General features: G+C 52.7%; 5 protein-coding genes across 6 annotated transcripts; 4 read left to right on the forward strand and 1 right to left on the reverse strand.

Moving 5' to 3' along the window:
- Positions 1-11,855: 11,855 nt before the first annotated feature.
- Positions 11,856-12,903, forward strand: FAM110D (family with sequence similarity 110 member D). Its single transcript, XM_069477490.1, has one exon. It carries the CDS (start codon positions 11,871-11,873, stop codon positions 12,684-12,686), a length of 816 nt encoding a protein of 271 aa, XP_069333591.1. The 5' UTR covers positions 11,856-11,870; the 3' UTR covers positions 12,687-12,903.
- A 1,118-nt stretch (positions 12,904-14,021) lies between these two features.
- Positions 14,022-18,073, reverse strand: C8H1orf232 (chromosome 8 C1orf232 homolog). The gene is made up of 4 exons (XM_069477491.1): positions 17,540-18,073; positions 15,895-15,978; positions 15,688-15,785; positions 14,022-14,374 (listed from the first exon to the last, which is right to left on the reverse strand). The coding sequence occupies exons 1-4, from the start codon at positions 17,621-17,623 to the stop codon at positions 14,083-14,085; spliced, it is 558 nt and encodes a 185-aa protein (XP_069333592.1). The 5' UTR covers positions 17,624-18,073; the 3' UTR covers positions 14,022-14,082.
- A 987-nt stretch (positions 18,074-19,060) lies between these two features.
- ZNF593 (zinc finger protein 593) lies at positions 19,061-20,013 on the forward strand. Its single transcript, XM_069477492.1, has 3 exons — positions 19,061-19,332; positions 19,550-19,612; positions 19,717-20,013. Exons 1-3 carry the CDS (start codon positions 19,133-19,135, stop codon positions 19,856-19,858), a joined length of 405 nt encoding a protein of 134 aa, XP_069333593.1. The 5' UTR covers positions 19,061-19,132; the 3' UTR covers positions 19,859-20,013.
- A 4,975-nt stretch (positions 20,014-24,988) lies between these two features.
- On the forward strand, positions 24,989-34,795 carry CNKSR1 (connector enhancer of kinase suppressor of Ras 1). 2 transcript variants are annotated; one of them, XM_069477495.1, is made up of 21 exons: positions 24,989-25,097; positions 27,329-27,486; positions 27,591-27,772; positions 28,353-28,437; positions 28,864-28,905; positions 29,001-29,105; positions 30,118-30,177; positions 30,267-30,335; positions 30,671-30,772; positions 30,852-30,922; positions 30,998-31,071; positions 31,196-31,311; positions 31,389-31,419; positions 31,807-31,979; positions 32,917-32,990; positions 33,159-33,230; positions 33,499-33,572; positions 33,723-33,784; positions 33,880-33,979; positions 34,053-34,234; positions 34,517-34,795. In XM_069477495.1, exons 1-21 carry the CDS (start codon positions 25,046-25,048, stop codon positions 34,766-34,768), a joined length of 2,136 nt encoding a protein of 711 aa, XP_069333596.1. In that variant the 5' UTR covers positions 24,989-25,045; the 3' UTR covers positions 34,769-34,795. The 2 variants fall into 2 exon arrangements, with proteins under 2 accessions (XP_069333596.1, XP_069333595.1); XM_069477494.1 differs by having other exon boundaries at positions 25,046-25,097; positions 30,267-30,356.
- Positions 34,796-35,817: 1,022 nt separating this feature from the next.
- Positions 35,818-44,993, forward strand: CATSPER4 (cation channel sperm associated 4). The gene is given in 13 exon segments (XM_069479157.1): positions 35,818-35,852; positions 35,909-35,948; positions 35,950-36,016; positions 36,019-36,098; positions 36,533-36,676; positions 38,074-38,175; positions 40,599-40,696; positions 40,869-40,989; positions 41,197-41,330; positions 42,645-42,819; positions 43,570-43,781; positions 44,109-44,274; positions 44,940-44,993. Coding segments are annotated over 13 exon segments (1,428 nt in total).
- Positions 44,994-54,617: the final 9,624 nt, after the last annotated feature.

Consider the following 54,617-nt stretch of genomic DNA (forward strand, 5'->3'; position numbering starts at 1 on the left):
TAGTTCTAAGAAACACGTCTAGACAGAGCATCTACAACAGGAAAGGGGTCATTTCTTCCTGTGTCTCCATGACAGCAAGGAAGTCTTTCTTAGGACCCTCCATGTGTTACTGGCCAGAAAAGGAAACTGTATGGTTCTGGAAGGCATTCTGGGACCTTTCTGGCCCCCAAGACCCACTCTTTCAAGAGATCCTCTCTAGGCTGGTTCACAGTCTCTCCAGGGTCAAAACTCATTCATTAAACAGATTTACTGAGCACCTGCTATGTGCCAGGCACTGTTCCAGGTGCTTGGATATATCAGTGAACAAAACAAAGGTTGTCTCCTCATTGAACTTACATTCTAGTCTGGGGAGACATTTATGAATGTAAATAAGTAAATTATTTAGTATGTGTGAGTGTGATAAGTTAAAAGAATAGAGAAGCAAAGAAAAAGTGGAGCAGGGTGAAAAGACTGGGAATGCAGCAGCAAGGGGACAATCCTCAGGGACGATCTCCTCCAAGTGGGACTTGAACAAAGTCTTCAGGAGGGGGAAGGAGTCAGTAAAGCGCATAACTAAAGGGAAGCTTTCCAGGCAGAGGGGCAAAGGCCCTGAGGTGGAGCATGGCTGGTGTGTTCAAGGACCAAGCAAGGAGGCCAAGTGCGTCTGTCCGTCTGTCCATCTGTCTGGAAGAGGGAGGATGGTGGGCAATGAGGACAGGGAGCTCACAGGCCTGGCCATGGGAGGCCCACAAGCCCTTAAGGACTTGGCTTTACCTTGAGTGAAATAGGGAGTCTTTTCCAGAGTTTTGAGCTGAGAATTGACATGACTGACATATTTTTAAAGTTTTGAGCTAGCTCGTGTGTTGAGAACAGACTATACGGGGACGAGGTTAGAAGAAGGCCGACGACATATTATTAGAGACTATTGCAGTAACCCAGGCAAGAGGTGACAGTGGCTCAGACCAGGCGGGTAGGCATGGAGCAGGAGAGAGTGCTCCAAATCTGGATGTATTCCAGAGATAGAGCCAGAAGATGTTGCTGATGGATTAGATGTGGAATGTGAGGGAAGGAGACATGTCAAAGATTATCCCAAGGTTTTGGCCTGAGCAGGTGGAAGGGTGCTGAGTTGCAGAAAGATCAATTCAGATGAGAAAGACAATGGCAGAACAGATTTGCAGAGGAGGGGGATAGATCAGTAGTTTAGTTTTGGACATGTGAATCTTGGGCTCCCAGATGTTAGCATTAATTTAAAGCCAACATCCAGTAGTTTCTGAGAGATCTGCATTTTCCCTTTCCTCATCCTGGAGGAAGATCTACAGTATGCACTTGTGGCAGGGCCGCAAGATCCTTCCGTAAGGGACCTGGCCTCCTATTCAATCAGGGCTTTGAGTCTGTAAACTGGCTTAGAATATCTGGTCTGGAAATCAGCTCAGAGGCTAAGAGGCCCCCTGATGACAACAATTCAAATTAGGCCTCTGGCCATAAGACATGGAGGTTTTTCTGTTACATAACTCAACAATATTTAATAAGCTGCTCATCTCTTTCACTCCCAGGGACACTCTGGTCAAAGATCCTTGCAAGCCACAACATCCTGGTTATCATTCCATCCTGCTGTGTGTTCCAGTGAAAGCCTCTTTGACTCTGGCAGTTCAGTCCTGTCACTTGGCCTCTGCCCCTGCAGGACCCCAGCATCCCCAGGGACATCAGGGAGCCCATCTCAGCAGTGGCCTCTTCCAGGAGACACAAGCTACAGAGGACATCCACCATAAAACGTATCAGGGATGCCAATGCTGCTCTTGCCAGAGCTTTCTCAACCCCTAGGTGAAGAGCATATCCTCTGGGCCCTCTCCGGAAACACACTCAGTGGGTCTGGGGATATACACAACTCTATGTGATAAACCATCTCCAACATTCCTGCCTTCTTAGGCCTTATGAATTTAGCCAGGGAACTGCTGGTGTCTCAGCCTCATTGATACAGGTCATGTTGAGTATTAATGTCAATTAATAAACAAGCAAACTATTAGAGCTACTTTTCAGCTGCAAGAGGTAACACAAATTTAGAATCTCTAATAAGGGCATTCATACCAATAAATTCAGACTGATCCAGTGTTATTTTATTTCCTCCTTGACTCCACCCCAGATCTACTAAACTAGGCTCTCTGAGAGAGGGAATTTAGCATCAGTCTTGTTAACAAGCTCCCCAGGTACATTTTTATGTAGCCAACTGGAATCCACCCAAGGAATGGCATTTGGAAACCACTGGTCTTGTCCACTTCCCTCCTTCATTATTTATTTATCTTAAAAAAAATTTTTTTTTTTTTTGGAGATGGGGTCTCACTCTGTCACCCGGGCTAGAGTGCAGTGGCATCCTCATAGCTCATTGCAACTTCAAACTCCTGAGCTCAAGCGATCCTCCTGCCTTGGCCTCCCAAAGGGCTGGGATTACAGGTGTGAGCAGTGGCACCTGGCCCTCTTCCCTCCTTTAACAGATCAGAAACCTGAGTCTCAAGAGAGAAAGTGACTTGCTCCAGAACAAGAGTGAGCTAATGGCAAAGTCAGGAGCAGAACTTTGGTCTTCTGACTCCTAAAGGGAACATCTACTGCTCTTCCAGGCCAGCTTTGGACAAACCAGGTGTTTGGTCGGCCCACCTGAGAAATTGCTGTGGCGATGGGTTGGGATGGTGAGAAGCGGAGACTGCACGTTTGTTGTTACAGGCATTGTGACGATGGTGATCCTAGCCTGAGAGAGAGTGATGTGTTTCCTTCGGGTTTATTTCAGTTGTAAGTGACTGAAAAATCAACCCAACAGGGTTAAGCTGAAAGAAAATGCATTGACTTACCCAACTGAGGAGACTATGTATAGGTTTGTTTCAGACATGACAGGTTACGGAGGCGCAAATCATCAAGATTACTTTCTACTCTCTCCAACCCTCAATGCTGTTTCCTCTGTGTTGCCTCTTACCCTGGTAGGCTTTACCCTCAGGGTTGTATTCCCGGATTCTTGCACAGCAAGGAAGAGAATCCTTGTCTCGGCAGTCCCAACAAAAGTCTCTTTGACTAAAATTGAGTTACATGCCCATCTCGGAAGGAAATAGTGTGGCTGGAGAAATGTGATAGGGTTTTGATACTGGCCTAGGTCAAGTGCCCCAGCCTGAGTCAAGATGCCTTGCTCTGGGAGGACAGGGACGAAGAGTGGGAGAAAGTGGCCAGACCAGGGTAAGGTTACCAGAGCAAAGATGAGGAATTGCTGAATGGCAAAAAACACAGATGCTCACAGGGCTAAGAAGGATGGGGAAGTCGACAGTGCTAGTGCAGAAGGCAATAATTATAATCCAGTTGTAATACTGAGGTATTATATGCTATGGTGGTATTGCAGATGGTGGTTATAACACCCATCCTCGGGGGTGTCTGCCCAGCCCTCGACCCCACGGCCTCTGGGAATTGCCCCCCTCCCGTATAAAAGTGTGGGTAGGTCGCGTGGTTGGGTATGTTCAATGTGACACAACACCCTCCTGGCCTCAGGGCCGCCCTTAGAACTGGCTAGAGGGACCCCTGCCCTTTAAAGGACTTCATATATCAAAAACACCTAAAAAAATAATTTACTAAAGACCCATAGGCCTCTGTCACTCAGGACCCAGTGCTCAATGCTGCGCAGTGTAAGCTGTGGCCTTTGACATCTGCTTTAACTCCATTCAACCAGGGAAACACACGCTTCTCCACATCTCTTGCCCTATGTCCTCGAAACAAAAGACCACTGTACCCAAATGCCATGAAAGCTTGTGCGCTGTGCTGCTGCTGACAGTGGACACAGACGCTGTTTGGAGCATGAGGAAGACTGAGTGGCAAAGCACTCAGGTAAGAAAAAAGACATATTAATTCTTTTTTTTTTTTTTTGAGACAGAATCTCACTGTGTTGCCCGGGCTAGAGTGCCGTGGCACCAGCCTAGCTCACAGCAACCTCAAACTCCTGGGCTCAAGCGATCCTCCTGCCTCAACCTCCCCAGTAACTGGGACTACAGGCACGTGCCACCACACCCAGCTAATTTTTGTAGTCTAGTAGAGACAGGGTCTCACTCCTGCTGAGGCTGGTCTTGAACTCCTGAGTTCAAGGGATCCTCCGCGTTGGCCTTCCAGAGTGCTAGGATTACAGGGGTGAGCCACCTCGCCTGGCCCTAAAAGATGCATTAATTAACTTGTCAAATCCTTCCCCTCAGAGAGCATGGATGCCGTAGATTCGTGCGTAAGGAAACATTTTTTCCCAGCCGTGCTTGGTGTCCATTTTCTTGCTTCACTTTGCGCTTCAGTTGTAGCATGGTGCAGTTGTCCCCCCTTGTCCGCATTTTCACTTTCTGTGGCTTCAACTACCCACGGTAAACCAAACCACGGTTTGAAAATATTAAATGGAAAATTCCAGAAATAAACAATTCATAAGTTTTAAATTGGATGCCCTTCTGAGTAGGGTGAGGAAATCATATATCGTCCTGCTCTGTTCCTTCTTCATCATAGGAAGAAGTGTGAGCACTGTACCATAAGATAATTTGAGGCTGGACACAGTGGCTCATGCCTGTAATCCTAGCACTTTGGGAGGCCAAGGCCGGAGGATCGCTTAAAGCCAGGAGTTCAAGACCAGCCTGGGCAACAGTGAGACCCCAGTCTCTACAAAAAATAAAAAATTAGCAGGGCATGGTGGTATGTGCCTGAGTCCCAGCTACTCGGGAAGCTGAGGCAGGAGGATCACTTGAGCCCAGGAGTTTCAAGTTATAGTGAACTATGATAACACCACGGCACTCTAGTCTAGGCAACAGAGCGAGAACCTGTCTCAAAAAAAAAAAAGAAAGAAAGAAAGAAAAGAAAAATATTTTGAGAGAGGGAGAGAGACCACATTTACATAACTTTTATTACTATAGTGTTATAATTTTTCTATTTTATTATTAGTTATTGTTGTTAATCTCTTACTGTGCCTAATTTATAAATTAAACTTTACCATAGGTACATATGTATAGAAAAAAACATAGTGTGTATATATATATATATATATATAGGTTTGGCTACTAGCTGTGGTTTCAAGCATCCGCTGGGGGTTTTTAAATATATCCCCTGCAGATACGGGAGGACTACTGCATTTTCAAAAGAAGCATAGAATGGTGAGGAACAATCTGCAGTATTAAATAAACAATGTATCTTAACTCATAAATATGGAAATGAAGACTAGGCATAATATTCAGGAAGCATGGTGCCAATTCTTTACTGTTTTGAATCTAGGTTTGCTTTATGAGATGGTGAAAATTGTGACATAAGAGATAGGGGTGTATAGGATGTCATATTAAAACATATTGTAATATGTTCTGTGTTAATTATCATTTATCATATATACTCCATTTCAATGTTTAAACATGTTATATATAATTCATTGTTCATCTCTAAATTTAAGTATTACTTTAAGAATTTTATTTTCAATTGTAGTTGCTACTACCTCAGCAGAGCAAAGTTTCTCCAAATTGAAGTTTAAAAAAAAAAACTGAAAAAAAGAGGTTATCTAATTAGGAATTACTCTCAGTAGAATACAAATTGAGACTTTTGATTGTAGCAACACAATTAGTAATTTTGCTGAAATCAAGGCAAGAAAAATAAATGTTATGGAATAAAGATATAATTTGTGAATTATGCATCTTTGTTGTCTTACCCAACATTGCCGGCCTCTTAACAAATACCCATACATGTTCAATAATTAAATTCAGTCATTTTATATTTTGCCAACCTTCTCTGCTTAAAAAAAAATCAAAACATATTTTTCAGTGTTGTCATTATGAAGGCTTATTTGTAGGAGGGTAGATTTCTTGCCAGCTCATTCCATGAGAAACGCTGTTTCTTCCATGCGTTGCCCTATTCTCCTTAGTCTAGCTTGGATGGTTTTTGTTCCTTGTACCCTACCTAAAGGCTCTGTCGTGAAGACAGTGGTGGAAGGTGGAGAGGGAGACGCTGAAGACGTGGTGGCCGAGGCGCAGACGACAAGGATTGGAGCGAGGAAGGCAGTTGGGGCTGCCCTCGCTCCCAGCCTTGCGTCAGTCCCAAGGACTTGAAGTTCCAGGGGGCAGACAGAGCAAGCCAGGCTGGAGGGCCCCGCAGGTAGTGACAGCAGATGTGCCCTAGCCCTGCGGAGAGCACAACAGAGGCAGGCAGTCACAAGCCCAGAAGTCCCTGTTCTACCATCTGCAAGCTGTGTGACTGTGGGTGAGTTACTTCACCTCTCTGTGCCTGTTTCCTCCCTATAAAACTCGGATAATAATAACACCCACTTCGCGTAGGGTTTTGTAAGAAGTGAGGCACTGAGTGTGAAGAACCTGGCCAGTGCCTAGCACGTGGGAAACACTCGTAGTTGGTTTGTTATTCCACCATTAGGCTATACACTCCGTGACAGCACAAATCCTAGCCCATCCACACGGTTCGCTAGCAACACGTAACTGCTCAAACAAAGTGTGTAATGGAATCTTCCTTCCCACTCCCCCGCCCGCCCCCACAGTGAGTCCTGGGCAGTGGGCGCTGAGAGCCCGGCTCTGTCCAGAGGCCACGCCCCTCCCAGGCAGGGTCCGGCTATTGTTGCTGCCGAGATTCTTTCCGAAACGGAAAGCCCTGAATTAGAGGATAACTGCTCTAATCCCTGTGGGGGGCTTGGCAGGCGCCGGCGCTGGCCCCCGCAACTCTCTTCCTTTCAAGGAACCTCAGTCTCCGCAGCCCCTCCCTTCTCTGAGCCCCCACCTTTTCTGTAAGCCCCCTTGCCCCCCTTTTCTCACCCTGAACCCACCTTTTCCCATCACCTCACCGAACCATCTCCTTATGAACCCCCTTCCTTCTCTGCACCCCACTTCCCTCTAAGCCCTCCTGAGCCTTCTCTTCCCCCCTCCTCCCTGCCCTCCTCCCTCTCTGCGACCCCTTCCCTAGCCTCCTGGCCTTGCTGAGCCCCTGGCTCCTGCGGTGCTCTTGGCCTATTGCTCTGACATCTCCCCCACCCCCAACCCAATCGAAAATCCCTTCCAGGCCCAGCTCAGACACCCCTCCTCTTTGAAGCTTTCCACCCTACTCTGGGCAGGATCGCCACCCCCCACTTTGTTCATCCCCGATCCCCCGTGGATCGTGGCGTCTGCCACCCGGCAGGCCAGGCCGAGAGCCTGAGAACAAATGGCATCTGCTGGCCCCAGACTCGACGCTGTAGGTGTTCCCAGAGATTTGCTGCCAGCAGCTGTGAGGAAGACTGCGGGGCTGGGAAAAGATTTAGGCCAGAGGTGTCAAGAAGGTGTTGGTGAGGGGAAAAAGCTGAAGGGTCAGATGCATCTAGCATTTCCGGAGCACCTCGAGGTGCCAGGTGCCTTCTCAGCCACCATCCTCATACCACGGAGAGCTAGGTCTCATCAGCCCCGTTTGACACAGAAGGAAACCAGAGAGGGTAAGTGTTTGTTCCAGGCCACCCAGCCAGTGCGTTAGACCAGGATTAGGATTGGAATCAAAGGCAGGGCTGGGGTGTGGGAGCTGCAGGCAGCTGGTGAGGGAGGTGACAGGCATCTCCTCTGGGACAACGTGGGTGTGGGCTCTGAGGCTGGATCCGAAGGGCCTCTCTGACCCGGCTCATTCCCGACACTGACCGGAGCTGCTCCCCCATCCTCCCGCCACCGTCTCCTGGAAGGAGCCAGTTCTGACTCAGACCCATTCCCGATCCGAGGTGATTGGGAATGAAGTCGGAAATAGGAAGGAAATGTCCCTCAGATGCAGGCCTCCCCCCTCGCCTGAGGTCCTGGCTCTAGGGCCGGAAAGAGCCACTTTCAGGCCCTCCCTGGGGACCCAGGAGCAGAAAGAGAGAGGATCCGGTTCATGGGGAGTGTGGCTGAGGCGGCCACCTCTTCTCGACCTCTGCCCCCACCCCCACTGGCTGTGTCAGGGGCCCTTACCCAGAAAGCCAACCCAGTCTGACCTGTCCTCCATGACCCTGCTCTGCCTGTGTCTCCCAGGACTCTGTCCACTGGCGTCCTGGGACAGGGTCCTGTCGCCCTCAGACTGGGAGCTGCTGAGAGCAAGGCTCTCCGGACATCCCCTCTTCCCCACTGAGATTCCTGGGGACAGCACTGCATCACCCCCCACCCCTCTGGCTGGGAGCTCCCAGCGCTGGGGCTGCTGGGCTGTCTCCCCTCCCTGAGGGGAGGTGGGGTCACTTCTGACTGAGGGCTCCTGTGTGCAGGACTGCGACACCCCCAGCAGACCAGGGGCTGCCCCAGGGCACACCTGCCCTGACCCTGAATCCCCTCTTTCTGTAGCCCAGCATCTGTCCGTGATCCCTGGAAGCGAGCTGTGCAGGGTCCCTGCCTGCCAGTCCCCCACACCCGGAAGCTGCCATAAGACCAAAGGGAAGGGGGTTGCTGCAGAGTCAGACACCGCAGCCCCATCCTCCCCCCTGGCAGGCCAGGTTTCCTGCCATTGACAGCATCCCAGCTGGGCCCTGCCCAGCCTCCCCGTGCTTAACCTCTTCGTGATCAGCTCTCAGGGCTGAAGCCTGTGCCCCCAGCCTTCATCTACAAAACTAGAATGAAAGTGCCTTATCATTGGATTGTTTTGAGGATGAAATATGTTAATCCTTGTATGAAGCACTTAGAACAGCCCCTAATATATAGTAATCTCTCAGTAAAAATGAGCTGTTATTCCTAATTGTGTGAGCTTAGATAAGTCCTTTCAAGTCTCTGAGCCTCAGTCTCTTCGGCTGTAAATAGGGAAAATAATAAAACCTACCCCCCAAAGATTGTCCTGGGATTAATTGCAACAATGTAGCCGAAAGCATTTTGTAAAGAACTGCAAAAACACAACATGGAACTATCACACACAAAAAAAGAAAGGAAAAAAAAACCCCAAACAAACCCTCCTTTTAACTTTGTAATAAAAATCCCTTCCCAGGAGATGGGCCCTGGGCTTTCTGCTGGTGCGGTGGGAAGAGCGGATGGGGAGCTGGGCCCTGGGCCTGTCTGTCCCGTTCTGCTGCTGTTTCCTTCCCCATTGAGCGTGGCTGGTCATCACTGCTGGGCCCCTGTCAGGGCCCTTGAGGGGCCAAAGGAGATCAGAGAACACAGAGGGGAACATGCTTTACAAACATTAGCAAGTGCTAGAAGGGTGGGGGAGGGACTGGGGACAGTGGCCAGCAAAGGGGGCAGGTCTTTGAACTCTGGGTGCTGGAGAGTTTACCTGCTGGGGAGAGGGGAGCTCTCCTGTGGGGTAGGGCTTCACCTCAGACACAAGGTGTCACAGAAGAGGCTCTGGCAGCTCTAGGAGTCCCCAAGTAGGGACAGAGGAGGAAGGGGGCCAAAGGACCTAGGCTTGGCCCCAGAATCAGCCCCTCACCACCCTCTTCCCAGCCTATCCCATTTGCCATCAGAGGACCTTGGGCAGAGGCACCTCCAGTGGGTTCCTGGGTGACCTGAGACAGACACACCCACACATCTGCAGCACCCTAGGCCACAGATTCCTGGCCTTACCCCTAGGGATAGCAGGCTCGACACCACCCAACACACAGACCAGGACGCGTCTAAACCTGCCACAGAGAAAAAACCAAGACAACTAGAACCCTGCTCTGCCTTCCCGTTCAGACTGTCAGAGCACCTGCCAGGCCCAGAGAAGGGACTGACCCCACGTGAGCGGCACCCCCACCTCAGACCTTTGGAGGAACCCTGAGGATCAGGAGCCCTCCTTTTGGGTGCTGGCTCTGCCCTGACCTCGGGGTGCCTCCTCGGCAAATCACTGAACCCAGCAGGGCCTGTTTGGCCATCTTAAAATAAAGGAGCTGGACCTGGCTCACAGGTCCACAGTGCTGACAAGAGTGTGATCAGGAAGGAGTTAACAGAGGCCAGACTCTGGGTCAGGAAGGGTTAATCTGGGGGGTGGGGGTGGAGGCTCTCTCTGCTTTTCCTGTGGAGAGTGAGGTTTGGCTGCCACCAAAGTTACTTCTAGTCCCTGCTGTCCCTCCTGCCCTCAGTCTGGACCTGCCCAGGGACCCCTGCAATTCAGCCTCCCCACGCAGAAGTGAGTGCATCCTGAGCCCAGAGCTGGGGTGGGAGAGGACCCAGGGGTCCAAGGGCAGGGAGGTTGGTGCCAAGCCACTGAGCCTGGAAGACAGCCCACATCGAGAGAGCTGAAGCTTTGGGCAGCGTTGGGACCACTAACTCCAGGACTGGGAGAAGGTGGGCAGAGGGGTGGTGAGGCTGAGGACCACTGCCAGGCTTCTAGGGTGGGACGTCTGCGGCTGGGCACCCAGGCCAGCCCAGAAGGCAGGGAGGAGGCAGTGGACAGTAGACTATTTTGGTTCTTGTGTTTAGGGACTTTTTATAGTCTCCCTGCTCAGAGCTGGGGAGGAGGGGACAGAGGGCACTTATAAAGTCAAACACGGTGCCCTCCTGGGACCTTGGAACCTGACCCACTGCCCAGTATAGTCCCTGGGAGGCAGGGAGGGAACACTGCCAGGCTCTCCTTGGTGCCTGGGTTCCCAGTCCCCAACTGCCTATGGGCAGACTTACACTAGATGCACTTATGCTAGACTAGACTTACACTAGATGGTGGAGTCAGGGGTGGGCTGGGGTTGGGGGGGATCTCTGCCCCAAGGCCTCTCATGGCCCCCTCCCCACTTCCCTGGCTAATTCCGGTCCTTTGTTGCCTCCAGATCCAAGGTCCCTTCAGTCCCCAGAACTTGGGAGGAAGGGGGAGATGGGGGGGAGGGGGGAGGCACGTGGGTGGCCCCTTCTGTTACTGCCAAGAGAACTGTCAGCTCTTGATTTACAACCCCTCCTCACCCTTTTCCCCAGCAGAAGGGAGGTGAAGGGTCAGAGGTCTCAGGATGAAAAAGGGGCAAGGACCCTGAGGGCAGATTTCTGGGAGTGCAGGTTACTGGGAAGAATTAGTGGAAGGCACTTTTTAGTGAGGCAAGGGGCCCATGTCTAACGGAAATTGTTTGGTTTTTATAGCAGTAGGAATAGAAGCAACATATCAGAGGGAAGTTCTGATAGGCAAGTGAGTGATCCAGTCTGAACTTAGCTCTGGACTGCAAGGCAAGAGATCTGGGTTCCAGTGCAGGCCCCTAACTCTCAGTGTGACTGTGCATGCCCCTCCTCTCTAGGCCAGTTTCCTCCTCTATGAAATAGAAATGCAGAGGTTAGACAAGGTGATGTTTACAGTTTGGCCTTCTGGAATCTCCTTGGTGAGGGCACAGAATGCCTGGCAGTAGCTAGCTGACATGGCCTGGGGACCATCTCCCTCTCCTTCCCAGATGGCCCTGCTGGGCCTGGGCGGGGCAGTTGGCTGCAATTACTGGAGGCTTCTACCCTGTGGTTATATCCCTGACCTCGGTGTTTGGGGGCGGGAAGGGTGGACCCTGCTGGAGCCAGCCTGTGGCTGGGAGCCTCCTTGTCTTGGGCTCAAAGCTGCTGGGTTGGGAAGAGGTATTTTTTCCGGTTCAGGCCACTTTCGAGAATTGGGCCGGGACCAGCCCTATTTCCTTTTCCAAGTGTCCTGCTTACTGATATCTGCTTGCATGACCCTGTGGCCAGACTGGGGCACCCTCAAAGGGGCATATATTTCAGCGTGGCCAAGGAGCCCCTCCTCATGTCTCTGAAGGATGGGAGAGGGGATGGCCTGAGCCTCTGCTCCCTGGACATGGCACCAGCGGACTTGGATGTGGGAGGGGTGGCTGACTGATCCCATACCGAGGCATGCCTGCAGAAGAGGGCCAGGGACATCTCCTACCTTCTCCCTGACCATTCCTCTCTCCCTGCAGTCCCCACAGAGCGCAAGCCAATTGCACTTGGCTCCTTGGCTGGCTACATACCTCCAGCGGCTTATGGGGCACTGCCCGGCCCAGCTCTGCTAAAATGCTCCTGGCCTCTCCCTCCACCCCCTCCAGGGGACGGACCCCTAGCGCCGTGGAGAGGCTGGAGGCCGACAAAGCCAAGTATGTCAAGACGCACCAGGTGATAGCGCGGCGACAGGAGCCAGCCCTGCGCGGGGGTCCCGGGCCACTCACCCCGCACCCCTGCAATGAGCTGGGGCCCTCTGCATCGCCCAGGACGCCCAGGCCCGCCCGCCGGGGCAGCGGCAGGAGGCTACCGAGGCCTGACTCCCTCATTTTCTACCGCCAGAAGCGGGACTGCAAGGCTTCAGTGAACAAGGAGAACGCTAAGGGCCAGGGACTGGTCCGGCGCCTCTTCCTGGGCGCCCCCCGAGACGCCGCCCCAAGCAGCCCCGGCCCCACAGAGAGACCCGCGGTTCCTGGGGCTTGGGCTGCGCCTCAAGATGACGCGGAAGCGGCGGGAAAGCGGGCGCTGTGCCCCACGTGCTCGCTGCCCCTGTCGGAGAAGGAGCGCTTCTTCAACTACTGCGGCCTGGAGCGCGCGCTGGTAGAGGTGCTGGGCGCCGAGCGCTTCTCTCCGCAGAGCTGGGGCGCCGACACCAGCCCGCAGACCGGAACTTCCCCGCCACCGGGCTCTGGGGACGCCAGTGACTGGACATCCAGCGACGGGGGCCCAGGCGGCCCGGACTGCGCGGGCGGCGGCGGCGGCTCGGAGGCAGCGGGCTCGGCGCGGGACGGGCGCCCGGCGGTGTCGGTGGTAGAGCGCAACGCGCGCGTCATCCAGTGGTTGTACGGCTGCCAGCGCGCCCGCGGCCCGCCGCGCGAGTCCGAGGTGTGACCGCGGCCACTCGGGAGCCAGCTCCCGGGAAGTCTGAAGCGCGGGGCGCCTTTGCGCAAGCCCCTCCCTCCGGAACTCAGTTTCTCCATCTGAACCTTGGGGAGATGGGACAAGATGATCTCGAAGGCCCTTCCCAGCGCATGCAGCGGAGGGGGAGAGGGCCTCGTGGCCCCTGTGGAGGCCACGGCTGCAGAGTGATGTCTGGGATGGGAGCTGAGCAAACCTGCTGAATAAAATTGAACGTTATTTCAATGGACGTGAGTTTGGATTAGGGAGCAGATGTTGAGGAAGGGGGTGAACGGGTTTGCGTGGGTTTTGGAGTGTGTGACCCTGGGCAAGCACTGAACCTCACTGGACGGAGCTGCACCCATCGGTTATTAAAGGGAGAAGGGAGAAAATAAAAGTATTTTGAAGTAGTTGTAACGCGCCCTGCATATAGGAAGTGCTCAGTAAACGGTAGCCGCTTTGACTACTACAGAATCAGCACCAACACCATTGTGATCATGTTCTCCACCGACTCCCAAATAGCCCCAAACTGGCTGGCAGCTGGGAATGGCGCGTTTGGAGAGTCCTAGGAGGAGTCTACTCCAAAAATCTGGGGTTCACCGACCCTTGAAAGGCCCCCATTTTCGGAGCCTTGCTGCCTCCTTGTGGTCACTCGGTATGAAGGGCTGAGATGTGGAGGATCCGACACTGAGAACATTAAAAGGGACGACCCTTTGACCAAATTTTGCCAGCCCCCAGCTTCACATCCTGCCACTGCCTCCCCTTCCCTCAAGGATACACAGGTCACCTGTTTCCCTCACATGTTCCCACCTCTAAGGCTTTGTTCATGCATCTCCTCCCTTTCCTCCTCCCTTTCCCTTTCTCTCCACGCATCCTTCTAAGATTACATGTAGCCTTCGAGAAGCCTTTCTGAATTCCCCCGTTGGCCTCATCTCCTCTGAGCTCCCACGTGCAGCCCTACTTTTGTGCCTCAATTTGTCACTTTGCGTGGGACTCTGGTAGTTTAGTAAGTTCTCTCGTTAGTCTCTTTGCCTAGTACAGGGACCACGCACATAATAGGGCCCCAGGCAACGTTTGTCGGATTAAATGAAGCTGGACAGGGTAATGGAACCAGTCCTCCGGGGCTGCCCAGCTTCCTGGAAAGTTGTACCTTAAATCTAACACAGTCCTTCCTGATACCTGGGCTGTCTCTGGTCATTTCCTTCTCCTGCCCCCAGTATGTTTGTGGGCGACGGAAGTGAGGATCCCTCCAGCTGGACCCTGCCTGAGGTCTCCCACCCAAAAGCAGCCTTTCCTGATGTCCGGACAAAAGCACGCGGTGGCACGGAGTGTCGGGCCAGGGGTTTATATGAGGGGTAGGGAGGAGCGGGCGTCCAGTTCGGCCTGGCAGCTACTCGCCCTTGGGCGCGGCCTTCACCTTCATCTCGGCCAGTTTGTGGCTGAGGAAGCCCCACTTGAAGCCGGCCGCCGGGTCAGCCTCCCGCGGCTCGGCGCGCTCAGCGTCTTCCTCCGCGGCCTCGTCCCCGGGCTCGGGGTCCGGCTCCATAGCGGGTTCGGCGCCGCGCAGCATGGACGCCGCCGCCGCCTGCTGCTGCTGCCACCTGCTGGCGAACGCGTCCCAGAATCCCTGCCCGCGAGGCTCCGCCGCTGCCGCCTGCGAGGGGGGCCGCGCCGCCAGCGGGCTGCGGGAGAGGGGCGGGGTCGGGGTCGGAGCTGAGCAGTCCCGAGAGGAACCAAGGGGAGGGGGCGCCGCCGAGGGCCGAGTAGGGGTCCAGGGGAGCCGGGTGAGGCGGGAGACTGCGGTGCGGAACCGGGTCAAGTGACTAGCGCCGGGGAGCGAGGGGGCGGGTCAGGGCCTGGAGGCAAGGGGAGGGCTCAGAGGCGCGGGGAAGTGGGGCTGGGGAGGGACAGGGTCGGGGGATTAGGGTAGTGGGGAGAGGCCCGTGGAGAGAAGCTGGAGGCGGCGGGTCGGGGAAGCTGGGGGAGGAGCCCTGAGAGAGGGCGGGGCCCACGGATGCCTGGGAGAGCGGGGTGGGGGTTGCGGGTACTTAGATCCCTAGGGAGGGAAGCCTTCGGGAAGAGGCGGGGCAGGGAGCTGTCAGGTCCTGGGATTGAGAGACAGGGGGAAAGCCCAGACCAAAGGCTTAGGGGAGAGGGAAAATGGGACAGTGGATGGCGGTGGGTGGGAGACGTGGGGGGAAGGGCAGTGAAGCGGGGGTGATGGGCTTATAGTGGGAACCTCAAATCTGGGGAGAGTCCCTAGGCAACTGGGAGGGAAAGGGGATGCGTGTGGGGAGGAGGAAAGGAAACCTGGGGGCAGGAGAGATGGAAGAGGGGGCCCTAGGAGAAAGGAATAGAGTTGGGGGGCAGTGTGACTGGCTGGAGGAAAGGGCAGAGAAGGAATGTGAGCTAGGAGGGAGACTGAGGTCCTGGGTCTGACCCCCTAATCTTTAGCATCAAGGAGCTTCTAAAATAGTGGTTCTCAAACTAGTGTGCCTCAGGGTCCTCAGGGAAGTTGTGAAAATAGATAGATCCCAGGCCTCGGCCCACACCAGCTGAATCCGAATCTCTGAAGGAAGGTCCAGGAATTTGTGCTTGTCACAAGCTCCCTTGGAGGATGAGGGTTTAGACAATATTTGGGAACCACTGATCTGGATCCCCTTCTGTTGCAAACACCTAAAGGTATTCTCCTCTGTTCCCTGGTTCTAGGGAGATTGCCCCTCCCAAGTGGGTGGGGAGAGACAGCCCATAAATACCTTCCAGCACCTCAATCCCAACAGCTGGTAGATTCCTCCCAGGATCTAACCTAATCTCCCAGATATTCTGGTTTGGCCTCTTTCCTGCTGACAGGAAACAGAAACAGCATGGGGCTGTACCTCCCCAGCCCTCTGTGGTCAGAAAGACAGACCAGAAGGAAAGGACATGGCAGAAGGGGGACCCCAGGCCCCTTCCAGAACCACCCCAAACACACACACACACACACACACACACATACTGGTCAGCACAGGGCTCCGGTGGCAGCAGCTTGTCCTCATCTTCTTTGTTAAACAGAGATGACATTGTCAGCCAGCCTTTCACCCCGACCCCCTGAACCTGGGAGGGGGGCTGCGAGTCAGGGAAGGGTCCCCGCACAACCTCCCAGGACTCCATAGCAACCTCTGCCAGGATCCCTAGGGTTGAGGTGGAAGAAGGGAGAACTCACCCGGCGGGCCAGCTGTGACATGGCATTGGAGGCCTCCTCAGTTGGTTCTGCCTTCTCAGACTCCACTAACGCTGGGTTCTCCCTCTGGGACACAAGACCCCCCACCCAGTGTGAGAGAGACCCCAGAGGAGCAGGACCTCCTTCCCCCACTGGTAGCCCAGTACACAGAGACCAGGCACCCCAAACCCTGCAGAACTAAACACACACCTATACACCTCACACCTCCACAAAGGCACATGTGAATGCGTTCCGATATATACCTCTACACTAAGCTACCAGTCACACATACCCGTATAGTAAATCCCCACAGACAACCGTGAGTGCACTTACCCGCCCACCCACAGCCACATCCATACACACCGAAAACACAAGGACAAGGACATACATGCTGATGCAGACACACACCTGTACATGAGCATGCCTCCACATGGCTACAGCTTTTCACCTGTACATAAATGTATGTGCTGTGAGGCACCTATACAAGGACATGCATACCGTTATACCATTCTCACCTGTGCACTTATACGACTGCAGACAGCTGCACAGAGGCCCACCCACAGCACACAAAACCTCTCTACCCATCCAGACACCCAAACACATATACTATACTAACATAATGCCTGCAAATGCCTACATAGAGGCACACAGGCATAGACTCCTGCCCAAAGTGTTCACACCTGCACATACACCTTCACTGGGGATTCCACACAGACGCCCATCCCAGCACTCACCCACAGACACTTCTACACAAGCCTAGCCTTGGACACCAACCTGTCTAGATATATATTTATTGATACATACACCTGTGATGTATGTGCCCCTGCCACATCTGTTTGTATAACTGCCACTTATCACAGTCTCTAGACATAAGACCATTCCCAGTTTTTAGAGACAGGGTCTCACTCTTTCCCCCAGCCTGGAATACAGTGGTATGATCATAGATCACTGCGCCTCAAACTCCTAGGCTGAAGTGATCCTCCTGCCTCAGCCTCCCAAATCTTTGGGACTACAGGTGTGCACCACCAGGCCTGGCTAATTAAAAAAAAATTTTTTTTTTTTTTTTAGCGATGGGGTCTCGCTATGTTGTCCAGGCTGGTCTCAAACTCCTGGCCTCAAGTGATCCTCCCACCTCAGCCTCCTGAGTTGCTGGGATTACAAGTGTGAGCCACCATGCTGGCTTTTTTGGTTTTCTCAATGTCAGAACAAAGCATGCTCTAAGTATGGCTTTCATCTGATGCTGCTGCAGTAACTTTCAGAGGACAAGTGCCACTTCCCCTACCTCCAGTAATAGGGGGCTCAATACCTCATTCCCATTTCTGCTCAGCTCTGCCCATTAGAAAGTTGTGTCAACCTAAGTGTACCCTGTGTGGCTATTGCCCCCTGGTCCTCTTCTATGGGCAGCCTTGGATTTTTGGAGACAGTGACCACTCATCCCATGGCTCCAGGTCTTCTCTTCTTCAGTTTCCTTGAATGTCCTAGCTTTCTGACACTGCACCATGCTCTACCGTCCCTGAGTATGCCAATGGCTTCTGCATAAGTGTACCCCCCTCTCTTTCTCAGAGCCCATCTCATGCCCTACTTTGTACTTCTCACTCCTGCTGTCCCTCTGCCCATGCCCCACCCAGCACTCACAGATGGTACCCACCTCCTCTGTCAAGTCCTCCTCAGATTCCCCAGTCAGGGTCTGTAGCACTTTGGACTTATAGGTTTTCCAGAAGGCCTGGTTCATGGCTGCTGGGGCAAGGGGCCTGGCACCAAGGCACAGGAAGGTGGTGACTCAGTGGGCACCAGTGGGTCTGGCTCTAGGAACTTGGTGAGGCCAAGAGCCTGTTCCAGGGATCAGGTGACTTCATTAAAGATGCACCAGCCTTCCTAGCTGGCACAGTGCCCAGCAGGTGAACCTGATCCAAAGGAGTCTGGGGTGGGGGAGGATATAGCAGGCTTTCACCACCTCAGCCCCTTGTCTTGACCCATATTGGTCAAGAATAATGAAGGCATCTCTCTAAGAGAGGCTTCCTTCCTGGGCCTAGGAGTACTTGAGGTCGCTGATCCCTTAGAATGGCTTCAGAAAAATCCTCTTCTGTTCACAAAATCCTTAGGTCTAGGACCCACACTGGGGCTCTTGTGACTAGCCAAAGCAGCTGTGCCCCACCCTGAGTCCACTCAGCCTCGGTGAACTGGAGTGGGATGGTCCCCAGGGCCCCAGTCGGCACTCTGGGCTTACATTTCACTGCTTTGTCTGGGCTGGAAACTGATTCCTCTCCCCAGGGATGCACGTGCCTGTCTCCCTATTTCCTGGCAACAGATTCCAAAAAGCTGGAGCCCCTGAATTATTGCTGAGCTCCCCTGGTCCCTTCCCGTGGAGTTGGCTCTGGACAGCCTGGGAGGCACCAGGCTCTCGTGAATGGGGAGAAGCCCGCTGGCCCTCTCCCCACTCTGAGCACACAACACCTAGGCGTCTCTCTGCCTTTGCTGCCAGCCCACTCCTGGGATTCCAGGGCTCCGAAAAAGGAGGCAAAGACGGAGAGGTCTTTCTATGAGCACCTCTTCTTCTTGTGAGAGGAGCTGACCCCTCTGAATTCTGACAGGACGTCTGACTACCGCGATCTCTGGGAGGAACACCCCTGCCTCATGGATTTGGCTGGGGGGTGGATGGAGGATGGAGACCCAAGGGAATAACTGGGGAGTCGGGAGAAGTGGTGAGGACTTTGTCGGGAACTGGAGATATCTCGGGAAGTCCTGCTGCGGCTGGGATTCCAAACTCATTCACTCTCAGTCATTTATTCATTTATTCACGTCACAGACATTTATCAGTGCCTTCCAGAGATGTTTAAAGCGTCGCACCCCCACCGCGGAGTCTAAGGTCTGGGAACCAGGAAGGGATGACAGGGCCAGAGGATGGCGTGGAGATACGTCAGGCCAGGCCGGAGCGGGCAGGGCAGCGGTGCAGTCGCGAAGCCCCCGGTGTCCCACCCCGCCGCTCCCCAGCCAGGGTCCGCGCGCGGCGGTGCCCTCCCGCTGGCAAACTTCGTCAGGCCGCGCCTGGAGCTCCGACGCTGACGGCCGCGGGCGCCTGGGGGCGCTCAAGCCGCTGGCCGCGCGAGTGACGTCATCAGAGGCGGTCGGGCTGAGCCTGCCGCGCCCCCCGGCGTCGCGTGACGTCGTTGAGCGGTCCGGAAGCTCCCGCACGTGTGCTCCCTGCTCTGCTCCCGGCCCCTTGGCCCGGCTGTCACCGGCCATGGGTCGCTCCCGCCGGACAGGCGCGCACCGAGCTCACTCCCTAGCTCGCCAGATGAAGGCGAAGCGGCGGCGGCCGGACCTGGATGAGATTCACCGCGAGCTGCGGCCGCCGGGTCCCGCACGGCCCCTGCCCGACCGGGACGCCGAGCCCGACCCTGACTTGCCAGGGGGAGGCCTGCATCGCTGTCTGGCCTGCGCGTGAGTCCGGGCGGGGCCTGGCTTGGAGGAGGGTCTGCGGTATGGGCTGGGACATGTGAGGTCCGGGCCCCGGGGACCTCTTGGGATCCCTGGGTCTGCCCGCCTGCCATTCCTTAAGGCCAGGATCCTGGCGTCAGGGAACAAGCTAGAGTCAGGGAGATAGGCATACCTCAGAGACATCACCTCCTCACCCTCTTCCTCACCCCCATCCCTACAGGAGATACTTCATCGATTCTGCCACCCTGAAGACCCACTTCCGATCGAAAGACCACAAGAAAAGGTATGAAGGAGTAAGGAGGATTGATGGATGGGTGCTCCGCAGGCAGCTCTCGCAGGCAGGTCTCGCACCTGTCAGCTCCCAACTCCTACTCTTCTTTCCCCCAGGCTGAAGCAGCTGAGTGTCGAGCCCTACAGTCAGGAAGAGGCCGACAGGGCAGCGGGTATGGGTTCCTATGTTCCACCCAAGCGCCTTGCAGTGCCCACAGAAGTGTCCACTGAGGTCCCTGAGATGGACACGTCTACCTGACATGGTCTGGGGATGCAGGGCAGTGGAGCTGTTCATGGACAGTGATGTATGGACTAGGCTGGGAGAGAGTGTGCCAGCTTCTTTTGGCCCTGGGTTTGGGGAGTGGATAGCCTCTTCTGGGTGCCCTGCCCCCAATAAAGGAACTGGACAAAGAGGGCTTGCCTCTGACTGTCTAAATTCCAGGGCACTGCTCCAAACTCCTGCCTTGGAAGGGTTTCTCTACTACTTAATATGTATAGGCCCCTGGGTGTCTATTCCCCACTTGGTCCAGCTTTGGAACCTGCATCCCCGCCTTCCCTCTGGGATCCTAGTATCTGATTCAGAGCCCCCAGACAAAACCCAGGTGCAGTGTGGAGTGAGGGAGTAGGGCCAGATTTATTCTCCCTACTCCGATGAGGGCGCAGACTGATCCCCAGAAAAGAAGTGGGCTCCTGAGATTGCAGCCCCCTCCCTTAGTCACTTACCCCCAGGGCCCAGGTGAGAGGCTCTCTGATGCGTCATGGGGCCTGTGGTGGCCGCCGCCGCTGCCCCACCATCTTCCAGACAGCATAGCAGGAGCCGCCCAGCCCGAGGACAGCCAGCAGTGTAGCCACAACCCCAGCCAGCGGACTCCGGGGCTCTGCCTTCAGCTCCCCGGCTACCTGCATCTGGGGGTGCACAGCGGGTGCGCCTGAGGGGTCATTGAGACTTCTGGGAAGATAGGGAGTGGGAAGGGGCTGAGAAGCTGCAGCTAGGTGAAGGAGACATGGACACCATTGCTGCCCCAGGGAGATTCCACCCCAATCCTCTCGCTTCACTGCCCATCTGGGCCCCGGCTGCTCAGGCGGCAGGGAACGTGACAGCCTGGCTGTTGAGGGTGTCAGACCAGCCATGGTAGGGGGCGGAAGGGGGTCAATGGCGCCAGAAGCCATCCATCAGGGTACTTACCTGTAGCACCCGGAAATAGCCAGGGGTCAAACGTCGAAATCGCATGGTGGGGGGCACTGGTCTCTCTGGCGGCCTGTGGGGTGGGAGCGGACATGAGGACCATTGGTGTTCGTGATACCAAGAAGTGGAAATCAGGGTATGGGGGTCCCTGACCTCCTGTATGCAGGAGACCCATTCCCTCAGAGGATGCTCACCCGTGCCTGACCGCCCAGGTCTGGCAGGGGGCGGGGCAGCTGGACCTTTAAATCTGGTCCCTTCCCCCACTGCCTGCCATCCTGCCAGCCCCAGGAGCAGCTGTCAACAGAGATCAGCATCAGGCCTGAGCAGCACCTCCCCCATCCACCAGGGAGACCAGGCTGGGTAGGCAGGAGAGGCCTTGGCTGGCAGCGCTCAGGAGTCCCGGGCCTGGACCGGGTACTGGGCGGGCCTCCCTCAACCCTGGTCTAGGCCCTGTCCCTACCTCAGATGATTGGGTGCCACCAATCAGCATTCAGCAAAGGAGGAGGCGGTTCCCTTGTTGGCCTTACTCTCAACAGTACGCCTTTTTTACTTGGTTTCTGTGAGATCAAACTCCCCTACCTTGAGGGAGGGCTCATTTCACCTCTTCCTCCAAGACAGAATTCCTATAGGGACTTCTCTACTCTCAGTTTGGGGACAACAATAAAAGGAGATCTGCATATACCAATTAACACATTGACTGCCACACTAGAAAAAAACTTTTTTTCCCTGGGGCCGTGGTGTTTTGCTTTGTTCAAATAAAATTTGTATTATGGTGTATGGCCATGGTGTTTTGTTAGGAAAATAGAATAAATACTTCGAAGGCTGGGCAGGGTAGCTCATGCCTGTAATCCTAGCACTTTGGGAGGCCAAGGTGGGAGGATTGCTTGAGGCCTAGGGGTTCGAGACCAGCCTGGGCAATAGACCCTGTCTCTGAAAAAAAAAAAGGAAAAAAAAACTTCAAAAATAAAATGGTCCTTTCTAATTTAATGAAAAAATTGTTATTTTTGTTTTCGGTGTGTGAGTTACATGCAACTCACATGGCGCTAGAATCAGTTTTTACACTGCATGCCAATTGAGTTGTATGTGACTCACGACATACTTATTGAATTTTGTTTCGGAGAATTGAGTCTTCATATACTTCATGAGCCCCAGGCTCAAAACTAGTGTGAGTTAAATACAACTCATGGGGCAGTTAATGTATTAAGAAAGCTGTCCATGATATGTTAAAAAATACTAGCTGACTGTGCTGGGAATTGTTCTAAGCACTTTACATGTATTATCTCATTTGATACCAACTATCTTATACAATGAAAAAGTGCAATTTGCAGAATAGTATGTAGATTATCTGCATATAGAGAAAATGGAAGAATACCCAAACAGCAGTAACCCCTACTAGGGAACAGGATAGAGACATTCTGGGAAAAGGGCATGTGCTCCTTTCACTTAATAACTTTTGAAATTTTTACAGCCAATATGTAGAACCTTAATGTTCATAAAATCCTTTAAAATAGAAGCTGCCATTTACTATGCCCCTAACTGTGTAGCCCTGTCAGGTGCTGGGGGCACAGAGTAAGGCACTGCTGTGGTTGTTAGGGCCCCGGTCTTTTTAGGGAGTGAATGGGTGTAAGAGAGTGGTGGTAAGGTCTTGTTGGTTTCTCCCCTACAGGAGTGTGAGGGGCTGACTGGGTTCTCACCTCTGTATCTGGTGCCAGCTCAGGGTAGGTATTTGATGAAATTGGGATCTGTGTCTACCAAACACCATGACAAAGGCTCTATTAGAACTTAGTGGACTTTCCCAGAATGCCTTGAGGAGGCTGCTATACAAAGAGGCAAAAATGTTAAAGAAGGGTGCAGCACAGAATATACGAGAGACACAGTACAGGGTGTAAGGATGTGAGGCAAAGGACAAAGCCAGATGTACAAACAGTGTGATTTATGAAAACAAATAAATAAATGAAATAATAAAACAAAGGAGAAAGCCAGAGAGGTGAGGAAGGTGTTGCAAATTTGGAGCCCGCTGGTTGACAAAGGTGGCAAGGCCGGTGACCTGGAGAGCTGGAGTCTGTCCCCCTTGAAGGAAGAAGCTGCTGATCCACTCTTGCTGTTTGATGCCAAATGTAAAGGTGAAATTGGATCACCAGAGCTGACCAAGTTCCAGAGGAGCTGGAGATCTCAGTTTGAATGTGAAATTGTTAAATGACAACAACTATGTGGGCCACCTGTGGACCAAATTCAGACTTGGGTCCCCGGTTACAGGTAAGATCATGACAGGCTTTTAAGGCTGGATGTTGGGGCACTCACAGGTAGAGATTCCAAAGTAGGTGACACAGTTGGAGGGGCAGGTTCCGGGATGGCCTCCCAGGCCCTTCTCGACATAATTAAAGCAGTAATAACTCAGATCTACCCCTTGTTTTGGATTTCAAAGTACTTAGAGGATGTTCTCACAGCTCTAAGGTCTAGGTATCCCCCTTTTAGAGAGGAAGAAACAGGTTCAGAGAGGTGTAGAAATTGGGCTGAGTCACACAGCAATTGAGTGTGGAACTCATTCTGTCTGATTTCAGAGTCCTCAATTCCCCTGGCCTGAGATGATGATGATGATGATGAACATTTAGTATGTGTCAGACATGTTTCTGAGATGAAAGGTCTTACCCTGGAGTTCAGAATTCAGGGGATACATAAACTCAGATGAGAAAAAAATTACATTTTTATTTTCACTAACCTCTAACCAAAATTTACCATTTCCTGCTATGTACATTGAAGTAATAGCAGTATGTTTGGCTTTGTCACCAATGGAAATAACAGATATTTTCATATTAAATTGTTGTTATTACAAGTATCTCAAAATATTTATGCTCATAACTATTCCAAAACCATGGTAATTATTAACCTACCACTAAATCGCACCTGATCACCTCTCTGTTTCAGGCACTCCTGTGATATAGCTGCCATTGTTTGGGCACCTCTGTGCCTATTAGTGGTTCAGTGACCAAATGGTGAATCTGCCTGTTCTAGCTCCGACTTCTCCATCACTCTTCTGCATCTCCTGTCTTTAGTTATTTGCTAATCAACATGAGAGGAGGTGAGTCAAAGACCACCCCGCAGTTTAATGTTCTTATTCAAGCTGAGCAAAAACACACTGATGTCATTAAAATAGGACAATTTAATTTGCCAGTCTTGTTATTTAATGTTAATAAACACAAATTACTATGTCATAAAGTTGTGTTTTTATTTTCTTTTATTTCACTTATTTATTTAGTTTTTTAGACGTGGGATCTTGCTGTTGCCCGGGCTGGAGTGCAGTGGCACGAGATCATAGCTCACTGCAGCCTGGAACTCTTAGACTCACGGGATCCTCCTGCCTCAGCCTCCCGAGTAGCTGGGACTACAGGCATGTGCCACCACGCCCAGCTAATTACTTTTATTTTTAGGGACGGGTCTCACTGTTTCCCAGGCTGATTCTCAAACTCCTGGCCTCAAGTGATCCTCCTCCCTCAGCCTCCTGAGTTGCTGGGTCTACAGGTGTGAGCTACTGCACCTGGCATAAATTTGTGTTTTAAAATATATTTTGATAATAATTGTTCTCCTTGTAATCATGAGCATTTTGTTTTAAGCACTATTCTGAGAAAGGTTCATTGGCCACACCAGATGCCAAAGGGGTTCATAGTGCAAAATAAAAGATGAGGGCTAAAAACTCCAGTTCTAAAGGTTTTAGAGCTATTCACTCAGCTATTCACTCTGCACAGCTGCCCTATAAAGTAGGGACTAATATCTGTTTTACCGACTGGGAAACTGAGGCATCCAGGTTTGGGTCAGCCCCAGGTCACACAGCCAACAGGTTCTGGCATAGACACCCAGGGGCCTGACCTCCTAACCTCTGCTTTGCTACTGAGCTTAACGCTCCTCTGTGGCCCCTTTTTGGGGAGCCCGAGGATCAGTGTCCCACCCTGCGTTCTGAGGTCATTTTTGGGCGGGATCTCTGGCTGGCTTTGCGGGCGCTGGAGTCATACACCAGTGACACTGCTCCCTGGCCGGGCGCCCAGCTGCCAAAGCCCTAGGCTGCCTAAAGGGCGGGGCAGGAGGCGGGCAAGTGCCGGCCAATGGCTGTCGCAGCGCCTCACCTGGCGGGACACGTGGACCTAGGTATGCGCCAGCTCCGCCCCAGGCCCAGGTGGGCCCCTCCCCAGGCCTGGGCTCTGGGAGCGGAAATTCCTGTGCGGGCCGGACAGAGCGGGCGCGGATCCGAGCGGGCGGAGCTCGGCCATGGAGCCGGTAGAGACCTGGACCCCCGGGAAGGTGGCAGCTTGGCTGAGAGGTGGGTGGGGCCGGGGAAGAGTTGGGCTCAAGGGGGGCTAGGTGTGGTGTCCCGCCGGCAGAGGGCGGGGAGAGGAAAAGGAAAAAGAACCTGAGAGTCTATCAGTCGGTTAGTCAGTCAACAAGTATTTTTACAGCGTCTGCCATGTACCAGGTCCTGTGCTGAGCAGAGGGATAGACGAGATGACCCTGGAGGGCTTGAGCACTCCGAAGGGGGTCCCCCATGGCCGCAGCATCCCCAGAGGCCGCCAGGGTGGCGGTGGGGAGGCGGTATTGTGTAAACAGAAGGGAGGCCTGGCGGGCCACGCCCACTCTATCTCCTTCATCTTCCCTGGCCCCAGGGCCCAGGAAGGCTGTTATTAAACCCATTTTTCAGAAGCAGAAACTGACACACAGAGCCAGGAAGTGATTTGTGCAGTCTTGGAATAGGGCCTGCCATGGTGTCCTTTTCCCTTCTCCCCATGAGAGAAATAGAAGCCCCGGCCAGACTGAAGGGGGTGACACAGCCCCACCCTGGGGCTCCCACGGGAGAGGGGATGCTCGCGGGCTCAGGGAGCCCAGACAGATGGGAAAGGACACACACTGCAGACAGACTCAGAGACGTGAGGGCCTCTGACTGTGCATGGGGAGGGGAGAGGTGAGTCAGGCCGTCGCTCCCAGAGTGGGGAGCTGGAGCCCACTGGGGGCAGGCTCGGGGTGATCGCCTGGGTAAGGGCAGGGATTCAGGGCTGGAGTCAGACTCCCACACTGGCTTCCAGGCCCGGCTCCAGCACTCACCAGCTCTGTGACTGTACATCTCGGTTTCTCGGCTGTGAAATGGGAAAGGCAGCTCTGACCTCGTGAAGTGGACAAAAGGAGCCCATCACGGCGAGGCTAGCGTTTGCAGCTCAGTGTCCGGGTCTGCCGGGAGGGAGGCAGCCCAACACTTTCGGTGTACCTGGGAAAGAAGTTGCTCCAGGGCCCGTAGCCATAGCCGGGGAGTACCAGGTTCATGAACTCCCAGCCCAATGCTTGTAATTAAGGTCACACAGGGAATGAGGGAGAGCTATGGATCACTCACACACACATTCCCCAGCCGAGGACCAAGGTGGGGAGGGGAGGAGCTCCTTCAAAGTGAGCTAGCCACTTATCCTGTTTGTGTCAGTTTTCCCATCTATAAAACAGGGATAACAATAGCCCCTACCTCCTAAATATGTGGTAAGGATCAAATGTGTTGATATGCATAAAGCTCTTAAAACTTTGCCTAGCACCCAGTAAGCACTCAGATATTTTTCTTATTTCTGAGTGTTTACCTTGTGCCAGGCACAGGCTAGGGGTTAGAGAGAAATGGTTAAGGCCTGGTCTTTGAAGCGTCTGCAATAAAGTAGGAAAGACCAATGCTCAAGTGCAGGGGTTTGTGGAGGCTTGGGGCACGGTGGGAGCAAGAGGCGAGGCCCCCAGCCCAGCCTGAGAGTTATGGAAGGCTTCCTGGAAGGAGATGAAAATGGGCGTGAAGGAGCTGGAAGAACAGTCCCGGCACAAGGACTAGCACATGCAAGGACCCTGAGCTCAAAGAGCATTCCAGGTGCTGCACGGAGTTAGTGCCCTGCATCTGGAGTGTTAAGCTGAGGGCCTGTGCAGGCCAGGACGCCGGAAAGGCAGGGCCTGTAGATCATGGCAAAGTCTTTGGTGATAATAATCTGACAGCTGTTATTGACTGTCTACCACCAACCAGACAATGCTCAAGTGCTTGACATAAGTCATGCCATTTAATACACATATGATTAGAAGGTAGATACTTTTATTATTCCCATTTTACAGATGAGGAAACTGAGGCACAGAGCAATTATATTAGCACTCAGGTCTCCATGTCTCCAAAGCCCCTTGTTCTTATCCCCTGTATCACTAGTTCTCAGACTTAGCATCAAAATCACCTGTAGGATTTGTTGAAATACAAACTACTGGGCCCCACACCTGAGTTCCTGATTCAGCAGGTGTGGGGTGGGGCCTGAGGACTTGCATTTCTGACAAGTTGCCTGGTGAGGCTGCTGGTCTGGGGACCACCCTTTGAGAGACACTGCCCTGTGCTCTTCTGCAGTGGCCTCATGTGTGAAATGGGCAGAACACAGCCTGGGTGTCAGGGCTGTCATCAGGGACAGAGTGGAGGGAAAGGGGCTTTGTGGGAGTGAGGAACTGGCCCGAAAGGTCGTGACACCTCTGTTTCCCCCCACGCTGACCCCTGCTCTCCTCCAGGCCTCGATGAATCCCTGCAGGACTATCCCTTTGAGGACTGGCAGCTGCCTGGCAAGTACCTGCTCCAGCTCTGCCCCCGCAGCCTCGAGGCTCTAACTGTGTGGCCCCTGGGCCACCAGGAGCTCATCCTGGATGGGGTGGAACAGCTCCGGGCCCTGGTGAGTGAGTGCCCGACACGCTGGCTGCAGCTTCCACCACCCTGGGGGTTGCTGATGGGGGGCTGGCTGCTGCCAGGAAGGTGACCTGCCTCCTTCTGGCACAGAGCTCCGGCCTACAGACGGAGAACCTGCAGAGCCTGACAGAGGCGCTGCTGGAGGGGACCCATGCCTTCCAGAGCTTAGTCCAGGGCCGCCTGGGGGACTGTGCCGAGACCCCTGCCGATGTCCTCAGTGCGGCTGTGGAGTTGGTGCGTGAGGCCCACGCCCTCCTCTTCTGGCTTAACAGGTACCTGGGGTGGGATGACTGGTGAGGGGACCCTTCCCATCCTTGGCCTTCTCTAGGGCCTGAGAGAGAAAAACAGAGCTTAGCTCTAGTTCAGATATGGCCGAGCAGGGCAAAGAGGTTAGTCAGTCTGTGCAGGGGCCCGGGGACACTTGGGTTCCCACCCCGCCCCCCAGCTTGTAATCATAACAGTCTTATCAACAACCATTGCATGGAGCTTCCCACCCCCTTCACTGGCTGCTGCTTGTCCCACAGTTCCCACCTCAAATGTCACCTCCTTAGGGAAGCCTTCCCTGTTAGACACTCAGAGCTCGTTTCACAACATTCGTTACAGTTGAAGTTCAGTCATTATTGATGTAATTATGTCTTTAACATCTGTCTTCCTGGTGCCCGGAACCGGGCCTGGCACATAGTAGGCACATGACAAATAAGTCCTGTGCTAAGCTCTGTGGGTGTGTCAGTCATCTCCTCTGCTCCAATCCAAAACCCATCGGGGCAGGTATCAGCCCAAGTCTCAGGTGGGTGATCAGCTCCAGGTGGTTAAGCACAGTCCCTTGACCGCTGTGCCATCCTCCCCCACCAGGTACCTCTTCTCCCACTTAAATGACTTCTCAGCCTGCCAGGAGATTGGGGAGTTGTGTGGCGAGCTGGGCCAGGCCTTGCAGGAGGTAGGAAATCCAAGGGCCAGGTTTGGCCCATACCCTAGAAACCAGGCCAGGCTTGAGCTTTTTATAACCTGTGAATCAGCCCAGGTTCGGGTGTGAGGGCCGGGACGAGCGAGGCAGGAAGAGAGCAGGCCCGGCTGCTGGGTACGGGGCGATGGGGCCTGGGGTCTCCTAGCTGGCAGAGGAAGCTCAAGAAGTTTGTCTCCGGAAGGGGTGGGAGGGGAAGGTATGGGTGGTGACTTTCAGGGGCCTGGTGTCAGGGGGATGAGCCTTTGGGGTTGAAACCCTGAGGCCCTATAGTTCTGGGCAAGGGGCCAGCGTAGGAGAAGCAGGGAGGGACTATGGGGAATGCCACCCGCCCCCGGGAGAAGGTACCCCCCTTACCACCCCAAATCAGGGGAGGCCCCCACTCTCTCACTCTGCTTCCAGGACTGCCCAGCAGCTGCGAAAGAGAGCACAGTCCTGAGGATCGTGAGTCTGTGGGGTTCTGTGGGACTGAAAGGGATGTGGGGATTGGGGGGTCAGCTCAGACTAGACAGCCTGCTCTCCTCCCTCACCACCCCCAGTGCAGCCGGGTGGCCACAATCTGCCACAACATCCTGAGTTACAGCCCGGAGGAGTTGCTGGAGCAGAGGGCTGTGCTCGAGCGGGTGCAGCTGGACGATCCTTTGGTGAGCCCTGACCTCTCACCTCTCACTTCTGACCCCTGGGCAGCCTTGTCTGGGCCCTGAAATATGGTCCAGGATCCCACAAAATCCTTTTTCTCTTTGTGTTTATTGTTTTATTTTTCATTTTTTTCCCCCTTCTCACTCTTCCAGTTTGCCCACAGAGTCCTGTACTGCTATGGCTGTAAAGCCTTTTTGTACAGATGTTAAAATGTGGGCCCAGGCCGGGCGAGGTGGCTCACGCCTGTAATCCTAGCACTCTGGGAGGCCGAGGCGGGAGGATCGCTCAAGGTCAGGAGTTTGAGACCAGCCTGAGCAAGAGTTAGACCCCGTCTCTACTAAAAATAGAAAGAAATGATCTGGACAATGAAAAATATATATAGAAAAAAATTAGCTAGGCATGGTGGCACATGCCTGTAGTCCCTGCTGCTCAGGAGGCTGAGGCAGGAGGATTGCTTGAGCCCAGGAGTTTGAGGTTGCTGTGAGCTAGGCTGACGCCATGGCACTCTAGCCCAGGCTACAGAGTGAGACTCTGTCTCAAAAAAAAAAAAAAAAAAAAAAAACGTGGGCCCAGAGGACTTGCCTAGGGTCTCACCGTCACTCTGCACCTGCCCCATCCTGAGGGGCTGCACTGGCATGGTCTCAGGTGGCACGTTCTAGCCCTGGACACAGACCTGGCATGGGCTCTGGGCAGGTCACGGGGAAGGGAGAGGACATGGGCCTGTCCACTTTAATCTTTGACCAACTTGAGAAACCAGAGCCCTGGCCCTGCCTGTCCTTCCAGGAAGGTTGCTGAGAAGCTGGTACCTCAGAAATCAGTGTCTCCAGCTTCCCTCTGGCCCTCATTAGAGGAGGAGGCGACAGAGGCCCAGAGAGGCACAGCAAGCCCAGGGTCACACAGCAAGTTGGGGCAGTGCCAGCTTTGGCCAGCTCTTTCCCCAGTTCCACCCACCTTAGAGTCCTGGCACTGGCCCTGCTGCCCCCAAGCCCTGGGTGACTTCAGCCTCTGACTCTGCAGGGCCTGGAAATCCACACCACCAGCAACTGCCAGCACTTTGTGTCCCGAGTGGGCACCCAGGTAAGAGCCCCACACCTTTCTCAGCCATCCACCCCTGAGCTATCTCATCCACCAGCCAAGCCAGCTTCAGGCCCCATTCCCCATGCCAGGGCACCACCGAGTCCCGACTGCAGATCCTACCTGGAGACGAGGTTGTCCAGATCAACGAGCAGGTGGTGGTGAGTGAGCGCAGGGACGTGGTGGGAGGTGGGGGGCACAGGGTAGAGCCCAGGGCTGGGGGCAGGGGAAGCAACCAAGGGCTCTGCCCGATGGGGAGACCAGGGCTGTGGGAGCTGCCTTCCGTGAGAGGGGCCAGCTCAGGGAGGTCCGAGCAGTCTCTGCAGAGCCGAGGTAAAGGGCTCAGGAGGCTCCCTGGAGGTGGCATGAGCGCAGGCAGAAGTGGGAGGCTCAGGGAGCTCTGAGCGAGGGTGAGAGTCGGCGGTTGCTTCCAAGCCCCCTGACCAACTGGATGCCAGACCAGTGTCTCTGCCTGGCCTCCTGCTCTGTACTCCAGGTGGCCTGGCCCCATAAGAATGTGGTGACAGAGCTGCTACGGGAGCCAGCCGGGGCCACCTTAGTACTGAAGAAGATCCCTGTGCCAGAGACCCCCCCACAGGTACCTGCCCCTGCTCCTACCCCCACCTGCTTTGAGACCCCTGTCTCGGCTCCCTCACCCTGTTTCTGGTTGTTCCCAGACACCCCCGCAGGTCCTGGACGGCCTGCACCTGAGGAACCAGTCGCCGTCTCTGGCCTCCCTGTCTCCCAGGTAACAGGCTCTGCCCCGGGTGTGTCTTGGTGGGGGGACCATGGGACTCATCTCATCTCCCCTTGCCCTCCCCAGGGCCTCATCCGAAGATGTCTTTGCCTTCGATTTGACTTCAAGCCCAATTCCTGGGCCCAGCCCTGCCTGGAGAGGTAGTGCCAAAGCCTTGCCAGGTGGTGGGTGCCTGGTTCTGACCGCTCAGTGCTGACACTACCCCACCCCCAGGCCTGGGCCTGGGCTCATGGACCTCCCTGCTCTCTCCTCCCTCCCGGACAGACTCTACCTCGCTTGATCCTGAGCCCCTGCCCACCGTCCCTGTGCCCCCAGCCACACCCCCAGCAGGGGTAGCAGAGACTCCTGAGGCTCCAGGGCCCCCAGGATGTCCTGACAAGGTGAGCTCAGGGGCTCAGCAAGGAGGGGTGTGGGCCCTGGACCTAGACCCTCTCCAAGCCCTTTATTGTCCTTGCAGAGTCCTGCTCTTGGTCGGAAGAAATCAAAAGGTACGAGGTGCACCTGACTGGGTGGGGGGTCCCCCCTATATGAGGGGCTCTTAGAAATCTTTACAGTACTGGGCGAGATCTGCGCCAGCCTCTCCTGGAAACAGCTGTTTCTGGGTCAGACAGACCTGTGCTCCCAGCCCAGGCCTTTCACCAGCTCTGTGACTTTCAGCAAAGGGCTTATCCTCTAATCTTCAGTTTCCTCGTCTCTAAAATAGAAGGGTCATCCCCACCCCATCACATCCCACATGTGATGACACATGTAAATTCTGGACACAGCCCGTGGGTTGGACATCTCAGTGGGGGGTGCTCATGGGGGGGGGGAGCAGGCTGGGGGCCCTGGTCGCCTTGCCAGCCCCTCCGTGACTAGGCTGTGCCACGCTGCTGCAGGCGTGGCGACACAGCTGAGCCGCCGGCGGGTGTCATGCCGGCAGCTGGGCCGGCCGGACTGCGACGGCTGGCTCCTGCTGCGCAAGGCACCCGGTGGCTTCATGGGCCCGCGCTGGCGCCGCTGCTGGTTTGTGCTCAAAGGACACACGCTCTACTGGTACCGCCAGCCCCAGGTGAGACCTCTGTGTGCACACACACACACACACACACACGCGTGTAAGCGAGTGAGTCACCTCAAGGCCACGATTCTTCTCTCTACTCCATCCACTCCACCTGTGATCACAGGGAGACCCAGATCTCCCCAAGCCCCAGTGTTCCCATCTGTAAAAGGCGGACTCTCTTCTGAGAAAAATGAGTTAATATGTATGTAAAAGCAGTTTGGAAAAGGTATCACAGGAGGTGTAGGGGAAAAATCGCTTTTATTCTGCCCCTTCTCCTTTCTCTTCTAATATGCTGTCCATCCCAGTGATGGGCCACTCATTCAGACGTTTATTCATTCAACAAACATTGAACAACAAACAGCTGCTGTGAACCCAGCTCTAGGCTGGGCACTGGGGACACAGGAAAGAACTGGATGGTTTCTGCTCCTCCAGAACTTAGAGGCTAGTCGGGGAGTGGGATGAACAGACTCAAGGACAACGTAGGGAATGTGTGCTAAGGTGAGAGAAAAGTTCAGGGGACGTGTGGGAGCTCAGCAGAGGTGTCTGGTCTAGCCTGAGAAGTCCAGAAGCTTCTGAGAAAGTAATACCTGGGGGTTAGTCAGATGAAAAGGAGAAAGAAAAGCAGGAAGGGAAAACAGCGTTTGCAAAGCTTAGTGGTGTGAGCAGCTTCATGTGTGTCTAGTGAAGGAACAAAGGCACGAGCAGGCTCCTGTGGCTGCTTCTCAGGACATCTCTGGCTCCCCTTTCCTGGCTCAGATGTAGCCCTTGGCCACATCTCCTCCTCCCACCCCAGATTCCTTTCCTGAGCCCCAGAAACTGAGAGATCTGCAGTTAGAGAGCCCAGGAGATGCCCTCTCCCCTCCCCTGCCCTCAGGAGCCCAAAGGTAACTAGGAACTGCCTCAAGGGTATTGGGGTTCCAAGCTGGTCCTCACGCTGTGATCCCCCCAGGATGAGAAGGCCGAGGGCCTCATCAATGTCTCCAACTATAGTCTGGAAAGTGGACATGATCAGAAGAAAAAATAGTTAAGTCCTGGGGTATGATGGGCTGGGGGGGTGGGGAGAGAAAGGGATAGGGAAGGTGACAGGGTAGGGGTGGGAGGCGTGGCAGGTGGCTGGGATTTTTGGTCCAGCCTCCCTGGGCTCTGGCCAGACACACCCAGGCTAAGCGAGGCCCCTTCGCTCCCTGGCAGTGTGTTCCAGCTCACCCATGACGTGTACAAACCCTTCATCTTTGCTGCCGATACCCTGACGGATCTGAGCATGTGAGTGTTGTCCTCCCCCGCCCTACTCCCACGTGACTCCCAACCTCGGAGTGCTTGGGAGCTTGGGTGCAAATCCCAACCCTCTGAGAGTGGTTGGTCAAGGTACTCCCTTCTCTAAGCCTCAGTTTCATCATCTATTGAATGGACAAATAAGAGTTCTTCCTTCTCAGAGTTGCTCTGAGGATTAAATGAGATGTTAAAAAGCCCCTGGCATACAGTAGGGCCTCAGTGAATGGAAACTCCCTGAGACCCGTCTGCTCCTCCATAGGTGGGTGCGCCACCTCATCACCTGCATTTCCAAGTACCAGTCTCCAGGCCGGGCCCCCCCACCCCGAGAGGAAGGTGAGTGTCTCACAGGGGTGGGTGAGAGGAACCCTCCCCTGACCTGTCTTTCCTGGGATGGGGACAAGAACTTCAAATACTCCAGCCCACTCCCCAGCCTCCCAACCCCTCCCAAACCGTGTGGGTTCCCACCTGCCTGTCCTACCCCAGACTGCTACAGTGAGACGGAAGCAGAAGACCCTGACGATGAGGCTGGGTCCCGCTCCGCCTCGGTGAGTAGGGGACGGCTGGTGGTAGGAGGTGGGGGGTAAACAGCAGGACGTGGAGCTCGGGCTGATCCCCTCCTGTCCTTGCGCCCTGCCTGCAGCCCAGCTCGGCTCAAGCTTGGAGTCCACTCCATGGAGACACATCCCCTGCAGCCACCCCCACGCAGCGCAGCCCACGGACCTCCTTCGGCTCCCTAGCAGGTGCTGGGCTGGAGTTGGGAGCTGGGCTGGGGGCTGGGTGGGCACATCCTCATTCTGCCACCCCCTCCCACAGACAGCGGTGAAGGGGCACTGGAAGGAATGGTACGGGGGCTGAGGCAGGGTGGCGTGTCACTTCTGGGCCAGCCACAGCCCCTGACCCACGAACAGTGGCGGAGCTCTTTCATGCGGCGCAACCGAGACCCCCAGCTCAATGAGCGAGTGCACCGTGTGCGGACGCTACAGAGCACACTCAAGGTCAGCTGGGCGGTGCTGGCACGGCAAGGGACTGGGCTCTGGCCTTCAGGTTTTGGTTTGTGGCTTTCAGCCCCACCTGGACTCCAGATGGCAGGCTCAGCTCTGGGCTCAGCTGTGGACCGGGCCAAGTTCTAGGTTCTGAGTCAGGATTTGAAGTCACGTCTCGGCAACTTGTGCCAGGCTGGCCGGGTGCTGGGTTCTAGGCACTGGACTCCAGAGTTAGCTCTGGGCTTGTGTTCTGGCCCCCTCCCTGGGTGATCATGGCCCCTACTCCCCTCACAGGCAAAACTGCAGGAGCTGCAGGCCCTGGAGGAAGTGCTAGGCGACCCCGAGCTGACGGGAGAGAAGTTCCGCCGGTGGAAGGAGCAGAACCAAGAGCTGTACTCGGAGGGCCTGGGGGCCTGGGGAGTGGCGCAGGCTGAGGGAGGCTCCTACGTCTTGACCTCTGACTCCAGAGAACAGTCCTCTCAGCCCCTGACCTCTGACCCCGAGGAGCACCCCCATCTCTGCCCCCTGACCTCTGACCCTAGCTAGCACCCTAGCGCCTGACCTCTGGCCCAAGAACCACCTCAACCCCAGCCTCTGACGTGTCTAGGATGAGCGTCCCCAGATTGTGCTCAGGGCCAAAGCAGCTAGTCCACGGTCTCCCTCCACCTGGGCTCCCACCACTCCCGCCTCCCCCGGAGAGGGGTAAAGTGAGCTTTGTCTCCCCCTTGCCGAAGAACAAACTCTCCCACCCCATCCTCAGATCTGTGGGGGTACAGCCCTGCCCCTCAACCCCTTGGCAGTTGTCCCCAAAACCAGGTCTGTACAGGCATTCTTTACTTGAAATGAGGGGCACTCTCCAACCAAATAAAGTCAATTTCTCTAAAAATGAATCTACGTGTGCCTTTACTTCCATATTAAAATCAGGAACCTGCCCCCAGAGGAGATGGGGGTGGGGAATGCTCTCAGCCAGAGGGTAGGTGGCTGGCCCCCCACGCAGCCCACTGGCCTGGGCTCTGCACAGAGCTCCACGCCTGCCGGGTGCTGGGCAGCTGACCCGTGCTGGTGCCGGCCCCACTCCCGTCCACCTCTCTCCAGCCCTTCGGAGGCCAGGGGTGGTATCCTACCCCATCCCCATGGGGACTAAATGAGAAGCTTTCACTTTGCAGATGGGGAAACATACCTTGCCCAGAAGGGCAGAGTGGGCAGCCCCGGGGGCCGGGCTGGTGGGACGGGGGGAGGCGTGCAGGCCGAAGGCTGCCCTGGGGAGGACCCTGGGCAGAGCACCTCTCTCCTCTTCTCTGCCCAGCTTCACCCCAGCTTCGGGATCCTCGGCCAGGTGTGACTCCATCCAGGCTGCACAGAAGACTGACCTGCTCCCAGCAGCCTCTGACCCCTGACCCCAGCAGCCCCACAGCATCCCTGGCTTCCTCTGGGGAGTCGCAGGGAACAATGGGAGGAGCTCCTCTCAGGGCTGGAACTCCTTGGTGGAATGCAGAAGGCTGGAAGTCACAGAGGCCTCTGTGAGATCACCACGAGGGGGAGTGAGACACCTTGCAAAGAAGTTTCTTTGAAGAGTAGGAAGAGACTGAGCAACCATGACTGATAACCAAAAGGCCTGGTGGCAGCAATCGTCGGACACCGACTATGTCAGACATGCGGCCCCACTGGTAGGTGGCCCCTACCTAGCTCCACTGCCCACACTGGCGTCCTGGGGTGGGGTGGGACAGGGTGGGGTGCAGGAGGACCGTATGGGGTCTGGAGGAGCAGTAACTGCGCTGACGGGCCCTCCTCTCCCCCACAGAGGACCACTCCCGAGTCCAGCATGCAGCCAGAGGAGCAGGTGCTCATCAACCGCCAGGACATCATGAGTAGAAGGGTAAGGGTGGCCCTCACCCAACGATGGCTCTTCTATAGCTGTGCCCATGGGCAGCAGGCCCTCATGGTAACTCTGCCCCCCTATGTCCCTAGAGGACCCTCCCCAGCAGTGACACCTGCAGCGACCCCCGCATGATATGTTAGTAACTGCCTTGCAGTGCCCCCCACAGGAACCCCTATAAATGGCAGTCACCGCCCTCAGAGACCCCCAAAAGAGATCCTCCTACAATGGCTTCCACAAAGAACCCCCAACAGTGACCCACTTTCAGTGAAGGGAGTGACCTCTACACTGATGCCCCCATTCCATGTTCCCCTCTCACACAACTTCTCCCCCTAGAGTAGACCCCCGGGGAGCCCTGTTTACTGAGAGCAAACATCCAGGCAGAGGCCTCCTATGGTGACGCCTGCCTGAAGGAAGGTCCCGCCCTCTCCCAGGACGCCTGGGACTTGCAGGAGCGCATCACCGGCTTGTACATCAAGCACCTGCTCCGACACCCCGCCTTCCAGCTGCTCCTGGCCCTGCTGCTGGTGATCAACGCCATCACCATTGCTCTCCGCACCAACTTCTCCCTTCACCAGGTAGGACACCAGGCTGACTCTGACTGGGAGCCTGGGGCAAAGCACTTGCTTCTCCGGGCCTCAGCCTCCTCATCTGAAGAGCTCCTTGGATGCTCTTCAAGGGTCTGTCAGCTCTGACCTTCTCAGGATCTGGAGATCAAGGAAGACTTCATGGTGGCGGGGGCTCTGGAGCCTGGCTTTGAGGAATGCATTGGATTTGTAGAGGAAGGGTAGGGGAAGAATGGTGTGAGCAGAGGCAGGCCAGTGGGCGCCCTGTGCAGAAAAGTATCCAATCTAATCAACTGTCACTAAGGGAGAATCACTCTGTGCCAGGCCCTGACTGTGCTCAGTGTTGGGGTTCCAGGTATATAAGCACAACAGACCCAGTTCCTGTCTCTCACACACACACACGTCATTGCAAATGCCCGAGTAGCATCTAGAGTTCATGCAAGCTGAAAGAAGGCAATCAAACCTAATTTGGGAGGTCAGAGAAGGCTTCCTGGAGAAAGGGTCACTTAAGCTAAGATTAAAGAATGAGTGTGAGTTGGCCAGGTAAAGAGAGATGGAGAATAGTGTTTTGGGCAGAGGAAACAGCATGTGAGAGAGTTCTGTGTGTCCAGCTTTCAATCCACTATGACTTTGGTCTTATCCTTGATGCTTTAATTTCTTACAAGGAGTATACATATATGTATTGTGCTATTTAAAATCAATTTTTTTTTTTGAAAGACAGACTCTCACTCTGTTGCCCAGGCTGGAGTGTAGTGTCATTATATCTCACTGCAACCTTGAACTCCTGGACTCAAGTGACTCTTGCGCCTAAGCCCCCTGAGTAGCTAGGACTATAGGTGCACACCACCACACCAAGCTAGTTGGTTTTTGTTTTCTTTTTTTGTAGAGACTAAGTCTTGCTATGTTGCCCAGGCTGGTCTCGAACTCCTGGTCTCAAGCGATCCTCTTGCCTTAGCCTCCTATAGTGCTGGGATTATAGGCATGAGCCATTGCACCCAACTTAAAACCAATGTTTTTAAAATGTCCAGTGTGGTGGCGCCAAATGAATTCAGAGAGGTGGCCAGTGGCCAGATCTCACAAGGCCTTTAAGTTATGTTAAGGAGGATGGCCTTTTTCTTATGTCCATGGAAATCCAGGGAAGGATTTAAAGCATTGGAGTAGAATAACCAGACATGTGTTTTAGAAAACGTACACTGGGTGGTAACATGAAATGACGTATGAATGGTCTCAGCACAGTGCCTGGCACGCACATGGTCAGTGTGCTATAAAGGGAGCGACAAGGATGCTGGGGACCAAGAACAGCAGACATACGGGCCATCCCTCCCCAGCAGACATCCTCTCCCCTGGCTCACCCAGGCCCCGCTCCACTGACCTCTCTGCCCCTCTCTTTTTCTCTGTCTTCCATGTAGAAACACTATGAGTTGTTCTCTACCATAGATGACATTGTGCTGACCATCCTTATCTGTGAGGTTCTCCTCGGCTGGCTCAATGGCTTCTGGATTTTCTGGAAGGTGAGATCCTGGGGCCTTCCTGCCACGGCCCCTCCCCCTCCCTGGGGACTGCAGTCCCTGCCCCTGTACTCCTGGCCCTGCTAACTGAGGGTGCCTGTGTGTGTGTGTGTGTGTGTGTCTGTGTGTGTGTTTAACAGAGAGAAAGAGAGAGAGAGGGAAAGAGGGAGAAAAAGTGTTAGTTCTGAGACATGTGTGATGTGGCAGAAAATAACTTGTACCAGAAGTGCAGCCTCCTCCCTGGGTTCCAATTCCAATCCCTGCTCCAGCCCAGCCTTCCTCAGCTCTGAAGTCTTGAGCAAACCTTTATTTCCTTGTCTGAGAAATGGGACTGAGAGCATCTCCCTTAACTTACAGGGCTCTAGAACAGGGATCAACAAGTTTTTTCTGTAATGAGACAGATGGCAAACACTTTAAGCTTTACGGCTACACAGTCTCTGTTGTGACGACTCACCTCTGCAGATTTCCCCCATTCACTTGCTTTCCTCCTGCTCACAGACTCACTCAGTTGTCTTCTCCTCCAGGGAGTCTTCCTGTCTTTCCCAGGCTCGGGGGGTGCTGCTCTGTGTCTCCATGAGGCTATGTGCCTATTTCCCTCCCGTGGAGTTAACATGTACTGCCTATCCCTCTCCCTCAAAATTGTCTTTGAACCTAACAGCTCACAGAAATCCTATACCCTCAGGAACTGGCTTCGGGTATGGCATATGGCAGGAACTCAATACTGACGGGACACAGGGATGGCAGTGTAGACAGGCAGACTTGTATCTGCCGTGTGTCTGTAGGCGCAGACTCACTGAGCATAAGAGGCCAGGAAGGCTTGTGTTTATTGGACTGCCCAATAAATTTAAGAACGCTTTTTCCATTAAAAAATAGTTTCCCTTCAGTACCCAAACTAAATTAGTTTTAAAAAATAGCTTTCCTTCAGTACCCAAACTAAATTATTTTTTTTAAATAGTTTTCTTTTTGAATATTTAATACAGATACATATTTGTCAAAACTATATTGACAGGTACACACATGTACGTAGTCATTATTGTGGTAAAAATAAATAATTTTTTTTTTTTTTCATGACAGAGTCTCACTCTGTGGCCCGGGCAAGTGCCGTGGCATGAGCCTAGCTCACAGCAACCTCAAACTCCTGGGCTCAAGTGATCCTTCTGCCTCAGCCTCCCAAGTAGCTGGGACTATAGGCATGCACCACCATGCCTGGCTAATTTTTCAATTTTAGTAGAGACAGGGTCTCGCTCTTGCTCAGGCTGTTCTTGAACTCCTCAGCTCAAGCGATCCTCCCACCTTGGCCTCCCTGAGTGCTGGGATTATAGGTGTAAGCCACCGCGCCCGGCCCCTAAATAATTTTTTGTAAAAGGTACACCCAATTGTTGCTTCCTCTCCTGTCCCTTCATTTCCTTTCCCCCACCCCCGTCCTCTCTAGGTGATCTTTTTCTTTTTCTTTCTTTTTTTTCCCCCCTCTTTTTAAAATTTTATTTCAGAATATTATGGGACTTTCAATATCTTTAGTCTCTTGTTTATCCTCCAGTATTTAATTTTATAGTCATCAGCAAGTATGGACATACTTTGAGTCCTCCCTTTCCTAACAGTAGCGTACTATAAACACTATTCTGTACTTTGCTTTTGTCACTTAATAGTTCCTGCCAGTCTTTCTGCATCAGTACACGGACATCTGTCTCATTTTTCTTTTTATGGCTACACAGGACTCCATGGAATGAATGTGCCATAGTTTATCCAACAGTCTCCATTGCTGGACACTTTGATTCTTTTCAACCTTATACAAAAGTCATTTTGTACCTTTACCAGAGTAGCTGTGGGTCATATTTCTAGAAGTGGGATCGCTGGTCAAGTTTTTCATGCACATGAGCCTTCTCCCCCACTCCCATTCCTGTGTGAATGAGTGCCTTATTGGACAAGAGGCTTGCAAATTTGCCCGTCTCCCTCCCTTCTACCATGAGGGCTATTTCACCTCAGAACTCACTGCTGAAGCTGTATTCCTTGATGTTTTTGCTAGTATTTATTTTCGCTTTATTATTATTAATAATTGTAGTGTGTATTACACAAATAGGGGCAGCCAAATGTTTTTGGGTCACTTACCTGTAAGGAAAGGCCATTTTTGGCAGTCCACTAGCCAAGGTGGGTGCTTAGCTCGGGGACTAGCCACGTATATGTGAGGGTCTTCCCTGTGTGTCTCTGAGACTGCACTTGTCTGTTGACCCATGCATGGAACAGTGCATACACGTGTGTTTTGTGGCATGTTTGGGGAGCAGCAGGGTAACAGCAGTGGATAGTAGCTGATTGTCCCTTTTCTAAGAGGGACATTGAGCACACCCATCCTTGGGGTGTAGGGAGGGCAGACTCAGGATGCCCCCATGGGCTGGGCCTGACAGACCCCACTGAAGCTGGCCCACCCCCAGGACGGCTGGAACATCCTCAACTTCCTTATCATCTTTATCTTGCTCTTGGGGTTCTTCATTAACGAACTCAATGTCATCTCTATCAACTACACCCTCAGGTGAGCCGGGAGCTCTGGAGAAAAGAGGGGACCTGTCTCGAACCCAGGAATGAAGTTGGGGGTAGTTACCAGCTGCGAATCAGCTCTGCCTCTCCGGGCAGTTGGTGGGAGGTAGTGAGGAGGGAGGGGTCTGGGAAGGGCTGAGGGGTGCCCCTAAGAGGCTCTGCCACAGGGCGTTACGTCTGGTGCACGTGTGCATGGCGGTGGAGCCCCTGGCCCGGATCATCCGAGTTATCCTGCAGTCGGTGCCTGACATGGCCAACATCATGGCCCTCATCCTTTTCTTCATGCTGGTCAGTGCCCTCCCACACCCCCAGCTGCTCCCCTTCCCTGATCAAGGCCCATGGGTTGTTGGGAATCGAGGGTGTCTGGAGGAGAGGAGAGGCCCGAGGGCCTGAATCCCTGGGATTCCCTTGGCAGCACTCATTTGCATCCATTTTCCTGTCCTGTCTCTGAGGCCCTTGGGCAAAGCCTGGGCGGGGCTTTGGTCTCTTCCGCAGGTGTTCTCTGTGTTTGGGGTCACACTCTTTGGTGCATTCGTGCCCAAGCATTTCCAGAACATGCAGGTTGCCCTGTACACCCTCTTCATCTGCATCACCCAGGATGGCTGGGTGGACATCTACAGTGACTTCCTGTGAGTACTGATGGGGCTGCCAGGCCCTCATTCCAGCCTGGCAAGGAAGGGGCTGGGGCTCCTATGGGCCAGGGAAACTGAGGGGGAGAAGGGCTCTCAATGGGAGTGGGGGCTCCAAGGGTTGGAATGAGGACGACCTGGCAGAAGGGGGGTTCCCAGAGCTTTAAACTGGGGAAAAGGAAATCCCTGGGGTTGGTCCCTCTGGGTTTTTGGTACCTAAAGCCTTGTCCACCTTGAAACTCCACACATTCAAAGTCCTACCCTGACCCTGTTGTGGAGACTTTACCCGTCATGCCAAACTGCTGGGCCTTGGACAGGAGAGCCGGTCTGTAGTTGTGCCTAAGGTTACAGGTCAGCCTCTCAGCCCACACTGGAGACCACAAACCAGCCTGGACTCCTGGGAACTTCAGGTCTCATTTCATCTATTCTGAGACCTGCTGCCCAGGTCATTTTTGGTCTCTGTCTTTACCTCTTTTCCATGAAGTCTAAGCCCTGTTTCTTTCTAGTCTACTCCAGGGAGTGGGTCCCCTTGACTGATTTCTTTTTATCCTTCATGTGAGCATAGAAGCCCAGTAGGTAAAGGGCTTCTGTAGTCACCCATTATAATATAGTTAGTGGAAAAAAAATCGCAGACCGCACAATAAAGTTGAACTGTGCTCTTGAGTCTTTGCTCCACCAGACTAGTCATGTGACTCTGGGCAAGTTATTTCATCTCTCTTCTGAGCCTCAGTTTCTTCATCTGTAAATTGGGGATTACAATACAATATTAACTATGTCATAGATTGCTGTGAGGATCAGTAGATAAAATCTATATAATATAAATCTCTTAGCATAGAGCGTGGCACAGATGGCTTCTACTTTTATTAGCTAGATAGATAGAGAATGATTTGGGGGGAAAATATTGTATGTAAGATTTACAAGAGGATATTAACAGTGAGTAACTCAGCGCAGATGGAGTTTTATTACCCATATATTTTTCTTCTGATGTTTCTATAATATAATGAACTTGAATTATTTTTTATAATAAGAAAACATGAATGAAGAATACAGCTAATAGATTAAACTTGATAATGCTGACGTCCAAATCCCTACCTTTCAGCAGGGTTGGCTAGAGAACGACCCATGTCCGGTAACATAGCAGGTGCTCAGCAGAGACCAGCTGCTGAGACAGGAGTAGGGAATTAGATCTGCACAACGGCAGCGACACAGGCAAAAGTCCCAGTAGGCCTTGGGAAGATTTCCCCATTTCATAAATGAGGAATCTCAGCCTCAAAGGGCCAGGGAGGTTATGGGACCCCTGCCTGCCACCTCCAGGATGGAGAAGAGGGAGTACGCAATGGAGTTTGGGGGTGCCATCTACTTTACCATCTTCATCACCCTCGGTGCCTTCATTGGCATCAACCTACTCATCGTTGTGGTGACCACTAATCTGGAGCAAATGATGAAGGCAGAAGAGCAGGGGAAACGGAAGCAAATACAGTTTAGCAAGGTGCGTATGGGATGGGGAGGGCAGAAGGGAGGAGAGGAGGGGTGTGTGAGGGCGACTTGGGCGTGTGCGCATGTGTGTGTGCTTGTACACCCGAGGGCCTGGAGAAAGCCAAGGTGGAGGCCTGGAGACAGCAGCCCCCCACCTTGAGTGCTCACTCACCAGCTGGGGCTTCTGAGGGTGTCAGTTTCCTAGATATGTTTCTATGGCAACTCAAAACTGAGCAGTTGGGTGACCTTAGAGCATTTAAACAATCTAAGCTTCAATTTTTTTCTCCTGTAAAATGGGAATAACAACAGTACCTATTTCATAGGGCCATTATGAGGATTATAGGGGTAAATAAACAGTGCCTGGCACATAGTAAGCACTCAATAAATGCTAGCTACAGTATTACTCGCTCAGCGGGAGGGGAGGGGAGAGGAGTACTTCCCAAAGGGTAAAGGCTGAGAGCCTAGGCTTGAAAGTAGGTAGGGCTTTAGAAGCTTGCTGGGTAGGATTTATTAGGGGTGAAATCTAGCAGGACGGGCAAATTGTGAAAAGGGTGAGAATTTCCAAAGAGGTGGAGGAAGGGCTTGTGCATTTGAAGTTGAGCTCCCACAGCAAAGCTGGGAGGCTAGGACTGGTTGGAGCTGAAATGAGGGGTGTTAGAACTTCCCAGTCCTAAGAGACTCATCCTCCCTGAAGCCAAGCAGGAAAGGTGAGAGGACATGCCGGCCTGAGCTGTCCATGCCCTCCCTATTCCCCTCTCCCCAGGTAGATTCAGAGGACGAGGACGGAAGTAACCAGCTGCCACTGGTGCACTGTGTAGTGGCCCGCTCGGAGAAATCTGGTCTTCACCAGGAACCGTTTGTGGGGGGTCCCCTGTCCAACCTCTCGGAAAACACATTAGACAACTTTTGCTTGGTGCTTGAGGCAATACAGGAGAACTTGACGAAATACAAGGAGATCCGAGATGAGCTCAACATGTAGGGGGGCTATTGGGGGCACCCCCAAGTTCCATGAGTCAGGGATGGGTGGAGGCTCAGATTCTTCATCTAGTCTCATGCCCTCACCTGGGACCAAGAGAGGTTAGGTGACTTGCCTAGGGTCCGACAGCTTATTGGTGGAGGAGCTGGATTCCAGACCTCCCGCTTCCTCCCATCTCACACAAGGGCACAGCTCCTCCCAGGTCTCTATTAGGGCTGAGAGGGAGAGTGGGGGGGGGGGTGCATGCCAGGGAAGAGGTGGGAGGGCTTCCTCCCTCCTCTGCAGCCCTCCCCAACGCACTCCCGCATTCCCGGCTCCACCCACAGGATCCTGGAGGAGGTGCGCTCTATCCGCTTCAACCAGGAGCAGGAGGAAGAGCTGTTGCACAGGCACCTGTCCGCAACCACGTCCATCCAGAGCAAGTCCTCCATGGACATCCGAGAGGTGACTAAACAGCAAGACTTGCTCACTGCGCTGGCTAACAGGGATAAGGTATGTCGTCCCTCTCCTACCCAGTCAGTACTCACCCTGACGTTCCACTCAGCCCCGCCCAGCCCAGCCTCTGGCCCATTTGTCAAGGTTTCTTCTCATTCCAAGATCTGGTCTGCCTTTTAAACTCCCACCCACCCACTCACCCCAGCTGTCACCAGGCCCCCAGCTGTCACCGCCCCCATGGGGTTAGGTTCCACACTTTCCTTCTACACCAGGCCACACCCCATCCCATCAGGCTCAGTCCTGGCCAGTTTCTTCTTTAGTGCCTTCAAACCTACCCTCTTTTAGTGTGTGTGGCTTGAGCCAGTGCAGTTCATGTATAGTGGCAGATACCTAGGCCCACTGTGGGTAAAGGACCCACAATATCAATATTGATATCAAGTTGATCCTATCTAGGATACGTAAAAGCAGCCTCCTCCTGAGGGAGGAAGCTTCTGGAGAGAAAAGGGCACGCACCCACGTTAGTTTCTTTCTCTGCCTCCCACACCATCTGACTGGGATACAGCCTCGGCTCCCCAGCTCAGAGAGGGCGCTAGGTAGGATCAAGTTAGACCTACTTACCTGGGAGGCCTGGCCGGGGCAGCTGTTGAGACTGGCGGAGGGGAGTAAGGCAGAGGCTGCCATGTCAGGGTAGGGAATTGAAAAGAAAACCTGTTGGTTTGCAGGTTCAAGAGTCTAACACAAACATGCTCCTTAACAAACACAAGAACAGTTCCTAAGAGGCCAAGACAGGAGCCAAGGGGCCTGCGCACACACAACCAGCCACTGCATCGTCCTGCGTCCCTGGCTTGGCACAGCCTGGCCCACACCCATCCTCTCCCTCACACCTGGGCAGAGGCTGGGGGCTGTGAGGGCAGCAGCATCTGCAGGGCTTGTGCCTGTAAGCTCCAGGTCCAGAGGGGTCAGGATGGAGGAGAATGCCTGGCAAGAGTGGGAGCCCTAGAGGCAAGGGTGAGCACAGAAGGGGGTACTGGCCAAGGCAACCAGGATTTGGCCTAAGGGTGGGTATCCTTGGCCCCCTGCTCTAGCTGAGAGCTGGGTGGGGCCTGAATGGGCCCAAGCATCAAGAAGAAGAATGCAAGGCCAGTGGGGCCGGGCATTTGCCTATCGACAATAAAGTTTTATGTTGGAATCAATGTGTCTAATTGGTGGTATCTCCAACCCCTTGGGGCACTTGCCCCCGGATCTGATGAGGAAGACAGATCTTGCCCCTCAAAAGCCTGTTTGTCTGATGGGAGAGTCACAGACTGCCCTCAAGAGCTTCCAGTCTAGTGGGAGAGAGAATCACACCCCTGAAAATTTCTGACTTAATGGTAGAGACATAATCCCTGCCCTTAAGATCCTAAATTTTGCGGGGTAAAGTCTGGTCCTCATGGTTGGGAGACTCAGTCTGATGAAGAAGACAGCTCTACCTACACTCTCCCTGTCTAAAGGTGGAGACCAGCCCTCACTCTGGGCAGCCCTAATCTGATGGTGTCAGGTTTTAGTTTGAAATGTTGGTTCTTCATTCACTCATGGCCGAAGAATGACCAGACACACCAAAGTAAGGCAAGCATGAAAATGAGGTTCATTGAGGAGAGAAAGATAGGATTATAGGGCAAGAGCAAGACATAGGTTCACAGAGCATGATACATATGCCACAGATGACGACCAGACCCATTGTCCCAGCAAGAAAAGAGAGTTTGGTTATGGTCTGTGTCCCATTCTATAGTGCCCGGATTGGGACCTCCCTATTGGCTCAGACATCACCATGGAACCACTTTGATTGGATAGTTGGAAGTTGCATTACTAGGCATGCGGGTTGTTCTAGGTCAATTTCCGTACTCTATGGTACCTATGCTGCTTGGCCCATGAGCTAGGGAGTCCTCTGCATTCCTTTGCAGCTGGCACACTAAGTTCTGCTTGGCAGATTTGTAGGATATTCCCCTCTCCCCCAGGTATGGCAGTCTCTCAGGAGAGGATTAGGATGGGGCAGGACCAAGATGGGGGCCTGGGGCCCACCACTGTCCTTCTTCCCAGGTGCAGCAACTGCACCAAGGCAACAGCACTCACTTTTGTCCCTAGAAGACCCGAATCCCTCACTATCTACCTAACAATGGAGTCACCATTGACCAATTCATACAAGTACAGGCAGCTCCATCCGAGAGCAATGGAGGCAGACTGGTTAAAGTGTGGGTCCTGGCAGGCTTCCCGGAGGACAGGAGCACTGAAGCTTCCTGGAAGAAAGCAGAAGGGTTTTCCGGGCCAGGTGAATGAAGTCTGGTGGGGAACTTGGCACCTGTGAAGCCTATTTGGGACCTTCACACCAAAGCCCACGGGGAGCCTCAGCAGGTTCCTGAGCTAGGAAATGGGGAGAATCTGAGAAAGCTGTGACAGTCATGGGGCAAAGAGTGAGTTGCCTTGGATGACAGAAGACCTGGGTCCTGGTCCTTGGGTGAGTCACTTGGCCTGATTTTCCCCATCTGTGCAGTGGGGAGAGGGTAAGATTGATCTCTAGCTCTAAAATCAAATAGTCTACTCTTAGCCCAGGAGGTGGGAGACCGATGAGATCAGCCACATCCCTGAGACACAGGTTCCTTGGTGTTGGGTGGGGGGAAAGGCTGGAAGGCCCAGAGTTCTGCCCGCTGTTCAACAAAGGCTGAAAATTAGGGGCCTGAGGGGTATTCACCAGTTGGAATGGGAGTTCCCGGAGGCCCACTGATTGCAGCTGATGGGAAACTCCACCCTCCATCCCTCTCCCATCAGTGTTGTTCCCAGCCCTGAAAAGCACCCTGGGGCCTACTGGGAAGGAGGTGGACACCTGGGGAGGGGTGGTGTGCTCAGCAGGCAGATGAGAGGTGGTGCCAGTGCGAGCAGTGCCTCACTGTCTTCGAGCTGCTATCTGTTCCCTTGTTTGAGCCAGGACTCCTGCCCAGCGCCCTCCAAGACCATCACCAGCACAGACATGGGCAGCCAGTGGCTTTTGCTGCTGTTGCTGCTGCTGCTACTTGTAGGAGATGGAGCCTTCAACCTGCCTGGTGAGTATTCACCCTTTCCATTCTTCCTTCTCTGGGGGCTCCTACAGCCCCTCTTATGGTTGGCCAGAGAGGGGAGGAAGGTGGCAGGAGATCAGGTAGTGTCTCCAGAAAGAGCTAATAATGTGAGCATGGCCATCCCCCCGCCCCAAATTGTCTGCAAGGCTTGGGGCATCAATGAGTTTGGAGGCAGGAGCATGACAGGGTGACCTCTACAGAGCTTTAGGCCTTACTCATCCATCTCTTCCAGAATGCTGTCTTTGTCTGTCTGTCTACTCCCTTCATCTGGCCTGTCATCTCATCTCTCTCTCCCTTTCTATCTGTCCTTCGCATCTAGGCCAAGCTAGTAGCTTGGGGCTTTAGCAAGCTAGTTTCCTCCCAAGCTGGCCCAGAACTAAGGGCCCAGGAGGTTGGACCCCCACTGCTCTCCCCTGCCCTATTCTGGAAAGGAGCGACCACCACTCCTCACCAAGCCTGAGTCAGGAGCAGTCCTGATTCTGAGCTCCTAAGACAGTGTGGGCGAAGATACCCAGAGGTGGCAGGAAACTGTGTGTGTTCCATCACCTCTATAAGTCCGTGACTTTTACCAGGGACAGAAGCATCTTTGACAAAGCATCTAGGAAGCAGATATCAATTTTTGTGAGAGGAACGGAAGGGGATAATCATTCCCAATAGCAGGTTCTACTCACTGAGCACCTGCTAGGTGCTAACACTGTGCTGGGTGCTTCACATACACTGTTTAATCCTCATGACCATCAGAGAAGTGGGTACTATCTGTTATCTCTGTTGTTTTTTATTTCAGCATATTATAGGGATACAGATGTTTAGGTTATGTATATTGCCCTTGGCCCCCTTCTCCGCCCCGCCGAGTCAGAGCTTCAAGGTGTCCATCCCCCAGACAGTGCGCATTGCACTCATTATGTGTGTATATACCCCTCCCCTCCCCCCCATCTGCCCAATGTCCAATGAATGTTATTCCTATATGTGCACTTAGGTGTTTATCAGTTAAAATCAATTTGATGGTGAGTACATGTGGTGCTTATTTTTCCATTCTTGGGATACTTCACTTAGTAGAATGGGTTCCAGCTCTATCCAGGAAAATACAAGAGGTGCTATATCACCATTGTTTCTTATAGCTGAATAGCACTCCATGATATACATATACCACATTTTATTAATCCACTCATGTATTGATGGACACTTGGGTTGTTTCCACATCTTTGCAATTGAGAATTGTGCTGCTATAAACATTCAAGTACAGATGTCTTTTTTATAGATTGTCTTTTGTTCTTTTGGGTAAATGCCCAGTAATGGGATTGCTGGATCAAATGGTAGATCCACTTGTATCTCTTTGACGTATTTCCATATTGCTTGTCATCTCTGTTTTGCAGTTGAGGAAACTGAGGCCCAGAGACATGAAATGATTTTCATGTCCTCCCATGTCCCTGTGGGGGGCACATCTTCCCTTACAGAGCTGGGATGCTAGCCCAGCTCTGACTTCAGAGCCCAGGTCACTCCATTGTCTAAGAGTGCTGCCTTATGGCCGGCGCGGTGGCTCATGCCTGTAATCTTAACACTTTGGGAGGCCGAGGCAGGCGGATCGTTTGAGCTCAGGAATTTGAGATCAGCCTGAGCAAGAGCGAGACCCCCATCCCTACTAAAAAAAATAGAAAGAAATTGGCTGGACAACTAAAAATATATAGAAAAAATTAGCTGGGCATAGTGGCGCATGTCTGTAATCCCAGCTACTCAGGAGGCTGAGGCAGGAGGATTGCTTGAGCCCAGAAGTTTGAGGTTGCTGTGAGCTAGGCTGATGCCATGGCACTCTAGCCATGGCACTCTAGCCCCGGCAACAGGGCGAGACTCTGTCTCAAAAAAAAAGAGTGCTGCCTTAGGCAGGAGACCTCAGTATCGTAAAGACATCAATTCTCACCAAATCTATAATTGCAGTACAGTTCCAATCACAATCCCAAAAGGTTGTTTGTAGAACTTGATAAACTGATTCTTATACATGTAAGGGAGAACAAAAGGCCAATAATAGCCAAGATAATTTTGAAGAGCAAGAGGGAAGACTCATCCAATCAAATACTGAGATTTACTATGAAGTAACTGTAAAATAGTGTGATGTCAATGCAGTGATAGACAAGTGAACCAACGGAATGAAAGAGAAAAAGCATGATGGCTTGTGCCTATAATCCCAGCTACTTGGGAGGCTGAGGCAAGAGGATCGTTTGAAGCCAGGAATTTGAGATCAGCTTGGGCAACATAGCGAGATCCTGTTCCTACAAAAAACTTTAAAATTAGCTGGGGGTGGTGTCACATGCCTCTAGTTCTAGCTGCTGGAGAAGCTGAGGTGGGAGGCTCACTTGAGCCCAGGAGTTTGAGGTTACAGTGCTATGATCACACCACTGCACTCCAGCCTGGGTGACAGAGGAAGACCTCATCTCTAAATGAGAGAGACAGAGAGAGAGAGAGAGAGAATGAATATCCATCTTGATACATAACAACAGGTATCATGACAAATCAGTGGGAAAAGGATGGACTTTTCCATAAGAGGGCAGTGGCAACTGGTTAACCCTGTGGAAAAAACATAAAGTCAGATCCATTGGAAACATCTCCCCATGCAAATGAAAACTTGAGAACTCTGTAGCAAGACATGTGATCATTTCAGCCTGGACTTTTGTTGCAAACAGACCTACAAATCACTAGAGTTTAGAAGGCTTCTCCAATATTGAGCTCAAGTCCCCAACTGTGCTGAACAGAGGTGAGGGCTTCCCCAAGGTCATGCAGCAAGTCAGTAGTAGAGCCAGGTCTACAGCCTAGGTCCCCCTATCCTCTCCAAGCATCCTGGCCAGTTCCTCTGCCCTATTGTGATCCTTTAGCTCTCCAAAGGGATAGAAGAAAGTGGTGTAGATGGGGCAGGTGCCAGTTGGGGCAGGGTTGGGGACAAGGGTCAGTGCCTCTTCACAACTAGATGGTGGAAAGGATGAAGGATGAACCTATGACCTGGGCTGGGTCACCTCCAGTTTTTTGAATTAACCCTTTGAAAACTATCAAGGATGCAATGATAGGGCATCAGGTGATGAACCTATTTCTGTCCATTGCCCGTGGGAAAGAAGGTTTCCACGGGATCCAGCTGAACACAGCTGATTTGGACCTTTCTCTCTAGAGAGAGTAGCTGGCTCAGCTGCAAGGATGAAGCTGTGTTTTCATGAGGCAGTGCAGTGTGGTAGGGAAGACATTGGGCTCTGGGGGCTGAGGGACCTGGTTTCAAATGTGCTGCCACCATTTCCTGGCTGTGTGACCTTGGACAGATGACTTCACTTGTCTGAGCCTCAGTTTTTATCATCTGATAAATGGAAATAATAGGTTGGTTGTGAGGATTTAAAGTGCCGATGCTTGTGCATTGGAGCAGCACCTTACCTGGGTAAGGTGAAAACCAAATGATGTCAAAATGATCCTTGATCGCTATCACGCTAAATGAAAAACTTAGCTTGCGCATAGGGGTCACATTGTACAAAACATTTTATATCTTTAAATACTAGAATCATATTCAATGCAGTAGGAAACTGATATCAAACAAGATATCAAGAAACCAAACACCAATTGAGTTAACAGATTTCTGTCTGTTGCTGACTCACTGTGTAGAGCAGTCATTGAGTGGAATGAGATATAGTTCCCCACACAAGTTAAGTTCTCTCTCCCTGGCACGCATCAGTTGAAATCTATTTCAGAGCTGGCACATAAATGAATGTGAGCTGGTAATAATGTAGTTGATATTGTTATTATTTTTATTGAATTGCCCAATAAGAATATTTGGCAAGCCAGAACATCTGAGAAGAGCTCTGATTTGGTAGAAGGAATGGGTAGATTAGTTTCTTTCTGTTTGTTTGCTTTTTTATAGGCATTGTTACAATCTTGGGGGTTGTATCACATGCAACACTCTCCACAAAAGACTATGCACCTAATGAAACTACATCGTATTCATCTACAACTTCAGCTCTACCCAACAAGAAGACAGACGACATCTCTGCAGCTACTCCTCCAACCTCTCCACAAACCAGCAGCTCTACTGGTTCCACTGAGCAGACAACTCCATCACATGGGACTCAGGAAGAGAAATTAAATACAGCTATCACCGCAACCTCCAAGGGCACAACACTGTCAAATTCCATAATGACTTCTACATTGAAGGACCAGGGAGGGACATCGAGAACCACAGGCTTATCCAGCATGGCCACTTCACCTGAGACCCCAAAACAGAATCAGAGTACTCTATTTACAGCTCCATTAACATCAAACACCACCGTCTCTGGAATGGAATCATCAGTGTCCACTGACTCTGAGATGTCAGCCACAATCACAGCTCCACCAGCATTAAACACAGCAGGCAATGATGTTAATTCACCCAGGCCCACGACAACCACTGTTTCTGAGAATTCAGCGGTAACTACGTCCCCAAGAACATCGAAGAAAGTCACTAACGTGAAAGAATCTTCACCCATGACAACAAGTGTTGTTATCCACTCCACTTTGCTAACCACAACCACTCTAGGGACAACTGTCCTTGGAACAACTGTGCCTGGGACCCAGGAAGGAGAACCTACAGCTGCACTCCCAGCTCCAACGACAGCCCCCGGGATCAGCAAGCCACACCACGACACAGCCACACAGACACCTTCCTATCCAGCGGAATCAGCCTCCAGTGTGGACACTGCTACTGCCCAGTCACCTGAGACAATGGCTGCTCATTCCACAGCCGTTATCCCCAGCTCTTCAGGGACAACAGAGTCCTCCATAACCAGGACCAGTCAAGCTTCCCCTAAACATACCCAGAGTGGTAGTCCTGGAACTGAAGCCTGCACTTTGGATGAGTATCCAGACAGTAGGGGAGTTTGCAGGTGCAATAAAAGCTACTACGCTCCCTCAGGTAAGTCTGTGAAACTCATGTGAATAAACCAAAGAAGAGGCAGGGGCCAGAGTAGACGTCATAACTCTGCAAAGGCCCAGAGGAACATTGTGTGCAAAAGGTAGGGGAGGGCCAGTGGGGTTTGGTAAGACATTGGCATCTGCTGAGTCCATCCTGGTAGAGGTGATTTCTGGTAGGAGGACAGGCAACTGGGCACATGAGGTAGAGTAGACAAGTTATTATACTAAGCCCCAGCTCCCAGGCCTCCAGCTACTGGGCAGAGATGAAACCTTCCTGGGGGAAGGAGCTGATGATCCACCAAAGCCCAGGGCTATAGTCCCAGCAGAGGCCTGTAAGGCTAGGCAGGGAAACTGAGGCACAAATCTGATTGTTGAGGCAAGTTAGTGTGGCAGATATTACAGAAAGGCTGAGTCCACAGGGCCTCCCCCAGGCAATGCAACAAACTCCCAGTCTACCTTCTGGTACGGCTGAAGCTGAGTCCAGGGAACAAAAAAGATGATAATGTCCCCTAGCCATATGTCCTTCACAGTTAAAATAATTCTAACCCTCCAATGCATTTAAATTTTTTTTTTTTTTTTTTTTTGAGACAGAGTCTCACTTTGTTGCCCAGGCTAGAGTGAGTGCCGTGGCGTCAGCCTAGCTCACAGCAACCTCAAACTCCTGGGCTCAAGCGATCCTCCTGCCTCAGCCTCCCGAGTAGCTGGGACTATAGGCATGCGCCACTATGCCCGGCTAATTTTTCTATATATATATTTTTAGTTGTCCATGTAATTTTTTTCTATTTTTAGTAGAGACGGGGTCTCGCTCTTGCTCAGGCTGGTCTCGAACTCCTGACCTTGAGCGATCCACCCGCCTCGGCCTCCCAGAGTGCTAGGATTACAGGCGTGAGCCACCGCGCCCGGCCAATGCATTTAAATTTAACAAAATTCTGACTTTCCTAAAATGACTGCTGTGCTTTTTTTAAAAATATCAAATTCCTTGAAGAAATATTTCTTTGGCATTCCTGCTTTGGTCTATTGGGTAATCCTGCCATGGGATGAAACTTTTGTTATATGCAAAACTAGCAGTGCTTAACTTACGGGTTAGTATATTCCAAAATGTATTTTGTGGGACACCAATGCTACAGAATTTCGATAGACGTTGCACTTAAGAAAAGGCTCTGTTGTCAAATATATTTGGGAAACACTGGATTAAACAAAACTGTTTCTTTTTTTCTTTCTTTTTTTTTTTTTTTTTTTGAGACAGGGTCTGGCTCTGTCACCCAGGCTGGAGTGCAGTGGCCTTATCATAGCTCACTGCAGCCTGGAACTCCTGGGCTCAAGCGATCTTTCTGCCTCAGCCTCCTAAGTAGCTGGGACTACAGGCACATGCTACCACATCTGGCTAATTTTTCTATTTTTTGTAGAGGTAGGGTCTCGCTATTGCCCAGACAGGCCTCAAACTCCTGACCTCAAGCAATCTTCCCTGTCTCTGCCTCCCAAAGTGCTAGGCATGAGCCACTGCACCTGGCCCAAAACTGTTTCTTGACTGCAGGACTTTTCAGAGCCTTTATACTCTCTACTGTTGACTGTGATTCCCTTCCAGCAGATTATAGCATGTATTTCCCAAGAGTATTTGTCCCCAGAATCCTCATTCTGAGGAATGTTTGTGCAGCACCTTGGAATACTCTGTTGTGGAGCTAAGCAGGGTGCACCAGGCAGAAGTGATCAGGATAACAAGTCCAACCCAGGTGGTTTTTAATCAAATCCTGAGGGAGTGCTCACCTATTAGAGGGTTGTCACCATCTCAACAGACTCTCTTTGTAAGACCAGGGTTGTGTGCCAACTTATATAAACTACATGTGTCTTTCCACAGAAGGTATAAAGTATATCATTGTATTTCCATCCACGCAATGAGAATGAGACAATTTTTCTTTTTTTGTTAATTTTTTTTTTCCCTGTAAGAACATGGGCTCTGCGAGATAGACTGGGTTTGAACTGTGTCTCATTTTCTTCTGCTAGGGATAATAAGAGTACATTTACCTCATAGCATTAGTGGGAGTGCTAGCTATCATTAACATTATTATTTAGCACCCTGTATTACAATATAACATTGATTGCAACAGCAGAAAGTTATATGACTGACTCAAACTCCCCACCCCTCCCAACACACATTGATTGGTTGAAAGCACTTGTTTTTTTTTTTTTTGAGACACGGTCTCACTCTGTTACCCGGGCTAGAGTGCCGTGGCATCAGCCTAGCACACAGCAACCTCAAATTCCTGGGCTCAAGTGATTCTCCTGCCTCAGCTGTCCAAGTAGCTGGGACTACAGGCATGTGCCACCATGCCTGGTCTTGAACCCTGACCTCAAGCTATCCTCCTGCCTCGGCCTCCCAGAGTGCTAGGATTATAGGCATGA

Source organism: Eulemur rufifrons, chromosome 8 (assembly GCF_041146395.1).
Source record: "Eulemur rufifrons isolate Redbay chromosome 8, OSU_ERuf_1, whole genome shotgun sequence".
Taxonomy (NCBI): domain Eukaryota; kingdom Metazoa; phylum Chordata; class Mammalia; order Primates; family Lemuridae; genus Eulemur; species Eulemur rufifrons.

What these genes read in the sequence shown, in the direction of transcription:
- FAM110D (XM_069477490.1), top strand. Translation starts at nt 11,871, where the DNA reads ATGCTCCTGGCCTCTCCCTCCACCCCCTCCAGGGGACGGACCCCTAGC.
- C8H1orf232 (XM_069477491.1), bottom strand. Translation starts at nt 17,623, where the DNA reads ATGAACCAGGCCTTCTGGAAAACCTATAAGTCCAAAGTGCTACAGACC. An exon ending in AGGAGGACTTGACAGAGGAG is followed by an intron (nt 15,979 to 17,539) that starts GTGGGTACCATC and finishes CTTGTGTCCCAG; the next exon opens with AGGGAGAACCCAGCGTTAGT. An exon ending in CCGGAGCCCTGTGCTGACCA is followed by an intron (nt 14,375 to 15,687) that starts GTATGTGTGTGT and finishes CCTCTCCCGCAG; the next exon opens with CCCGCTGGCGGCGCGGCCCC.
- ZNF593 (XM_069477492.1), top strand. Translation starts at nt 19,133, where the DNA reads ATGGGTCGCTCCCGCCGGACAGGCGCGCACCGAGCTCACTCCCTAGCT. An exon ending in CATCGCTGTCTGGCCTGCGC is followed by an intron (nt 19,333 to 19,549) that starts GTGAGTCCGGGC and finishes CCATCCCTACAG; the next exon opens with GAGATACTTCATCGATTCTG. An exon ending in TCGAAAGACCACAAGAAAAG is followed by an intron (nt 19,613 to 19,716) that starts GTATGAAGGAGT and finishes TCTTTCCCCCAG; the next exon opens with GCTGAAGCAGCTGAGTGTCG.
- CNKSR1 (XM_069477494.1), top strand. Translation starts at nt 25,046, where the DNA reads ATGGAGCCGGTAGAGACCTGGACCCCCGGGAAGGTGGCAGCTTGGCTG. An exon ending in AGAGCACAGTCCTGAGGATC is followed by an intron (nt 28,906 to 29,000) that starts GTGAGTCTGTGG and finishes CACCACCCCCAG; the next exon opens with TGCAGCCGGGTGGCCACAAT. An exon ending in TGCAGCTGGACGATCCTTTG is followed by an intron (nt 29,106 to 30,117) that starts GTGAGCCCTGAC and finishes CTGACTCTGCAG; the next exon opens with GGCCTGGAAATCCACACCAC.